Consider the following 72,089-nt stretch of genomic DNA (forward strand, 5'->3'; position numbering starts at 1 on the left):
CTCCCAAACTTTACTCTAGAATGAGATGTGCTTCAATCAGAAAAGTGTAGGGTGCATGTTCTGTTGGTGATTGCCTTTAGAAGAAGAGCATGCATGCATCTCTGAGTGTATATGTTTTCCTGCTTCTATATGAAATAAGTTAAGCCAGCTGGAAATTGTATTAGGGAAAAAGAGAAATTTCTTTAGCTCAGGATTTCTTAGCAAATAGTGATTTGTTAGTTCCTAGTGGAAGTTCATCTTGGTGACTTCAACAGGGGCCCATTTTTACTTTGGTAGGTATGTAAATCAGCACTCACCAACAGTTGAAGTAGGAGGCAGAATTGGCTTATTTATGGGACTGACATCAGGAGATTTGAGTTGTAGTTCCACTTCTGCCACTAACTTCTGTGGGATCTGAGGCAAGTCTCCTTACATTATTCTGCCTCTGTGTCTTCATTCTTAAAGTGGAGACTATGCTTGTTTTCATAGTTCTTAAGAATATTAAACAGATGTGAACATGTGTGTGAATTTTTAAATGAATGCAAAGCAGTGGAAGAAATGTACTTGAGTGGGTCTTTTGACAAATGGTCCAAGCTCAGAGATGTGTTCACAGCTGTTAGGACCAGCACACTTGTTGCCTTAGTTAGAGTGACATACACCTGGTTTGCCCAGACAGTCCTGCTTCATGCCCAAACTCCTGGCAAAAGTATTAAGACTGATCCTTTATATGCTCAGGACTGTCTTGATTGGGAGGAGAAATCATATGGTTTTCTTCCTATAGAGGACATTAACTAAGCAGAAGACTAACCTCTGTCTCAATGGCACGAGTTCTGTCATGTTTTAGGTTCATCAAATGATGGTGGTCAGAATGGGACCAGCACCAGCCTGAGATCAGTGCTTGAGTATGTATAGCTCAAGTTAGAAGTGAGCAGCTGCTGTCCTTTTCTTTCCATAAGGGATGACTCTGCAGTTAACCTAGAGTGTCTCCAGATGAGCCAGCCAATGAGGTGGTCCCAGAAAGCTGGGTCCATTGGAGGAAGGGCAGATTTCTATGTGGGGCTGCACCTGTCTTCTCCCCCCTTCCAGCCATGGCTCTGCAGTTACAGGGCACATGCTGGAGCATGCAGGTCAGTTGTGCCTGGAGGTGCAGTAACTTGATGAGGTTGCTGCACCATGGCCAACACGATGACTGATAGAAGTGGGTAGGCTGAGCAGGAAATGGAGGGTGCCTTCTTCTGTCCCCACCCTCCCTCTTCTCCCAAGGCTGGCCAAGCTAGAGTGAGAGGAAATTAGTGAATTGTCCCTGGTGCCTGAGGCCCCTGACATCTGTCAAATGTGAGAGGGATAGTGTGTGTCCTTTGCTGGACCTGCTGCTTCTTGGGGTGACCCGGGACATAACTTTAGATCTTAATTGGAGGAAAGAGCATGAAGGTGTCTTGGCCCTTTATCTATGGATATCTGCCATGTTGGGCTCCTATTTGAAAACAACAGCTGGCACTTTGGACCCTGAGCTTCAATTGGCATGAGCTGATATTTCCTGGAGGTGGAAGGGTCATGGGTCTTGGAGTCCCAATGTCTGAGTTATAAGTTTGGCTCACCACTGACCCACTCTGTGGCTTTGGGCTAGTTGTGTTTCTTCCTCAAAGTTGTTTTTCCATCTGTAAATTGGGATTAATTTTTACCCCAGTGATCTCATACCACCTCATCTATCCCTCACTCAGGAGGTTAAGGAGCTTTGTGAACTCACAAGGTTACTTTATTTACTCACTGAGTATACACTGAGCACCTGTCATGTGGCAGCATGTGGAGGGTGCCAGGAATACAAGTGACTGAGACAATCATAGCCTTGGCCCTCATGGAGCTGCTGTTTCATGAAAAGAGATTAATGGTGAACCACTAAATAAACTGGCAAATAAAATAGTTAGATCCCACTTTAAATAGTATGAAGAAAACATACAGGTTCTGAGATACATACAGGTGCCTGAGTGAGAGAAGGGGGTACTGTTCAGACGAGGTGATTGTTGAAGCCTCATCTCCGAGGGTGACCTTTATACAGAGACCTGAACATGACCAGACAGCTGTGTAGAGTTGCAGAACCGTGCTCTAGACAGACGGACGCAGAATGAGTTCCATTGACATCTCTGGCGGGTGGTTTACAAATCTTCCTTACAAGGATCATGGGAAGTAACCTGAGACCACTGGGTTACAGATTAACCCATGTCTAAGATAGGTAAGTGGAAAAAGTGAAGTGCAGAACAAGCTGCATAACTTACTATCATCTATATAAAAAGAGGATGTGCATACATTCATATATACTTGTATATTTGCAGATATCTCTAGAAGGATATACCAGAAATTGGTGGTTATAGGTAAGAAGGGGGTCTTGGGGCCTATGATGAAAAAGAGACTCACTTTTAATTGCATATCTATTTTTACTGTTTGATTTTTTAAATCACATGCATATACTACTTTAGAATAAGCTCACTTTTATAAAAATATGTATACTTATTTAAAGTAAATGTTTGTAGGTCATTTGGTAGCAAAAGAAAGACAGGTATATGGGAGCATGGGTGTGTGTGGAATTTTCCAGGTGCCAGGAAAACAAGCCAGGTCTGGAACTGAGCAGTGCCTGGGGCCAGCTTCAGCGTGGAGAGCCCAGGAAAGGGGGGCACGGTGACCTCAGGCATCCATCCACACATGCACAGACATATTTCCGTAGCCTTTCTTCTCACTACACTTGACGGGGGTGCCCATCTCCCCTCTCTTGTACTTCTGCCTAGACTCAGTAAATGTGTTTATTTGGGCTTGAAAAATCACAGCCCCAACCCTCACACATGTGCTGACTTTTAATGTAAGTATTTATGTGCACATTCGATTTTTTTGCAGGATTAACCCCTAGGGCTCCTGCCACAGAGCCTCATGCCTCATGTAGCATCAGTACTTTAATATGTGGAACGTATATAACAAATATTTACTTGCCCTGATAGGTTATTTATTTTTCCCTTTCCATGTCCTTTCCAGGGTAGTGAAGACATTGACAGCAATAATTTCATCAGATATTAGGATGAAAACTTCTAGTAAGTTTATAGAAAGCCAATTGAATTATTGGTTTTCTATAAAACCAAGGTGTTGAGGTTAATTTAATCTTCTATTTTACTGTCTGGTTTACTCCCTTTCTGTTGTTGAACTTCTGAAAGCATGATTATGTTTACTTTCCTGCCTAAAACTTCAGTACTTGGAATCCTCTCCTCTCCAGAACAGAGCTGACAACCACTGAATAAAAGGAAAAGTTTAGTGAGCAGGTAAAATCATCCAAGGTTTACCATATAGTAAGACTTTAGTCTTACTCATATAGAAAATGCTTTCTCAGAGCTTATTCTCACTTTATACATAACTTTAATGAGTAGAATTCTCTAATTTATATGTCTACAAAAATTTAGAAGGGTAGAGGAATAAGCAGATACTTTGACATTAGCAAGACATGACAGCCTAGTAACATACAAAAGACATACGAAGTGCAGAAACTCAATTTCAAAAAGCATAGTGTTGGGGGATGGATTAATAAAGGTGGGAGTGTTCCATGTGTCTGGAAACATTATAGTAATAGTTGTACAATCAATGATTCTGAATCTTCAATGTAAATTATGTTCTAAATGTGTTTAAAGAAGACAGAAGCCAAGCAACAAATTTTAGAAAGATGTTTTAAAATTAGAAATGGTTAAAAATTGTAAATGCTATGGTGCAAAGAATGTTTTCTTAACATGAAAAAGAACACTGACATCAGGCCGGGGTGCGGTGGCTTGTGCCTGTAATCCCAGCACTTCGGGAGACAGAGGTGGGCAGATCACTTGAGGCCAGGAGTTCAAGACCAGCCTGGCCAACATGGCGAAACCTTGTTTCTACTAAAAATACAAAAACAAAATGAGCTGGGCGTGGTGGTGGGCGCCTGTAGTCCTAGCTACTCAGGAGGCTGAGGCGGGAGAATGGCGTGAACCCGGGAGGTGGAGCTTGCAGCGAGCTGAGATTGTGCCACTGCACTCCAGACTGGGCGACAGAGCGAGACTTCATCTCAAAAAAAAAAAAAAAAAAAAAAAGAAGAAAAAGAAAAATAATAAGCTGGGTATGGTGGCGTGCACCTGTAATCCAAGCTACTAGGGAGGCTGAGGCATGAGAATCGTTTGCACCTGGGAGGTGGAGGTTGCAGTGAGCTGAGACTGCACCTCTGCACTCCAACCTGGGTGACAGAGTGAGACTCTGTCTCAAAACAAACCACAAACAAACAACCTCACTTGTCTATACTAGCAACCAACATTGTAGAAAATAGGGAAAGAATAGAGATTTTCCTATTAAAAGCAACAATATGATAAGAATGTTCCCCGTTATTCCAACCTCTACTACTTAATATGATTTCATGCAATAAGGCATGGAACCCAACAAAAGACACAGCTGTTGAAAAGAAACGAAATTGTCATTATTTAAAAATTATGTAGTTACCTTCCAAGAAAACTGAAGAACATTGATAGAAATATTATTAGCATTAATAAGAGAGTTCATTAAAGTGCCCAGGCAACATGAATGCTTTATATGCTGTGGCTTTCCTATGTATCAATATTAGCCACTTGGAAAATGCTGTAATACAAAATATTTCATTTTAATTGTCTAACATATAAAATACCTAAAATAAGCAGAATAAAAAATAAGTTGGACAAATTTTAAAAATTACAAAACATTGCTGAAAGTCATTAAAGATTATTTGAATTGGTGGAAAAGAATACCATGTTTATGAATTGGAAGACTGCATATTTTCTAATTGATAACTACTATTTTACATATTTATGGGGTACATGTGATACTTTGTTGAATGCATAGAATGTATGATGATCTAATCAGTGTTGTTGGGCTATCTGTCATCTTGAGGACTTATCATTTCTGTGTGCTGGGAACATTTCAAGTTCTCTCTTCCAGTTACTTTTAACCATACAATTTATTGTTCTTAACTTTGCTGCTGAACATTAGAACTTATAACTTCTGTCTATCTGTATCGTCTGTCCCCATTGACCCACCTCTTTTCATCTCTCCACCCCTGGCCTGCCACATACACACCCTTCCCAGCCTCTGGTATCTATCATTCTACTCTCTATCTCCAGGAGATCAACATATTTAGCTCCCACATATGAGTAAGAACAATGTGAAATTTGTCTTTCTGTGTCTGCCTTATTCCACTTAACATGATGACCCCCGGTTCCACCCATGTTGCTGCAACTTACAGGATTTCATTCTTTTGTATAGCTGAATAGTATTCCATCTTCTTCATGCATTTGTGGTTTATGCATATGTGGTTTAGTATACCACGTTTTCTTTATGCATTTGTCCATTGATGGACCTTAGATTGATTCCATATCTTGGTGTTTGTGAATACTGCTGCAATAAACACGTGAGCACATATATCCCTTTGATATACTGATTTCTTTTCCTTTGGATGAATATCCAGTAGTTGGATTGCTGAATTATATGGAAGTTTTATTTTTAGTTTTTTGAGAAATCTTCATACTGCTTTCTATAGTGCCTGTACTAACTAATTTATATTCCTACCAACAGTGTATGAGTACCCTTTTCTCCATATCCTTACCAGCATCTGTTATTTTTTGTCTTCTTAATGGTAGCCATTCTAACTGATCTAAGATCATATCTCATTGTGGTTTTGACTTGCATTTCCCTGGTGATTAGTGATGCTGATCATTTTTTCATATACCTGTTGTCTATTTGTATTTTTTTGAGAAATGTCTATTTAAGTCCTTTGCCCACTTTTTAATGAAAGTATTTTTTGTTTGCTTGTTTTTTAATGCTGAGTTGTTTGAGTTTCTTATATTTTGTAGACATTAGTCCTTTATTGGATGAATACTTCGCAAATATTTTATCCCATTTTAATAGAGTGCCTCTTCACTCTGTTGGTTGTTTACTGTGCAGACGCTTTTAAGTTTATTATAATTTCATTTGTCTATTTTTGTTTTTGTTGCCTGTGCTTTTGCAGTCTTAGCTATAAAATCTTTGCCTAGGACCAAAGTCCTGAAGTGTTTTCCCTATGTTTTCTTCTAGCGGTATTATAGTTTCGGGTCTATATTTAAGTCTTTACTTAATCTTGAGTTGATTTTTGCACCTGGTGAGAGAGGGGTCCACTTTCATTCTTCTGGATATCCGGTCTATGGATCTATGGATATCCACGCTTCTCAGCACCATTTACTAAGGAGGGTATCCTTTCCCCAGTGTATGCCCTTGGCACCTTTGTTGAAAATCAGTTGACTGTAAATACATGGGTTTATTTTTGGATTCTCAATTCTGTTCCATTGGTCTATGTGTCTGTTTTTATACCAATCCCATGCTATTTTGGTTACTATAGCCTTGTAATATATTTTGAAGTTAAGTGGTGTGATGCCTCCAGATTTGTTTCTTTTGTTCCAGAATTCTTTGGCTATTCAGGCTCTTTTATGATTCCATATGAATTTTAGGATTCTTTTTCTATTTATGTGAAAAATGTCATTGTTATTTTGATGGTGATTGCATTGAATCTGTAGATTGCTTTCGGCAGAATGGTCATATTAATAATATTAATTCTTCTTATTCATGAGCCTGGGATGTCTTTCCATTTGTTGTGTCCTCTTCAATTTCTTTCACCAGTGTTTTGTAGTTTTCCTGTTGGAGATCTTTTACCTCTTTGGTTAATTTTATTTGTAAGTATTTTATTTTTTGTAGCTATTGAAAATAGGATTGTCTTCTTGATTTCTTTCTTAGCTAGTTCCTTGAAACACTACTGATTTTTGTATATTGATTTGCTACTCTACAACATTACTGAATTTATCAGACTTAAGAGTTTTTGGTGAGTCTTTTCTAGATATAATATCATATTATATGCAAACAAGGACAATTTGACTTTCTCCTTTTGAGTTTGGATGTCTTTTATTTCTTTCTCTTGCCTGGTTGCTCTAGCTAGGACTACCATTACTGTGTTGAATAGGAGTGGCAAAAATGGGCATCCTTGTCCTTCCCCCAATTCAGTATGCTGTTAGCTGTGGGTTTGTCATATATGACCTTTATTACGTTATGTTCCTTCAAATGCTTAATTTGTTGAGAGTTTTATCCATGAAGGGATGTTGAATTTTATTAAATTATTTTCCTTCACCTATTGAAATGATCATATGTTTTTTTCCCTTTTATTCTGTTGGTGTGATTTACCACATGTTTGATTTTGTATATTGAATTATCCTTGAATCCCTGGGATAAATCCCACTTGATCACGGTTGATATGGTTTGGATTCGTGCCCTTGCCCAAATCTCATGTCAAATTATAATCCTCAGTGTTGGAGGAGGGCCCTGGTGTGAGGTGATTAGAACATGGGAGCGGATTTCACCCTTTCTGTTCTCGTGATAGTGAGTTCTCATGAGATCTGGTTGTTTGAAAGTGTGTAGCACCTCCCCCTTTTGTCTCTTCCTCCTGCTTCAGCCATGTAAGACGTGCCTGCTTTCTCTTCACCCTCTGCCATGATTGTAAGTTTCCTGAGACCTCCCAAGCCATGCTTCCTGTGCAGCCTGAAGAACTGTGAGCCAACTAAACCTCTTTTCTTTATAAATTACCCAGTCTCAGTTACTTCTTTGTAGCAGTATTAGAACGAACTAATGTAGAAAATTGGTACTGAGAAGTAGGGCATTGCTATAAAGATACCTGAAAATGTGGAAGCAACTTTGGAACTGGGTAATGGTTGGAACACTTTGGAGAGCTCAGAAGAAAATAGGAAGATGAGGGAAAGTTTGGAACCTCCTAGAGACTTGTTAAATGGTTGTGAACAAAATGCTGATAGTGTTATGGGTGGTGAACACCAGGCTGATTAGGTCTCGGATAGAGGTGAGGAACTTAATGGGAACTGGAGCAAAGATCACTTTTGTTATGTATTAACAAAGAGGTTGGTGGCATTGTGCCCCTGCTCTAAGAATCTGTGTAACTTTGAACTTGAGAGTGATGATTTAGGGTATCTGGTAGAAGAAATTTCTAAGCAGCAAAGCATTCATGATATGGCCTGGCTACTTCTTTTTTTTTTTTCTTCCATAATTTTTTAGGAGATTATTTTTGAGTTTAATTTTAGGCTGCCCTGGTGTTTTCAAATTGCATGGGCCTGTACCCCTTTTTTTGGCTGGTTTTCCCTTTGACTCTATTTGGAATGTAAATAAACTTTTTTTTTTCTTTTTCTCTTTTTTTTTTATTATACTTTAGGGTTTTAGGGTACATGTGCACAATGTGCAGGTTTGTTACATATGTATCCATGTGCCATGTTGATTTCCTGCACCCATTAACTCGTCATTTAGCATTAGGTGTATCTCCTAATGCTGTCCCTCCCCCCTCCCCCCACCCCACAACAGTCCCCGGAGTGTGATGTTCCCCTTCCTGTGTCCATGAGTTCTCATTGTTCAATTCCCACCTATGAGTGAGAACATGCGGTGTTTGGTTTTTTGTCCTTGCGATAGTTTACTGAGAATGATGTTTTCCAGTTTCATCCATGTCCCTACAAAGGACACGAACTCATCATTTTTTATGGCTGCATAGTATTCCATGGTGTATATGTGCCACATTTTCTTAATCCAGTCTATCGTTGTTGGACATTTGGGTTGGTTCCAACTCTTTGCTATTGTGAATAGTGCCGCAATAAACATACGTGTGTGTGTGTCTTTATAGCAGCATGATTTATAGTCCTTTGGGTATATACCCAGTAATGGGATGGCTGGGTCAAATGGTATTTCTAGTTCGAGATCCCTGAGGAATCGCCACAAAAAAAGTTTTTTGAGACTTGTTTTGTGCCCTAACATATGATTTATTAGCTAGAATGTTCTGTGTGCTGATGAGGAGAATGTTCTTTAAATTTCTCTTAGCTCCATTTGGTCTAATATGCAGTTTAAGTTCGATGTTTCTTTGCTAATTTTCTGTCTAGATGATGTGTTTAATGCTTAGAGTGGGATTTGTTGCCCAAGTATTATTGTATTGAAGTCTGTCTCTCCCTTTAGATCTAATAATTTTTGCTTCAAATATCTGCGTGCCCCAGTGTTGGGTGGATATATATTTAGAATTGCTATATCCTCTTACTGAATTAATCCCTTTATCATACAATGACCTTCTTTGTCTATTTTTACTGTTTTTGACTTAAAGTCTGTTTTATCTGACATAAGTATAGCTATTCCTACTCACTTTTGGTTTCTATTTGCATGGAATATCTTATTCCATTCCCTTATTTTCAGTCTATCTGTGTCCTCATAGGTGAGATGAGTTTTTAGCAGGCAGAAAATAGTTGAATCATTTTTTTTTCTATTTCAGCCAATCTGTGTCTTTTAAGTGTAAAGGTAATCTGCTTACATTCAAGGTTATTTTTGATATGTGAGGGCTAATTCTTGTTATTTAAAAAGTTGATTTCTGGTTGTTTTGTATGTCCTTTATTCCTTCTTTCTCTCTTATTGTTTATCATTGTGGTTTGATGGTGTTCTGTAGTGGTTACATTTAAGTTTTTTCTTTTCTTTGTTTGTATGTTTGCTCTACCAGTGGTTTTTATGTTTTCATGATGGTAGTTATTGTTCTTTCTCCTGGGTATAGGGCTCTTTCAAGCATTTCTTGTAGAGCTGGTCCAGTGGTGATGAATTTCCTCAGCATTTGCTTGTCTGGGAAAGACTTAATTTCTCCTTCATTTATGAAGGAAAATTTTTCTGAGTATAGTATACTTGAGTGGTAGTTTCTTTCTTTTAGCACTTTGAATGTATTATATCATTCTCTCCTGGCCTGTAAGGTTTCTTATGAGAAATCTTCTGTTAGTCTGATAGGGGTTCATTTATAGATGACTATATGCCTTTCTTTTTTTTTTTTTTTATAATTTCTCTGTCTTTGACTTTCAACAGTTTCACTAAAATATGCCATTGTAAAAACTTTTTGAATTTTGTTTATTTTAGGGAAATCTGAACTTCATGTATCTGGATGACTAAATCTCTGGCTAGACTTGAGATATTTTCATCTTTTGTTTTATTTAACAGGTTTTCTAACTCTTTTGTTTTCTTTTCACCTTCTGGGACACTAAAAATATGAATATTTGGTCACTTTATGATGTTCTATGTGTCACAAACACTTTGTTGCTCATTCTTTTAAAATTCTTTTTTTAAAATTTTTGTTTGACTGGATTATTTTAAAACACCTGTCTTCATGTTCTGAGATTCTTTCTTCTGTTTGATCTAATCTATTATCAAAGCTTTCAAATGTATTTTGTATTTCATTTAGTGAATCCATCAGTTCCAGAATTTCTATTTGGTTCTTTTTTTGTGATATCTAGCTTTTTGGTAAATTTCTCATTCATACCTTATTTTTCTGAATTATCTTGTATCTCACTGAACTTTAGTATCATTATTTTGAATTCTTTAGCTGGGATTTCATAAATTTCTTTTTGATTGGAATCTGTTGGTGGAGAGTTATTGTGTTCTTTTGGCAGTATTGTGTTTCCTTTCTTTTTCACGTTTCTTGTGTCCTTATGTTGATATCTGCATATATAGTGTCATGGTGTCACAGTCACTTCTTCCAGTGTTTTGAATTTGCTTTCATAGGGGACAACTGTTTCCTGAAGATGCATCTATGCTGTTGGTTGGGTAGGGTACTTTGGCTTTGATTCTGGGTGTGTTCAGTAGTGTAGTCTCTATATGATTTATTAGCTGTAAACAATGTCAGTGGTGTCTATGATTTTCTTGGTGGCTTGGGGTATGGTTGTTAGGGGAGGCTATGGTGAAGATTTTTTGAGGGACTGGGATGCCAAGTGGGCCATGCTTTGGGCACCTGAAGTGGTATCATTTGGCTGAGCATGCCTGTTCTTGGATCCCACAATGATGTTCACTGGATTTGGTGTTAGTCCAGGTAGGCCCATTCTTGGGCCTCCAGGTGGCTTGCTTGGGTGCCAGAAATGGCAACAGAAATAGGTTGGGCAGGTAGGTGGGCTCTTGTGCCCCTGGGCAACAGGAATGGCATGAGCAATGGCAATAGCAATGGTCAGACAACCTTCTGGGACCCAAGCAGTCCATGTTTATATTGGTATGGTTCTGACAGCTTGGACAGGCAGGTCCCCAGAGCCACAGGTGATGCATGTGGGTGGCTGCCTACTATGGTGGTGGCAGTAGGTTGAGTGGACCTGACTTCAGACCCCAGGAGAAGTCCTCAGATGTCACTGGTGGTGGGCTGGGCTGGGCAATCCCCAGACCCCTGGATGGTATGCTTGGGTGTCATGGGGATGGAGCTGGGCTGGGCAGACCTTCCCTCAGGCCACCCAGTGGTGTATATGGGTGCTGACTTCGGTAGTCAGGGGCAGGGTGATCCCCAGGCTGTAAGCGTGCTCAGGTGGCGCAGCAGTGTCCGTGTTGTAGTCCTAGTCCTGCTACTGGGGAGAGCAGGGTTGCTTTTTCTGGAAGCACCCAAGACAGGAAGCTTTCATAGGGGTTTGCAATCTTTACTCATACTTCAGCCCTGGGGCAGCCTGCAGAGGAGTGGCCATGCATTTTCTCATGTCCCAAGGACAAATTCCCCTGCCTGCAATTACCACCTGCTCCTGACTCTCACCTCAGCTCAGTGGCAGGACAGGACACAGTCTAGTCGGAGCTAGGCTCTCAAAATGGCATTGTGCTGCAGCTGCTTCAGACTCCAAGGTGCATGAAAACCATTGTGAGCTCCCTCTCTAGAGCAATGCAGTCTCCAGGGAGCTCCGAATGTCAGACTTGGGGCTGCGAAAGTTGAGGGGCTCTCCCATGGCTAGGACTGTAGGTATGTGGTGGGAATCTGGACTGCTGGAGATCTCTCTCTTACCCTTTCCCCGCATTAGGGAGCCTCTCCAGAGCCTCTCCAGACTCACGGCCAATCCCAGCTAAGCAGGCTACCTCCCTTCCTTCTCCTTCCAGATAATCTATTCGAAGTTTGATTATCTACATGCTATTTTGGTTCCTGTTTGTGTAAGATGCATCTAGTCAGCCATCTTGAAGCCCCTTCTAGGACCGAGTATTTTGAATGTATGTGACAAACAGGGCTGCATGCTGTCAAGAGGAAAAGTGCTATAGTTAACTGGATCCAAGTGCCAGCTTTACTACTTACTGGATGTGTAATCTTGGTTAAATTGCTAAATATCTCTGGGCCTCAACTTTCCCATCTACAAGGTTTTTGTGAGTTAATATGTATGAAGGGCCTAGAGCAGTACCTGCTACATGGAAATGGCTCAGTAGATAGTAGCTGTCATTTTGATACTAATTTTTCTAAATTATGTTTTCAGTTTATGGGAATATCAAGCAAAATTCTAAAAGGATTTTTGGGAGAAATGTTACAAAGGTCATCTGGTAATTAACAAATTGGTAAGAATAGTCACGAAAGTTTTGAAAAATAAGAGTTGTAGGGGTATTTCTATGTCCAGATATGTGTATTCCAAGGCCTTAATAATAATAAAATAATAGTTCTGACACAAAAATTGAAAGACAAATCAATGGAATAGAATAAAGCTTAAGAACAGACCCAAGTGGGATATAGGAATGTAGTTTATTATTCAGCATATTATAGCAATTGGTAAGGAAGGGTTATCTGATAAATATACTAAGGCAATTCATCCATTACTAAAAGAAAAATTAGGTTCTTTCACTATATCAGTGTTTTTCAAAGGTGTTTACAGGCATCAGAATTCCTTGGAGCACTTATTAAAATTTAGGTTCCCAAGCTCCACCCCAGTGTGCAGAGTAGGGTATCTAGTTCTCATTAAAGTGTGGGAACTGCTGTCATATACCATATATTAGAATACCTTCCAGGTGAATTAAGGAATAAATGTCAAAATTACCATCTTAAAGCCAGAAGACAATATAAAGGAATATTTACATTATCTTTCATGTTTATATAAGATCTTGTATAGTTCAATAAGAAAAATATAAAAGCATGATAGAAAAAAGGGCAAAGGACATAAATAACCAAACCATAAAAGAAGAACGGAGAAGGCCAATAAGCACATGGAAAAATGCCAGACTTCACTGACAGTCAAAAAATGCACAATAAAACAATATGTCATTTTTCATATTTCAAGAGGAAAAGTACATGAAGAATTAGAAGATCCAGTGATGCTGAGGACACCGTGGAGTGGGCACTTTGATATTCAGGGGATGGGTGGGTACTTTGAACAAGCTTTCTGAAGTGCTTATATCAAGAGCCTGAAAAATATTTATACTTATGGACCAGTCCATTCATTCTCTAAATTTATCCTGAAGAAGAATCAGAGATTCACATATAGACTTATATACATGTGCAGATATTTGTTGTAGCATTATTTTAATAGAAAAAATTGGAAACAGCTGAAATGTCCAACAATATGGTAACAGTTAACTAAATCATGGCTCATCCATATGATGAATACTCTGTGGTCATTAGAAATCATGTTTTTGAAGAATCCTGTCATTAAATGACATGAGAAAATGCTCATAATGTATTAAGTGAAAACACCAGGATACAAGCTATATATAGAATGATTCCTTTTTTTTAATTAAAAATAATCAGAGACATAGAGAAAAGATGGAAAGAAGAAAAAATGTATATCATATGTTAATGGTGTTTACATCAGGATGATTAGATTTGAGCAATTTTATGTTTTTTGTACATTTTTATATTTTCCAATTTTCTGCGATGTACATGTATTACGTTTGTAATGATAAAATGTTAATTAAAAGATAATAAAACAGATGAGACTGGCCAAGAGATTCTGAAATAAATGTTACTTTAAAATGGTAATAATAAAAAGACTGTGTTTCTGGATTTAATAGAAAGATCAGTGAAGCTGAATGGCTACATTAGAATCTGATCATGTGAGGAGCAGGGGCCGTGAGGATGGATGGGCAGGATGAGGGCTGAATATATGCGGGGGCTTGCAGGGCACCAGAGCTTCTCAGAGCAGCTGAAACCCCTTCAGAGTCAACCTGCACTGCAGAATCCCCCCGACTGGGTGCAAATGAAATCTGTATGCTAAGGCACCTCTCCATCGTGTTAGCTAAGTATAAACATGCTGCTCCAGCAAAGGGGGTTGGTGCATGGACATCCCTTCTTGGTTTGTTGCTTTGAAAGGAAGAATTTTAGTATAAAGACTATAGTATGAGACTTTTAGCATAAAGAGTTTGCTCTTGGGAAGCCCTGAGGTTGCTGATACAATTCCCTGGCTAAGCTTTGTCTCCTCTTAACTCCCCATTTTAGTGCCTTACCTAGCTCCAGGATCCTGGTTGCTCACTGGCCAAGACAGCTGGTGGGGAATTCTGAAGACAGGTGTTTCTCCATCAGCATGGTGCTGAAGGCTCTTGGCCATTCCATATGATGATAACGTCTGCCTGAGGATACCAACATGTCTGGGGAAGGTTGGTCTCAGGAAGGTTTGGGAAAGCAGTGGAAGGCTCAGGGGTGTTGGAGCCATATAAACTGGGTATGGACTCCTCTTGTTGTTCAAACATGAAGGCTCCACCTGACCTCAGGCTTGTCCCTTCACTTCAGTACTGTGAGCCTCAGGCTCCCCTTCTATAAACACGTTCCCCATTGGTAATCGTACCTTAAGGGGCCATGTGAGGCTTAAACAAGCAAATGTACCGCAAGTGTTTATCCCAGCCTTACACAGAGGAGATACCCAGGAAATCACATTTATCATGATTGTGGCCTTTCTGTTCTCCCTAACCTTGCAGAAATTTAGCTATTACTCAACAGTGTGTGGTGCCAGGTGCTGTACAAAATGTGCCTGACCTGTGCAGCAAGACTTCTGAGAACACAGGTTGTCATCATTATTATGGCCTCTGTCCCCCCAGGTACCTCATGAGGAATGGCAAGGCTCTCAAGCCTCACCTTCACAGAGCTTACAGCTCTTGGATCTCTGTGAGGAAGGGCTCCCTGTGCTCCTTCTCTTGTCAGTAGGAGAGGCTCTGGGGATGGAAAGCATGGGTGGGAGCCGGGGGTTGGTGTGGTTGTTCCGTGAAATGAGCACAAAGCCTGGTTTGCCTTTCTGTCTTCAGCTTTCTAGTGTTTGCAGCTTCTGCTCACTGTCACCTCCTTAGCTGGGTGCTTGAGAGTTGCTGGGCAGGGTGGATGAGGCATCCTGAGAACCTAGGAACCATAGCGCAGTGATGGGGTGGGGCACAATGTTGACATTTCCGTCCCAGAGCATCTAGAGGCAGGCAGAGCAAACCGGGGCCACCCGCAAGTGGGACACGCAGGATCCAATGGAGAGGCAAAAATATTTTAGGTTCTATACAAACTTTTGGAAATGTCAATTGTTTTGTGTTTGGTTTAGTGGATGTTAAGAAAAATAAAATGCATTGTACGAGTAAAACTAAGTAAAAGAGAGTCATTTTCATGTTAATATGGAAAATAAATATAAAATAAATAATAGTGTAGATGGTAAATAGATGATGGCAGAAAAATTGCAACAATGGTGTGAGAAAGACTGTTTGGCAAATGCTGTTCCAAGGGAACTGGAATTCTATGCCTGCCTCTTGTAAAGTAAATATGCCTCCCTGATTTGTCTGTTTTTATGGGTCTTCTTAAATGAGTACTGGCAAGGTGTGGAACCCCTTAAATTAGTCCAAACCCAGAGGAACTTTATCGAAAGTTAGTGCTTGTTTGAAGTGTGTTTGAGTCTGTAGATATATAGAAAAGACAGTGATTGTTTTTGGCTGGTGTGGCTGGCTTGGCATTTTCTTGGCTGGATCAGATGATGGAGGAGTTTGCTTTTATGTCTATGGCCAACAGATCAGATTTGTGGAATACTGTCGATCCCAATCAGGTGACAAAGCATTGCTAATACAATGAAGTGATGTGGTTTCCTTCTCTGTATGTGAACTGAGTTGTGGAATATCACTGTGCCAGGCCCAGGCTGGCAACATATTCTGATCCCTGTCCTTGTGGGGCTCTCTGTCCACAGGGGAGATGGATGAGCCATGTGCTCAGAGGTCCTCACTGTCTTTTATTCAAGACAAGGGCCATAGCAGCCATGGCAATCAGAAGAAGGAGCAGTTTCCCTGATTTGGGGAAGGGTGCAGCCCTGGTAGGTGAGGGTGAGATGAGGAAAGGCCTCCCAGAAGAAGTGACGGTTAACCTGGTCCCTGAAGGGAAGGGTTTTCTGGGTGGGGAAGAGTCCTGAAGGAGGAGGAAAGGCATGGGCGCAGGCACAGAGGCCACACAACACCAGAGAGCCTCCACTGTGTGCTGTGAAGATGGAGGGGCCCTGAGAGCAGATGAGGAGCATGGAGTGGAGGAGTGGGGACAGAAGAGATGTGGCTAGCAAGATGGGCAGTCCCTCCCTGGGACTGGAGGAGGTCACAGTTCCTCACTGAGAGGTGAACTTGTTTCTAGAGCTCTTGGTCAGGGTCCTTCTCATCCACACCTAGATGGCTGCACTCCCACAGACTCTGTGGGACATGATGTGGCCCTCTGGGTAGAAGAGGAGGACTGCCGGAGCCCAACGTGGACTGCCCACCTCTGCACTCTCACTCGGGAGTTAGCTCTGGGGCTTAAGGTTTAGCTCCCTATTGGTATGCATCTGCTCCCAAGATTCCTGATGGCAGGCTTGATGGTATCTGGGATTTTTGGGTGTTTTTAAGGCCTTCTGGGGTATCTCCAGGTAGAACAGGGGGAAGAAGGTCATTGATAGGAGAAGCAAGAATGCAGGAGACAAACCACCCTAGACTCTCTCCTATAGTGCTGGCTATGACAACCACCAGGAAGGAGACCCTCAGAGTCCCACTGGGTCAGCCTTCACATCCTGGTGAGGGGCAGGAGTGGACACATTCTGGGAATGCAGCCAGTTCAGTAAATCTCTCCTGTAGGTATCTCCAGGCCCCAAGAATGACTTCCTCTAGATGAGCTAAGTGGCCACCACTGCCCCATCTCCTGTGTTTGGGCACACCCTGTGCTCTCCAAAAGTCAACAGCAGGCCCTAAAACCCAGGCTGAACCTGATGAAATAAACCTCAGGACAGTGGGGTAGGACAGGGGTCAGGGTAGGCCAACTCAGCATGGTGAGGCTGGGACGCCAAGGGCCTGAGTCTGCATGGCCAGTCCTGCCTGCCCTCACTCCCCTTTTCCATTCTTTGATGAACTTTTGGACAAGGTGGGTGGCAATGAGCTTATTTAAAGTGACAAATTCCTGAGGCAGATGCTCAAGTATAAACAATGTTTTTCCACACCCAGCTGTTTTTCTGCAAAATGGGATTTCTTCCATGTTGTCCCATAAACATCCATGGGTGCATGACCTCTGCTTAAATGTCAGAGTCAGTTGTTCCCAGCATTACTGGCTCCCAGGTTTAAACGTGTGTTTCTGGTGAACAGTGGCTTTTTAATGTTAGAACACTGAGCCCTCAAGCCAAACCCTTGGCTTATCCAGGGGAAAAGAAGAATCCATTTTAAGGAGAACTTTGGGGAAATATCCAGAGAATTCCAGCACGTATGTGTGTGCATAAGTGTGTGTCTGTGTGTGTGTGCTTGCATACATGTGTGTTTCTGCAAAGCAGGCTTCCTAATTCCTCTTTAATGTGGACCAAACCATTTCGGTGCTTCTCTTCAGAGTGAATTAGAGGGTAATGCCCCAATCTATGCATCCTAACAAGTTCTGAGAGTTCAGGTCGACTATATCATCCTGAGAGAGCTGGCTTTATGGGCCCATTGGAGTGTGGGGGGTGGGGTGTGAGAGCTGGAAGTTCCAAACTCCCCTAGACCTATTGCCAAGTTTGGGTGATTTTTGCCTGCACTGCCGTCCGTCCCAGATTGTCCAGGCCAGACCTTCCGATGCTCCTTGATCAGTGACTGACCATCCAGGGTCCAGCCAGCCACCCACCTTGGCCTGCTGGTTGCCTTCTTGCAACAGACCCATAGAAGTAGCCCCACTTATGGCCTGGCTTGGCATAGGAGGTGGGAGGAGCCTGGGGAGAAAGGAGCCCATCTGTGAAGAAAGGAGAGCCCAGGATCATGCAGAGGGAGGGAGGTGCTTATTGTAGGAGAAATGAAAGAAGAGTATTGGTCCTTGGACTGCTGCTGCTCAGATCCGTGTCAGGCCCTGCTCTCTTTGCCCCATGAGGTGGCTGACTGCTCAAGCTAACATTTCTCAGGCCCCCTTGCCTCTGGTTTCTGTCTATGTTGGGCCAATAGGAGGCACCAATGGGAGACTGGAGGGTGGGAGGAAGGAAGAAGCCAGGGTATTTTTCCTCGTGTCTGTTTGGGGCAGTGTCTGGGACAATGGCTGCATCCCCACTGTGGTTCTATTATCCATGGCCAGCCTCTCTCTCTCAATCTGTGGGCCCAGGTCATGACTATGGTTCTGCCTCCTGGGCTCTAGTAACGCCACCTCTTTCCTTTGACCTTTGAGCCTAGAAGTAGTGGTGGATTCCTGCTAGTGCTAAGCTCTGGGTTGCCCCCTCTTTCCCCGTGTGGTCTTTCTGCTCTTCCAATACTCTGGAACTTGTTTCTTGTCTTAAAACCCTTCGTTAAAGTACTTTATGGTTCTTTGACTGGACCCTGACTGGTACAAGGACACTCCTTCCCTCTTCATCATCTCTCCCCCTTTATTTCTCTCCCATCTCCATTTTGCTGAGGAGTCAACATTTGCTGCACTGAGCCACTGGTGGTATAGGCACCCAGTCCTATTATTACTACATTGTGCATATACAGTATATTTTAGTGTTCATGTTAGGAGAGGAGGGCATTCAATGGTCACTCCTGTCATGGTGGGACCTGAAAGTTATTCCTTTACCGACCTCCCTCCTTTAACATTTGTGGAGCAACTCTTCTCAGCAAAAAGACTCTGTGCACGGTTGGGGTGGGGACTGGGGCCTGAGATGAGGGATACAGGCCCTGCCCACCATGAACCCCCTGCACACTGAGAATGCTGAGACATGCACACAAGTGAGGGTGATGTGAGGCACCACCCGAGGCGGGTGGCTCAGGGAAGTTGGAAAGGGAAGCCTCCTTTGACACAGGGAATTTGGTTTCTCTTCTATAGAAGGTGACATTTGGCTGGGTTTTGAAGGATGAGTAGGATCTGGGGAGGTGCTTGTAGGGATGTTACTCATAAAAGACATTCTGGGATTAGAGGTGGAGTCTAAGACTCCCAATTTCTCTAAATAACTGCAAATTTCCCAATTGCCCATCTATGCTACGACTACAGAAGGGGGTCAATTTATACCCCAAGGAGCCTGGGGAGAATCCCTCAGAGGTTTTAGGCAAACGCAGACTATCTTGAAGGTCCCTGTCTAAGGCTGGGTTATCCTCTGATGGACTCTACTTGGGATTTAGGGGGCTTTCTATATATCTGCTCATGGAGAGGGGACAAGGTAAGTTGTTGGAGGAGAGAAGAACAGAACAGGGGTGACATCAAGTTTGGGTACCAGAGGTCTTCTGGAGAGATCATCCCAGTAGATCTGGATTAGTGTAAGGCAGCCCGAGTATATGGGACCAAAGGAAGGTGACGTTGGGCAGATTTACATCAGTCAATGGATGGCAGTGTCTTCAGCAGTCTCTGTCTCTTCTTGAGGAGACCTGTCTTAGAGGATGGAAATGCCTTCACCACACCCAGGAATATGGCAGAACAGAGATGGTAGATATAGGACAAATACAAGGGAAACCTCTCTCCCTCTTTCATTCCCACCTGTCCTCCCTCCCTCCTATTTTGGAGGGATGTCAGAGGTGTCATTACCAAGATGGAGGGCGGGATTTGAAATATATCATGGATTTAATAATGGAGATTTGTGGGATTTCATCTTGCATGCCTCAGGCCCCTGAGGCCACCCCATGTCCAGATGAGCATATGTGTGAAGACAAGGATATATGTCCACAGCACTGGGGCCAGGAAGCTGCAGCTGGTGCTAGGTTAATTTCCAGAATTAGGCTACAGTCCCTTTTCATAAGTTCCCCAGCAATTAGAACAGCCATTAAACTGTGACTTTTTAAGGGGGAGAAATTTCATTATAGATCCAATTTTGCCTTGGGCTGCTGTTGATCATTTCACAGAAATTCAGGGCTGGAATGGCCCTGAAGAGTCATCCAGTGCCAGAATCTCCACCGTTATAGCCCTTTTCTTTTTTCGCAGCCCAGCTTAAAGAAAGAAAGGAGGAAAAAAACCCTACTGGATGTTGGATGTACAGCCAAACACCTGGGTTGGGATCTGAATGCAGAAAACAGGCATGGAATGCCAGGAATGCAGCAACTGTGGCTAAGTTGCGGTCTCACAGGTCAGGGTGGGTTCTGAGCACAGGACCCCACAGTGCCCCGCTTTGCTGGCTGCCTCTGAGAGGCAGTTGGGCACACAGGGGTTGGGGGTGGTCGTCAGCCTGGTGTTATAAACAGTCTTGGGCTTTGGAGCCACATAGACCTGGCCTGTAATCCCAAGAGACCCTGGGAGGTGGAGGTGGAATGTGGAGTGAGGAAGTAAGAGATGGAAGGGAAAGAAGCTGATAAAAGGTGTGTTAGCCAGCAGGCTGACTCTGTGGGCACCTGAGAATGCATCAGGCTCAAGAGCTCTGGGAGACTGTGTGAAATGTGATCAGAGTTATCACAACCAAGGAGTGAGGGAGCTGGGGCATTGATCCTTCAACTCCCCATCCATCATGGGTGGAGGGTTGCTCTCAGTGGTGGGGCATGTTAACTCTCCAGCACTTCTGGCCTGCTCTGCACATGGGCTGAGTGGGCCCACTGGCCAGAGAAAACCCTAGGGCAGAAACTGTCAGGAGCTTGCCGAAAGTAGTTGGAAATCATAGGCATGACATGAGAATGAGGAGGAGAAATGGGCAAGGCACCAGCAGTGACTTTCACAGGTACCTGCCACAAGACCCCAGAGACTCATTATCTGATCAGTCCATCTGCGTGCACCTGCTGGGAACCCAGTGGATGATCCTCTTCACCTCCACCAGGAGGATTTGTTCTTACCCGCAGCTTAGGAAGGGATCATGCATATGCCAAGGAATGAATGGCTCAGCTAGAATATGGGAGGTCACTGAGAGTTCTGGGGAGGCAGGCCATAGTCACCTTTCTGCTGATGTGGAGCCTGTCTGGACAGGAGGGTATCCCTGGGCTCAGCAAACTCCCTTAGACACATGGGCTTGGCTTGCTTCCTTCTGCCTCTGCTGTAATCCCAGGAGGCCTCCTTGAAAGGTTTCTTCTGCTGCTCTTTCTACAAAAAATCTCTTCCTTAGCTTTGAAGAGTCAGCCCCATGAGGGGAGTTTGGAGAACACTCAGCCCCATGAGGGGAGATTGGAGAAAACTGCCATAGCTAAGCTCATTCTCATGGGGATGAGGAAACAAATACTCCAGCAAAAATAGGCAGATCCTTGACTTGAGCATCCAGGGATGAGGACCTCAGGATAAAGCCAATGGATGGAAATTTAGAAAGTAAACATTCCTTTTTCTTCTGGTGCTCAGGGTGGAAGGATAAGAGGTGAAAGTAGGGGAAGATGGTTAGGCTGGGCACCTTTTTTTTTTGAGACAGTCATGCTCTGTCTCCCAGGCTGGAGTGCAGTGGAGTGATCTTGGCTCACTACAACCTTTGCCTCCCAGGTTCAAGTGATTCTCCTGCCTCAGTCTCCTGAGTAGCTGGGATTACAGGTGCCTGCCTCCAAGTCTGGCTAATTTTTGTATTATTAGCAGAGATGGGGTTTCACCATGTTGGCCAGGCTGGTGTTGAACTTCTGACCTTAAGTGATCTGCCTGCCTTGGCCTCCCAAAGGGCTGGGATTACAGGCATGAGCCACTGCACCCGGCCTTAGGCTTAGCAGTATTCTAATGAGTACATCCCCGGTACTTAACAATAACGCTTTTGGACCTGGGCCTTGTCTGAAGCTGGCAGCATCATCTCTACACTGTTGGACCAGATAGAAGACATGGAACATGCCAAAACCTTTGAGTCCTTGTCTTCCTGCATCAACCCTGAACTTCCAGCAGAAAGCCTCCAGTTAGATGCATGTGCACTTTTCCTTTGGAGAAATAGACAGTTTTGTGGCTAGCTTTATGATGATCAAAGGTCAGCTGTGCTGAGCGTGGGGTTCTCCAGGTAGCATTTTGGACATGGTTTAGTTTAGGAGAATAGAGAATGGAAAATGAGAAAAGGAAATAGTCTGGAAGAGGGGCTTCTTCATTCAAAGTATTGATTGGCTCTGCGTTCCTCATGGTGAGATTCCTTCAACGGACTGATGTGTTTCCTGGGAAGTGGGCTTAGACTGCCCAGGTTATGCTCTAACTTTTGTGTCCAAGATATGGAGGTGGAGCCATGGCTTGTGCCTTCGGGATATTGGCAGCCTTTTATCTCCACAGGGCTCCCATCTGTTTGGCAGCTCAAGAATTGCTCTGTGCAACTGGCACTATAATAGTTCTCATTTTAGAAAGGTTTCAGGCCTACTTAATGCTCTGGGAGGCCAAATTCAAAGCTGAAAGTTCCAGGGTGACCCAGCAAATGCCTAATTTTCCAGAACTAATCTGTCCTGCTCAACTTGTCCCCTTTCCTCTCCCCGGATCAGCATAACTGTCAAAGTCATTCTCGTGTTGTGTGAAATGACAACTGTAGTCTCAGATGAATGGAACAGGGCTACTCCAGAGAGGAGAATCTGTTTTGAGGATGATTCATTTAAAATGTTGTTCTATGAGGTTGCTTTGCAATTTATCCCTATACGGAGGACTGCCACATGATTTAAAGAGTTTCTCAATCCCATCTTTAGTGTAAATTTAAATGGGTGTAACTTCTTGTGGAATATTTTTGCTCTTTATCTAAAACACTGTTAAGCAGAGGACTGCTTTTGAAGTCTAACCCAGGGGAGGGGGAGGTCTTTGAGACAATTTCAGCCCACAAGCGCCTCCATGTTGTTTTTCTTCAGAGCCCCTCTACCTGTGTGGTTCTTGGCCTCCTGAGGATGAGGATGAAAAAGGTGTGTGAGGCTAACTTCAGTGTTACAACGCGTGTGGCTTGATTGTCTTTTGCAGCATCCTTTGGAGACCCGATCCATGGCGACATCATGAGTTAGCAAGATGACTGAGTCATAGAAGGTTTTGTCTTCTGTACTACAATGCGTAGGCTTTGTCTTGAGGGCCATGGGGAGCCACTAAAAGGTTCCATGCAGGAAAGTGGCAAGGACGTTTGCTGTCTTAGAAGGCTGACTCAGGCTTCCGTGTGGAGGATGGATTAGAGAAGGAAACCTGGAGGTACAGCAACCCATTAGGAGGCAGATATGTTTACCCAGGTGGGAGAAGGAGTGGTAGCCTGGACTCTAGAAGGGTTAGATGGAATGCCAAAGAGAGGCAAAGTCAAGAAATACCTAGGAGGTAAACTTTAGCATGCTCAGGGATTGATTAGGAAGTACAGAGGAAGGAGAAGTCTAGTTTCTGGCCAGAAAACAGAATGGGTGTACAAAGTCGAGGTTGATTCTGGCCTCTATCATTCTTGGGAATGTCTCCACAGCACCAGGAGGGCTCTTCTCTATTGTAAAAAATAGAGAGAAGCCTGGGCAGAACAGTAGGAAGAACATTCAAACCCATGTTTTGAACTATTTTTTAAATCATCATTTCCCAGATAATGTCATTATACTAATTTGAAAGGGAGCAATCCAATTCATTTTCTATTTGTGGTTGCCAGCCCCATGAATACTTAATGGTTTTGGATTACAAAACCTTCAGCAGTGGCTCTCATGCAGTCAATAGGATTGGAGGGCAAGGAGAGGCCAGTGTTGAGGTATTGATAGGCTGTGTACCTCCTCATGTGTCTCCTGCTTCAATAGTGTCTATTTTGAGCTGAGTTTTTTCTGAAGCTCCGGCAGGGTGAGGAAAATGAGCATTCTTCCTACTTCCAAGGCTGGCCGTCAGAGTTCAAGAAATGATCTGTTGTGACAAATGGCAATGGCTTCAGGTTATGTGGGAGGACTGCAGCCCTAAGACGGGCAATTATCTCTGCAGTTTAATAGTGATTTCAAGTGGGGGAGGGCAGCCGATCTGTACAAGGGGAAGATGACAGACTGTGGATGGATATTATTTTTATAGGTTTCTTGAAAGAAAGTGGGCTGTACGGTTTATTCACAGACACAATGCCCATGAGAAAGGTGCCTGGGCTGGAAGAACTGTGCTTGAGGCATAGTGAAACTCATCACAAACATTGCTAGGGACTGAAATGTGTCCCCCTGCCCCACTCATATGTTGGAGCTCTAACCCCAAATGTAACTGTATTTGGAGATAGGGCTTTCAGGAGGTAACTAAGGTAACTGAGGTCGTAAGGGTGGGGTCCTAATTCAATAGGGTTGGTGGCCTTATAAAAAGAGGAAGAGCTCCCTCTCCCCTGACTCCAGTGCACATGCCAGGAAAGGCCATGTGAGCGCACAGCAAGAAGACAGCCACCTGCAAGCCAGGAAGAGAGCCCTCTCCAGAACCATACTGTCTCTTGATTTTGGATTTCAAGGCTCCATAACTATGAGAAAATACATTTCTGTTGTTTAAGCCACACGCTTTCTTGTGGCAGCCCAAGCAGACTGAGGTAGACATGTAGATGTGAGGATGATCTAATAGTGTCTCATTTGAACAAAACAAGTCCACTCTAGTGGTACCAAGTTGAGAATTGGCAATGAAAACTAATTCTTCTGGATTTAGATTTTTAATCTAATGGAGAGGGAGACGGATTTTCCTTTCCTCTTCTTGCATCAGTGACGTGGTAAATATCTTGTTTGCTCAATTTTAAAATCTGCATAAACATTGTGATCTTTAAATTTTTTTAACTTAATTTAAATCTTATATTAGCAAATGGCTAACATATTCCTCACATAACTTCTGAATTCTCTCAGTATCAGGGAGGGTAGATGGATTTCTCCCAGAGCTTGAGCTATTTTCAGAGACTAAATTAGAATTGGGCAAGGCCAAGTGCATTCTTCTATTTCTGTTGCTGTGCTCTGGGGGTACCTTGCCCATGGCTCTATTTCTCACCGGTCCTATTTGCTCTCCAAAAACAAGGTAAGAAGGCAGGGCCAATTCTAGCCTTGCCTACGTGGTGTAGGGGTGCTGTGTGTGCTTGGCCTGTGGGCTATGCTGCCTCCTCAAGAGGGATGTGGTGGACACTTCTGTTAACGGCCAAGGAGACAATGCTGGCATGGGGTCCATCCTGCAACCCAGTGTACCCTGCCAAATGCAAATAACAGGCATCTCTTCCAAAATCACCAAGGAGAAGCCATTCAGGAGGGAAGGGCGAAATACCTTCTAGAGCTCAGCTGTGACCCCGGGAGTGGAAGTCCTGGCCAATGACCAATCATCATGGGGCCATGGGGCTCCTAAGATATGTCCAGCTTATTTGAGCTCAACACCATGGAAGGACACTAGAGAAAGAGAAGGCTTGGGCCCTACCTTCCAGGAGCTCATGATTTCCCTAGGGAAACAAGACAAACCCAAAGAGAAGGTCATAAAAGACTGACTTGCATTGGAAGATTTTTGAGAAGGGAAAGCAGTGATTTGGGGTTCAGTGTTGTCCTGGGTGGATGACATAGTTGACACCTGTGTTTAGAAAGGCCTTCTGGAGGAGAGGAGCTTGTTTGGACCCTCAAAAGAGGATGAAGTCTGGGAGTCCCAAGACAGAGCTCCAGTGGCTTCCTCATTTGTTTGCTCACTAGGCAAATACTTTTTAAGGATCTGCTGCATGCCAGGCCTGCGCTGTGCTACCGTGTTAAGAAGAAACCAAGTAGCCATAGCCACTTCGGGGAGAGTCATTTCTCCAGGGCAGATGGGGCTCTAAAGACCAAGAACTCTGGAGCCAGATGAATTCCTTATTCATGGGAGGAAGACAAGTGTCACCCAGGCAGCGAGTACTGCTGTTGCTGCAGCTTTGTTTTATGTTTTATTGCAATGGCTAATTGCCTCTGTCTGTGTCTCCTCTGACTCCACATACCCGTCCTTCCTCCCAGTGGCCCCCCATGTCTCTGTTCCACATAGGAACAGGATTCCTGGGGCTGGCCTCTGAAGGTGTCCTCTGTCTGCAGGAAAACTCTAGTGATTGTGACCCTGCCCTCTGGCCTCTATGGGTGTACCAGCATGTGGAATCCAGGGCTATTCCACGACTGCAGTGGGGCTGGTGGAACATTCTCATGCCACAGATCAGGAAATCATCTCAAGACATCTGCCAGCTCAGGGCTCTGAGAGGGATTGCTTGCCAGATGCTGAAACTGCATTTATTGAGCTGGGGTCTGGTTGTAATGGTAGTGTTGGATTCAGACCTCTGCTAAGTCCATAATTAAACAGGTAGAGTGGCCAGACCTGGGAAGCTGGTAGTGATAACACCAACAACAGCAACAATCCCAGGCATGGGACCCCTGTCTCCAGCTGGGATAAGAGATATTTTGAAACCTTGGCACTAGAGGAGCCTTAGAGGTTATCTTACCAGCCAATGTTTTAGTGCAGGATTTCATCTACAGATTTTCTTAATACTGGTCATTTAGCCTTGAATGAATCAGTGGTATGCTGGTAAATGTTTAACAAGTGGCTCTCTGGAGAAAGTAAAACAGTCTTGATTTGCGGTTGTCAGTTTCCATGGTATAAATAGTCCCACCATGGCTGGTTTCAATTTACCAACACAACATCCATGAAGGCAGACTTGGGAAGAGATACAGACAGCTAGCTCTCACAAGAAAGTATGAGCCAGATCCTGCATACCACTGCTTTAATGGGATACCGCTAAGTGACAGGAAACCCACTACCTCTTGGTACAGTGCATCCCAGTCATCCTTCCTTCTGTCTGAGGTCTGTCAGATTTGATACATTTTGAGGACCAAAGTAAGCCCATCCTGAAGCAAATGTCAGAAAATTATACCCAGCCAGAATCTGTCATTCTTTCCTGTTAAGAAGTAGTCCCCCAACTCCCCATTCCCATTTCTGGTTCCTATTTCTACAGATATTTAAAGAAGAAGGGAGTTTAAGATTAGAGGTGAATGATTCTCATGAAAAAAGAGTAATGATTATGTACTGGTCTTGGATAATAATCTTGTACTGACCCCTGGATTGCCCACATATAGGTTACTCCAGATCTAGTTCATTACATTTCCAGTTAATTTCATTCAACAATCACAATAAAGCATCTACTTTGTGCAGGCCTTGTGCTGGACACTGTGGGGAAACAGTGAGTGAGCCATGGTCTCAGCTCTCGGTGGCTCACTGTTTAATGAGTGAGAGACAAGTCAGCCAAGACTCTCAAGTATTTTGTTCCTTGAGAGAGGGGCAGAGAATGTGCTTGGAGGTCTCCAGTTGTAGAAAAGTCACTTCTGACTGGAGGGTCAAAGAAGATGATGTGAAATTTTAAGCCTCATGGCAGTCATATGTAAATTGCTACAATGTTTGTGATTTGCTATCTCTGGTGTCCCTGCTATGGAAAGGGACCAATTTGTGTGTCTGACTTCTAAGAGCAGAGAACACCTTCCCCATGAAGCTCTGGGTGGCTTCTGTCACACACATGGCTGCAGGAATCTGCCCACGTTGCAGTGACAGGCAGGGGATTTAACAGCACCATCCTGAGGCCTGATCAATAGCTCAGCATGTGGAATGGAATAAGCCCATAGTTCTTGTATTAGAAACATCATCTGTAGCAACTGCCCGCACAGTAGCCAAAGTCTTTAGATATTGGACTCTGGTGCCAATTTTCAACTTCCATTACCTCGAGGTTGAGTAACACTATATTCACACACCAGAAAACATGTGGGCTGTTGATAGCCAAGCCAGGCCACGTTCTGCATCTCTGCTGAAGTGGGGTCTGCTTCCCACGGGACTCAGGAGGAATTCCCCAACTTCTATGCTGCCTTGGTACAGAGGGATAGAGAGGAAGAGTGGGTATCCGTTAGGAGTAGGGTGGAAATATAAAAGATGACCTTTAAAAGCCAGCTGCTGTGAACAAACACAGCTGCTGCTGTGAACAACTCACAGCAGTAAATGGCATTTGTTTAATAGCCATTTAGATTTGGAGTTGATATGCACAGTGAGTTAAACTGACCCTGTCTCCGACCTTCAGAGTTTATAATTTATCACCAATGTGGTCAACACAAATCACCAACAAGTAAAATAAGAGGAAAATCATACTCATTCTGGATCTAGATTTGGGCTTTTCTGATGCCAGGAATCAAGGTACTTGAGATACAACAACAACAACAACAACAAACATCCGGTACAGGCCTTGTCTATGTGGCCTGCCTAGTCAGTAGAGTCTCCAATTAGTTTCCTGAAAAATGACAGGAGGCTGAGGATGCCACCTTAACGAAGAACAGGGGTAGAGCCCCCTAACCCACCTCGTAACCAGTCAAAGTCTCTGCTACTTGTGAAAGGGATTTTCTGTGCTTTGCTGTCTATCAGAGTAAAATTTCTATCACATGCTCGTTCTGAAACAACCCACGCAGTGAAACCATACCTTCCTGCTGGAGTTGAACCAGAGGAGGAAAGCTGCTTAAAGAGGTGGCTGCTGCAGAATTCCCAGGATTTCCAGATTAAATCAACTAATTAATTAATTCTCTCTCTCTCTCCTCTTCTTCTTCCCCTCGACCCCCATGCCTCCCACTTCTTGGAAAGGAAAGTTCAAGCAAGTGTGAAGGAACACAAAGAAGAGAAAGATGTTACCAACTTCAAGAGCTTCAGTGTCTGAAGCCAATCAGGGAAAACTGGATGAAAGATTGTGGAGGGGTTCATTTATTCATGGCCCCTAACTCCTTAGTGTTTTCATGCTACAGATCAAGATGAGGAGTATAGCAATTTTATTTAACCCAGTAGGTCTTCTTTGGCAAATGTGTTTTTTCATCAGGAGAGAAATGCAAGAGTGCTGAAAACTCTGATAGATAGCAAAGCACAGAAAATCCCTTTCACAAGTAGCAGAGACTTTGACTGGTTACAAGGTGGGTTAGGGGGCTCTACCCCTGTTCTTCGTTAAGGTGGCATCCTCAGCCTCCTGTCATTTTTCAGGAAACTAACTGGAGACTCTACTGACTAGGCAGGCCACATAGACAAGGCCTGTACCGGATGTTTGTTGTTGTTGTTGTTGTAGCTCAAGTACCTTGATTCCTGGCATCAGAAAAGCCCAAATCTAGATCCAGAATGAGTATGATTTTCATCTTACTCGATTTCACCAATTTTAGGATATACTTTCCTCCTTCTTTTCCACATTTTAACATCTATAAAATTAAGGGCATTGCGCAGTTACTGTCAGCCAGGGAACACTTGTGACGTAGTTGTCATCATCTATGCATGTGAAGACCTGGTCTTAGCTATTGACATATTCACTGCAATTGTGTTTTGAAGCTGTATGCATTTTGATTCTACATATGTTAAGTTTAATTGACATTTGTAATGTTTTAAAATAAATTATACTATGCTTTGGTATTGAAATAAAACAAAGAGTAGATGTAAAACTGATATTAGTGAAACAAATATTAATATTTGTCACTGGAGAAATAACCAAAATTCTGTATTTTCTTGCAGAACACCAAGTACTGTGTGAAAATATGGCTTAAACTTTAATGTGCCAACAAATCAAATCACCTGGGAATATTGTTAAACATATTTGGTAGGTTGGGGGAGGGGAGCCAGCAGTTCTTCATTTGTAGCCAACACCCAGGTGATATCAATGCTTCAGGTCCAGAACACAGTGAGTAAGAAGGCTTTACAAGACCTAAACAAATAAGTTAGCCACAAGCAGATAAAACTGTGCTCATTTTGTTTCTGAGTTGTGTGCAGTGGATTGTGTATCACTTAAGTCATGCTACTAAAGGAAAGAGAAATACAAAGTCCCCAGGGATAGGATGAAAGAAATTTTAAAGCAATAATGGTGTGATTGATTTCATGTGTCTCACATGGCTATTGATAAGGTATCATGTCATAGTTTAATTTAGATACCAAATATAATGTCTTACGATCAATTGGCCTCAGATTTAATGAAAACCATAATCTGCATACATCAGTCTTTATATAAATCATGGTACACCATGTTTCAATTCTATAAAAGCACTATATGAACCTTTCTTCTGCATCTTGTCAAGAAAGCCAATAACAAGGTATTATGCTCTCAGAAAAACCCGGCAAGACAAAACACAATCTTAAATTTATAAGATTTAATTTATAATCTTTATTATAAATTTATAAGATTTAATTTATAATCTTAAATATAAATGACTTTCGTTTCTTTCAAATTTTTGCTCTCGCCTTCTTCTTCTAACTAAATGGATTAGATACTACATCTTAAATTGAATTTTCAAAGAACTTAAGTAGTATTAGTCTCATAGCCACACTGTCTGATTAACCAAGAAGCTAAAATAGGAAAAATATGTGGCCCAAAAAATGATGTCCAGATACCAACAGATATGAAAAGTGCATTCAATATGTTCCTTCAGGCAACAGTTACTTGGCACGGCTGGGGCTGTTAACTACCAACTTTGTTTTTATAATTGTTCTAAGATCATCAGAAGTTACTTTTGTGCATAAAGGGCTATAGTACAGCTAGAGAGATGCCAGACAATGAAAACTTTCGGTCTCACAGCTCTTACGTGTTGTTCAGAAAGCTTTATATTCCACAAACACCCATCACCAGCTTTTTTAAAAAAATAAAATATAGCAAATCAAAATTGACAGATGAGGCAGAAATCAGAGTTTGGGCATGCTATGGGTTAGGATATTGTAGAGGACAAGAATTGTTCAGAAATTTAAATAGGAGTCCTTGGATTCTTGGCTGAGGGCTGCAGTGTTTGTGTATAGGCGGAGAGTGGCTTCTCAGGGTCTGGAAGCTTAATATAAATATAAGAGGTCTTAAAGAGCTCAAAGATGAATTATGATCAAGCCAGAATGGAGAGAACTCAATAAGCATCTCAAACATTCAGTTATTATCTTGGAATGGTCATGTATTAGGAATAAGGACCATGCTCTAGAGTAAGGTTCATACCCTGAGACTAAGGAGAAAGAAACAAAACCCAAACTAGATCAGTTCTAACAAAGAATAAAATCAAACTCAACAATATCAAGAGGACCCACCAATGACAAGTATCTTCTAGAACAAACAGCAATAGCCTTTAAAGGATGAGAACATTATTCAGATTCCCAAACAGTGGGAACAGTGTGAAGAATACAACAAAAATTACTAGACATACTAAGAAGCAGTAAAATGTGATTGCTAGTCAAGAAAAAATAAAAACCATAAGGCAACCCAGATGTTATAATTAGCAAACAAGGAATTAAAAACCTTGCTATAAATATGTCCAAGAACTTAAAGGAAAAGATGGACTTAATGAGGAAACAGATGGAAATTGTAAAAACAAACCAAATGGAAATTTTAAATTGAAAAGCAGAATATCTAAAATGAAAAATTCCTTGAATTGGATTAACCGGAGATTGGAGACTGTGGAAGAAAGGGCCAGTGAGTTGGAAGAGAGAACAATGGAAATGTTTCAATCTGAAGAATTGAGAAAAGAGTTAAAAATTGAACAGAGACTCATCTCCTATGGGAAAATAGCAAGCAATCTAACATATGGATAATTGGAGGGTTTCAAAGATAAGAGAGAGAATGGGGCAGAAAAATACTTTAAGAAATAATTGGCTCAACATTTCCCAAATATTTTGGAAAACATCAACTTCAGAAGATCAGCAAACCCCAAGTAGGATTCATTTAAAAGAACCCATACCAAGGGACATTATAGTCACTGGCTGAAAACAAATAAAAAAGAAGAAAACCTTCCAATGATACAATATCTGACAAAATATTATACAAGAGGAAACTAAAGACCAATATCCCTCTGAACATAGACAAACATAAAAAATCCTTAACATATTATAAGGAAATTGAACCCAGAAATATATAAAAAGTATTATACTAGTTATGACCAATTGAAATTTACCTCAGAAATAGAAGCTTGGTTTACCATTTAAAAATTAATAATCAGGCCGGGTGCGGTGGCTCACGCTTGTAATCCCAGCACTTTGGGAGGCCGAGGCGGGCGGATCACGAGGTCAGGAGATCGAGACCACGGCGAAACCCCGTCTCTACTAAAAATACAAAAAAAATTAGCCGGGCGTGGTGGCGGGCGCCTGTAGTCCCAGCTACTTGGAGAGGCTGAGGCAGGAGAATGGCATGAACCTGGGAGGCGGAGCTTGCAGTGAGCCGAGATTGCGCCACTGCACTCCAACCTGGGTGACAGAGCGAGACTCTGTCTCAAAAAAAAAAAAATTAATAATCATAACTCACTATGATTAAAAGAACAAAAAAGAAAAACCATATGATCATCTTAATAAATACAGGAAAAGCACTTGACAAAAGTTCAACACCCATTCATGATCAAAATTCTCAGAAAACTAGGAATAGAAGGGAACTCTCTCAATTTGATAAAAGGCATCTATGAAAAATCTACAGCAAACATCATACTTAATCATTCAAGACTGAACATTTTTCCCTTAAGATCAGGAATAAGACAAGGATGTCTGTAATCATCATTTCTATTCAACATTGCGCTGGAAGTCATATGCACTGAAATGGAGCAAGAAGAAATTAAAGACATAAATTGGAAAGAAATAGAAGTATCTTTATTCACAAGCAATGTGATCTTGTATGTAGAAAATCTTGAAGAATCTACAGAAAAAAAATACTGGAATTAATAAAATGAGTATCATTGCAGGTCAACATACATGATTAATCAGAAGCTTGGTTTGGGACATGTTAAGTCTGAAATGTCAGGTTGGCAGTTGGATTTGAAATATAGGGTTTGAGGAAGAGGCCTGTCATGGAGAAATAAATGTAGAAATATATTTTAGAAGATATTTATGACCTTTGGATGAATGAAATCCCCTAAGGAATAAGGATGGAGAGGGAAGAAGAGAGGTCCAAGGACTGAGAGTCCTTTGGTGCAGAAAGTCTTTTAAGTTTCACACAGTTGGCTCTTTCTCTGGGTCCTGATTGTGAGAAGAGGGACTTGCGGGGCTTGTGCTGTGGTGTAGAGTCAGTATAAATTAATATTTGCTCCAAGGGACTCTCATTTGAACAACAACAATAGGCTTCCAGAGGGTACTGGAACCCTTGCTTACATAGTCAGTTCTCATTAATACTAACTGACGCTCTCCAATCAGCATTAGTGGTGACCTCTTTGGGTAGCTTTAGGGCAGAATTTGTCCCTTCTGGCTTGGGAGAGGGGTCATATGAATCTTACTCCCTTGCTTACCCAACAGGAGGCATTTCTGTGATAAACTCCAATGCTGTTTCTTTCTTTGGCTTTTTTTATTATGCTTTGGCATCTCATCTAGTCCATGTGCAGTATCTGGGGCTCTGTGGAAACAGGAATGCTCCAATACATCACCATTATCCCCATCATCACCATGCTGCCAGCCGCAGAGTGCTCACTTGGACGTCTCACTCCTCTTCCACCCCCAGAGCCTGGAAGATGAAAATGCTGGGCATTTCATATAGCCTTAGGCTATTGACAACTACTGTAATATATAGAGCCAGATGGCTTTACATATTTTTCTGAAGGCAGAACATAGCTTGTCTTTGCTAAGATCTTATCTCTTTAATGAGCAGAGGTAGTATAATTAAGGCCTTTCTCCAATGCTGTGGATATGCCAAACCTACTGGGAAGTTTGCTTAGTTTTCATAAATCAAATTGGTTTGGACCTTCGCACACTTGGGGGCCAGTTCTGACATCTACTGATGGTGGCTGTCACAGTGGTGTTTGGTTTTTTCTTCTCACAGGGAAATTATCTTTGTTTAGAGGGAGGCTCCTCAGATGGTGCTGATTACTAGGGCCAAATGGCTGCTCTTAAGGCAAAGGTAGAGCTTGGGATGAAGGAGTGTTGCTCTCAAGTGGGAGGTATGAGAGGTAGCAGGGCTCTGGGAAGGAGCCCTTTGGCATGGAGCAAGTTCTTACCTGGGAGAACCCAGGACTGCCCTGTCATGGACAGCCCCTGGCTGGTGGGCAGGACCCAAACCCCTTAAGTAGCTTGCTTGGCTCTGCTGGCTCAAAGAGGTCTTCAGCATGGTTCCCCAAAGAGCCAGGTGGAAATAGATGTATTTGCAATTTGCATTCTAAACAAGCTGTTTGGAATAAATATGCTGGCTACATTGTTTTCTTGGCTCTTATTCATTGGTTAATAATATGTTATTCTTTTGGAAATAGCTCTTTCTCTGTTGGCTTGAAAGATGAATCCAAGGGAAATGTTGTGTTGGATTCTGTGCTAATCTTTCAAAACAACACATGTGCAGGAGTGGTTTGGTCAAACCTGGCTACGATCTCATAGAAACTCATAGCGAGTGGATCCAGACAAAAGGGGAACTGAGGATGAGATGAAAATTCTCTTGGCAGGTCCTGACTCAGATGTGGCTCCTGATGGGCACTTGCTCAAGAGTAGAGAGAAAAGGGCATAGGCTCAGATGGTATCCACAGGACTAAGCACATCACTTATGGCTTCTGCAAAGAAATTGAGAGGCTATCTCACACATAGGCTCTGAGGGAGAGGACCCAGGCCAGTGGGAGCCAGAGCAGCAGCAACGCAAGTCCTAAACCCCCAGCACACAGGAAGGGAAGTGGGCAGAGAACAGTCAGCAGTCTGGGATGCGCTGAATAGACCCAGCCCCCAACATGTATGTCAGCCATCCCGTCACCCGGACTGCGGCACGTCCTTGATGGACACAATGTATTGTTCTGAAGCAGGTTCTTTTTCCAGCCACAGCTGCTTGATTATGTTTTTGAGTTGCTTCCTGACGGGCGTTGGGGAAAAAGCTGAGAACAGCTGCAGCCTCAGTGAGAATGAGGCCAGATTCCTTGTGTGTTTTCAGCCCTTCTCAGTTTGGGGCTAAACGCACAAGACTGTGAAGAGAAGGCTGAGCTGAGTTTCTAGGCCCTTCTATGGTGACCAATTCAGAATGTCAGTCAGCCACACTTGCAGGAAGAGCCTCTGGGCTGGAAGTAAGGGTGGAACAAGAACTGGTTCTTGGTGCCAAGATGGCCCCATCACTGCACAGAAGATCATCTCCCATCTAGCCTGTCTCTCGTGGGCCTTGCTCTCCTGCAATGCTAATGAAGGGGTGACTTGCCCTCTGCCCCACTCAGAGAGGTCAGGACAGACACCATCTCAGCCTTCATAGAGTCAACTCTCCCAATGGAAAGTCCGGTCTTTTCAGCCAACATTTATGGGCATCTGGTCATGCCAGAAACCATGTTCTTTCTGTGGGGCAATCTCGTTCTTGGCCTTGGGGAGCTCCCAGGTTAGTGAGCAGCAACCCCTTTAACTCACACAAGTTCTCAGAGCAGCAGCTACCAACATTTACTGCACTAACATGTGGCAGACATTTTCACCAGCATCATCACATTTAATCCTCCCAATAATGCCATGTGTTTAGCGCCATGATTATCATCTCATTTTGCAGATGAGGAGACTAAGGCTTAGAGAGCTAAGTAACTTGACCAAGGCTGCCGCCAGTAAAAGGAAGAGCCAGGGATTAAACTCCAGAGCCCACACTCTTTATTAGAGCCAGAGGACTGATCTCAGAGAAAAGAGATACTTTAATCTAGTTCTTATGATAAGCATTTGATGTTACACACTGTGCTATGGAGGGGCCAAGGAGGTTATTCAAATAGAGAGATTAGAGAAGGCTCTTTGGAGAAGATGATTCATGAGACAGACTTTGGAAGACAAATGGAATTTCAGCAAGTTGCAGATGGGGAGAAAAAAAAAACCCAATAGGAGGGCCAGCCTTTGCAAAAGTGTCAGAACTGAGCAGGGCATGTTTGGACTGAGAAGCCTAATATGGTAGGAACCTGGGACTTGTGAGAACAGATGGTGGAAGACGACACAAGACAGCTAAAATTCTGGAGTCTGACTTTTATCATCTGACACAGACGGTAAAAGCCATGAGGGTTTGGGGCAGTAATGTTTCTGATCTGAGTGCAGATTTGTAATTGATGGTGATATCTGATGAACCCCAGATGCACATGTCTCTAGGCTGTCTGGGGTAGTGCCACCTGCTAATACTAATGAAAATAGCCAGCATTTCTTCTAAGTGTCTGCATCACTGCCATCATTCCAGAGGCTTTATATTCATTATCATTAGTCTTCATCATAGCCCTGCAAAGCAGATAAGAAAACTGAAGCTCGGAGAGGTTAAGTCACTTCCCTGAGGCCACCCAGCTAATGAATGATGGAGCTAGGAGTCAGACCCAGATTTGTGTGATTCCAAAGCCATGCTCTTTGCACAACACATGGAACTTTTCCCCAGAGATTAGAAATGAAATGAAGACCATTTTTCTGCTCATCCTTATGCCCAGGAGGTCCCTTTCCCAAGTGTAAGTTGACAGTGAGGCAGCCATCTAGCACTGATTTTACCTGCAGGGAGGGACCTTCCACCAAGGCCTTCCATTGCCATCACTGTTGACTTCTGAGCTGGGCTTATGTACAGTGGAAGGCACTCACCAGAGTGCAGTCTCTGAAGAGAGAACTCCAGGAGAATCTCTTGTATTCGAAGGCAAGGGGGATCCACTTTCCTGTCTCCTGCTCCATCTGTCCCCATTCTAAAACAGCCAAAGGCTCTGCAAGGCTTCCTCTGCACTGCTCAGGTGCACGCCAGTTTGGAATGAAACCAACTCTCAGCCAATTAAATGGCGTACGGGAGCGTTGATATAATTCCGAGAGTAAGGACTTGTGGACAGTTTTCCCTTTGGTTGTTCACTTCTTTTTCATTGCGTTTGAGTGTACAGATGTGAAGCCACAGCTGGTTTCCTCCTTTCTGTGAGGGCCCTTTGATAGCCAGTCAACTGAGTTTTCCATTGTTATTTTTCACAGGTCTAATAGCTGTTGGCAACCACTTTGTGTTATTTTGTTCACATAATTATTCACTGAGCATGAAATACCCCCAAGCAACCATCAGCGTCTCAGCTGTGGCCTTGCTAGCTGGCGTCACCACTAGAAAGTGGTTAAAACCTTGAGGACGAAATGGGGACTTTTTTCTAATGAGGTTGATTCAGCCACTAAGAGCAAAGCCTGACATACGCGTTGAGTTCTAATTCACTCTGAGTTGCTGTGATATGGTTGCCCAAGTGCCCTGAGTTCTGCCAAGTCTGTGATCATGACCCTTCTTAGAAAAGTGTTTTTAGGGAAGACAGGCCAGCCTGGTCTCTGCTGCTCATGATTGAAATTGAGGGCAGAGACTATTGGACCCCACATGAAACCTTTTCCTTCCTGCCTGGGGCTTGTGTGTTCTTCAGTGGCTCATGTTTTACTAGCAGCTGCTTCATAGTTTCAGCACTCAGGAAAGCATAGTTACCCAAAAGAGAAAACTCAAAGACTTTAATCTGCCCTCTGCCTGTGTAGGCTCATGCGCTGTTTGGAGAGAATGTAGAACTTCTCCCTTTATCTCATAACTTGAACTACAATTGCTGGCAGTGAAGTTCAGGGCCAAGGGATTGCATTGATGGGCATGACCAGGCAATGTGATGGCCGCAGGAATTCATGCTTAATAAGAGACTTGGGAATAGCTGCAAGTTTTCTGTTTGTGTGAAAAAGAGCCTTAGGAAGTGTTTCAAATCTTGAAAAAAAAAATCTTATAAATAGAAAGAAGAAAGAATTTTCCCTTACTAAGCTTCTGAGGATTATGTTCCAAGGCCCTAAGGCAGGAAATAGGAAAGAATTTAATTTCCCGCTGGAAGGATTTGCACACTGCAGGCAGGGGTGTTGGTGGCATTCTCACTGAGGACGCTGCACACTGAGGAAGAGCCCTCTCCTGCCAGCCTTGGCTCTGGTGGGAGTTCAGGAGACCCAGCATGTGTTTCGGGAGCCTTAAGGCAGATCACTCATTTTTATTTAGACTTGGATTTCCATTTAGCAAGGTGATCCAATAGTCCCTCTATACATGAGGTTGTATAGGTGGCTGCCTTGTCTCTGTTCCTCCAAGTTCTGGTGACCTCCGAGCCACCACCTGCTGGCTGCCTAGACTCAGGATGTCTACAGCTTTGGCCTCAGTTTCCTTAGCTGTAAGATGAAGATTATAATTGTAGTCTCCGTAAAGTTTTTGGAAGGATTTAATGATCTAATTCATGTAAAGTGCTGATTATATGTATATACTCATTACATATATAATTTCCCATTTATGTATATATATATATATATATATACACACATTTATAATATAATTTCCCATTACCCATTATATATATGTATATAATGGGAAGGACATAATGCTAAGTGAAATATGCCAGGCACAGCAAGACAAACACTACATTATCTCACTGAAAAGTGGAATCTAAAAAAGTTGAACTCATAGAATCAGAAGTAGAATGGTGTTTGCCAGTGACTAGGGAGTGGGGGAAATGGGGAGATGTTGATCTAAGGGCATAAAGTTTCAATTATATGGGATGAATAGGTTCTAGAGATCATGGCAACTATAGCTGATAATACTATATTGTATACTTGAAATATTATATATAATATACAATATATTGTATACTATATTGTACACTCTTTGCTTAAAGAGTGAAAAATGTTCTCATCACACAAAAAGGTAATTATATGAGATGATGGATATGTTAATTAGGTCAATTGTGGTAATCATTTCACAATGTATACTTATATTAACACATCATGTTCTGCACCAAAAATACATACAGTTTTTATTTGTCAATTATACTGTACCTCAATAAAACTAGAAATAAACAAATCAATGAGTTTCGAGGAAACTTAAAAAATCTCAGAAGCCAGCACTGGTACTTTATATTAACTAAATTCTAGATTTTATTTGGATTTTACTAGGTTTTTCTAGTAGTGTCCTGTTCTGTTCCTTGATCCAGTCCAGGGCACCACATTATATTTAGACTTATTTGTATTATCCTTCTCCGTTTGTTCTGTAAGAATCCCAGGGACAGGAGCTGTGTCCTCCCTTCCCTCAAGCACAGCACAGTCATGCATGGGGCCGTGACACAACCAGAGCTTAGGGATGTTATCAGTGACTTTGCTCTAAAAACATCTTGTCCTCAAATCTCTGTAATCTGGGGAGATCATTAGGGCCTAGGGTGGCAGTCCTCAGTGCTCTACCCACTCTCAGCCCCCGCCTCCTGGAGGACAGAGCCAGGGCATGTGCAGAGGAGGCCTCCTGGGCTCTGGGACACAGGGACACATGAAGTCTTTGCATTGTGCTCATGGCAGGGAAGTGGTCACTTTCTGTTTTCCTGAGGCTCCTGAGCCAGCCTTTGGGCCTTCCCCACCATCCCAAGCTGGTGCCAGTCCAATGCTTTCTGCAGAACAGGCTCTGCGGCGGGAATCCCCGGGGCCCGCCCTAGCTTTCTTTGTAGTATGACTCCTTGGAGCTTAGGCCTCTTCTCTGGGAGCACTGCTTGGAAATTCCACCACTGAGCTTTAGAAGGATCTTTGTTTCATTTCCTGCCTGGGGCCTGTGGTGGTAGAGAGAGGAAGGTGGTGGTTCTAGGGGCATAGGGCCTCCTGGTGTCTTCTGGCTTTGCACTAGACCCTTCCTTTCTGGGCTCAGGCCTGTGTGGCCTGCGATGAGAGGCCTCAACAGGGAGATTCATTCCGGGGTCCACTGAGAGTCTTATGAAGGGTAGGTAGACTCAACCCCCAAATTAGTGCAGACCCTGGAGGAGAGTTTGAATGAAAATCCTCAGCACTGTTTAGAGAAGGCAGGTCTTTGTCATTCTCTCCCAGGACCTGCTCTTGGACGGCCTCTGAGGTCTGGCACTTTTACCTGGAGCCATGCTGAAGTCTTGACAGTATCAGGTCCTGGGCCTTGGAGTTGTGCAGCAGATGCTTTCAACACCCCAAGTCCCAGGGCATTCCTATCAGGCAGCCAGCCTGCCTGACAATGGAGCCTGGCTGACTACCAAGAATGTGCCCTTAACGCACATTCCTACTCCAAACCTTAAGTACATTAATATTTTGAAACCTCAAATCAGTTTGTTCTCTTAAAAACTAGAACCACATGCCCTCAGAAACATTGTGCTGATGGGCTCTGATTTTTCTTTTCATGAAATGGAAATCACAGGCTGTAGAGGCAGGAGACCTGCGCTCCAGCCCAGCTGTAGCACTAAATGCCATGTGAGCCTGGGCAGGTCCCTAACCCCCAAGGCCTCAGTTTCTCTAGCTTAAGGGCCTACCAGCTCTGAGGGTTTATGATCCTAGGGAGAACAGAGACTCTGAAGTTGACTGGTTTATAGGAAAGTTTATTTGAAATCCATGAGGGCCTATGATTGCTTGTAAATGATTAAGATGCATTTTTTTGTAAGTCTAAACACAGGTAAAATGACAAGAATGTAAACAGTGCTTAGAAAGGCCCCTTCTTCTGGTGCCTGTGGATGAGAATCACAGTAAAAGCATGGAAGAGGCAGGAGAAGACAAGGCACGAGCTGGTCATCATGCCTCTGGGGGCCTGTGGCTGCCCAGAACTGGGGCAAACCAGCAGCCTGGACACCGGTTATGGTACCAGTTCCGTTGTTCTCTCCCAGGAACAAGGGCTTGGAGCCTGCAGCCTTAACTTCCCAGCTTCCCTCTGGGAGGGCCCTGCAGACTTCCTGTTGCCAGCTTTGGATTCTTGTTGGAGCCACGCAACTCAGTGAGGAGGTCCCAGCTAGCCAATTTATGGGAAGATGGAGTAGAGACAATAGCGGGAACCCTGTCCTGTGCCTGGCTCTTGCCCTGAGGTGTTTGACAACCACAGCATCCACAGAGATCACTAGGTGTGGGGTCTTGTGGGATAAGATTATTTTAGGGTGGAAAAGAGTTTTGTGGTTAATAACACAAATTGAAAAAAATGGTGTAAATGATCAACTTGGTGTCAGTTGGCTAGGGCACCCCTCATGAGGGGGACATGAGTCTATAAGGCTTTATTCTTTTCTTCATCAAGTGTTGACCGAGTGTCTAATCCATCCCGGGTACTACGTGGGTACCTGACTTGGTGGTGACTGTATCCTGGCTGGGGAGAAGGAATATGAACAGGTGAACCTCAGTTGAAGAAGGGGTAACAAATGGCAGACAGGGTGCTTTGATGAGAGTGGCCAGTGACTCAGATGGGGTAGTCAGGGAAGACTTCTCTGGGGTAGTGCCTTTACACTTAGACCAGAAGGGTTAGGAGGAGCCAGTGTACCAAGGGTGGAGGGAAAGGAATCCCAGGCAACACAACAGCACAGGCTAAGGCTCTAAAGCCAGGAAGGGCTAGGCTCGGGCTGCACAGAGTGGTTTGAATGAGTGAGGGAATACAGGCATTGAAGATGCACATGCAGGGTTTCTTTGACTATGTGTCCTGGGTAGTAGGGGGTGGCTTTGGGGTTAGGATGATCATGGGGATACAGGATGCAAAGAGGACTATGTGTGTACCCATCAGAGACCTAGGAATGGACATGCTCTAGATTAAGCACAGCACCCATGCAGCAAAATGCCAGACTCTTGGCTAAGAAGCTGAAAACCATGGCTCCCTAAGCACTTGTAGAAAGACGGTGAATTAATGCAGCCTTTCCTACATCCACCCGGTTCTCCTGCCAGCCATCGTCAGAGGCCATTCTCATAGTTTGCCCTTTTCTTATGATCATTCATATTTTTCAAAAATATTTATTCTTATATTTCCTGCAGTCTCATTTCTTTAGGTGGCCCATAATTGCTTGGGGCAAAAGCTGTCAGGAGGCCCAGCTCCAATGCCAGAAATTCTGTGAAGCCTTGTCCAACCTCATAGTCCTTGCTGAGGCCTGTATCCTCCGGCTTGTGTCAGCTTGATTCTCTAAGCAACACACTGTAGATCATTGCTACTCAAAGTGTGGTTTCTCCCTTCTCCTCCCCTTTCCTTGACTGGTACACTCCAAGCTCACTTAGTCATGAGAATGGAGGGACATTGCCAGCATTCAAGAGGTCAGAGGTGTGGCAACAGTGATTGAGGATGATGCTTCCTTCATGTCGGGTGGGAGAGAGCCTCCAGACACAGTGAGTTCCCAGGAACCAGCCAGGTTCATCAGGAGGGTGCTGCCTTGGAAAAGGATGACTCCAGGACAAGGGATGACCCTGAACAAAAAGTGCAGTCACTGATGGAGTGGAACTAAAAAAAAAAAATAAACCTCTTTCTTTCAAAGCAACTGACTATTGTTAAGCACCTACTGTTAGCTCAGCCCTGGCCAGGTTCCAGGGAAATGGGAGAAAGTGCTCATTTAAATGTCAGGACCACAGGTTTGTTTTTTAAGGGTGGTTTGCTTTGAGTCAAACAGAACCGAGAACATCCAGTCCCTGTCTTTGGATTGAGCCTATCATCTTTGTGCGTGTGCGTGTGTGTGTGTGTGTGTGTGTGTGTGTGTGTGGTGGGTGGAATGGGGGACATAGGCAGAGGAGCTCATTTTCTGCTTCCTGATTGCTCTAGGCCTATTTCTTGATCAAGAGCTTTGTTTTCTCAGTTTATTCACAGAATAATATACATATGTTGGCCTACTCCCTGCCTTCCTCTCTGGCCCCACTTCCTGACACCGCTATACCCATGCCAGTTATCAATATATTGCCTTTCGGCTCCAAATCTACCCTTATTTTCCTGCTTGTTGATAATGGAGGTGGGCTTTGTAAATATTTTTCCCTTATTGACAAACAGCACTGGAGGCACACTGGAGAGAAAAGGGGTTTCCCTTTCCTGGTTCCCATGAGCCTGGTCCACCAGGCTCCTACAGGGTATGCTTTCTCCAGGCTTAGGTCCTGAGAGCATGCAGTTTCTGCTGTGCTAGGCTCATGCAGTGAACTCCTTTTCCCAATGCCTGGCTCCTGAAGAGGGTGCTTTTTGAGCTCCTATAGTGCCCGGTGACTCACAGCCCCCTCCCTCTCAACCATGTCCTCTGGCAACCTTCCAGTGGAATGCCACCCCCATCCTTGTGAGTGGTTTCCCCCAGGACTGCCTCAGGTGACTGTACAGTGAATTCCTAGGCATGGCATCTGTGGACACCTTCCCCTGACACCCTAGTAGGCAGATTCCCAGCAAGTCCTAACAGCAAGTCATCTGCCTTCATTACTTTTTTTTCATCCAGTAGGCCATGGCTGTCCCCTCTCCAAGATCTTAATCCCAGCCCTAGTGGGAGGAAGAGGCTCTTCTGTGGGCATCAATCTCAGCCCTAGGGGTAGTGGCTGCTACCTATATCTGCTGTTCTTATATTCTTTAACTCTTACCAGAGTTAATTCTGCTCTTTTATTAATTCTTCATACTAAACTTTTTTCTGTTTGAAAATTACGGTGTGGTTTCTTTGTCCTGATTGGACCCTGTGGGCAGAACTTTGAGGAGTGCATTTGCTTGTCTACTAGTGTGAAATGAAAGATAGAAGTATGGATCTACATAGATTTATAGGTAGTTGCTAATGGTTTGGCTGGATAGACAGGAACTTGGAAGGAGCAGGATTGGAAGATTAGTGATAATAAAGTCTGGGGAAGATGTATATGGATGGATCTCTCTCATAATGGGCACAAATGGTGAAGATATTTGAGTCCCGTGTGAATGCCCAAAGGGCATCATTACTGTAGAAGAGGTTAATAATCAGACAAAATAACATGCAACATGCTCAGAAGCTGTCAGCCTCTTCCCTCAACCACTCTAGTGCTTGCTCAATGGGACCATGAACAAAGAAGCCAAGTTGGCAGGGATGGAGCCTATGCAGGGGCTTAACAGGGTGGACTTTCCCTTATAAAGGCTGTACTAATACTATAGCTGGGTGCCTAACCTATCTACAGCAGAGACTAAACACTGAGCCCCCGATATGACACCATTCCCTAGGGGTGAGTAGACAGTCACCTGGTGGCAGATTGATTACAATGGACCTTTTCTATTATGAAGGAGGCAGAGATTTGTCACCATGAGAATAGATATGTATTCTAGAAATCAACTTACCTTCTTTGCACATAGTGCTTCTGCCAGCACCACCATCTGTGGATTCACAAAATGCCTATCCACCATTATGACATTCTCCATAGAATTGCTTCTGATCCAAGAACCCACTTCTCAGCAAAGAAAGTGGTGCAATGGATTAATTCCCATGGAATTAAGAGGTCTCACTATATACTCCATTAACTGGAAGTGGCTGGGCTAAATGAAAGGTGCAGTCACTTACAGAAGACTCAGTTGCAGCACCATTTGGGATTAAACACGCTGAAAGGATTGGGTTCTGTCTTAAAGGACATAGTATATGCTTTGAGTCAAAGACCATAATATGGCATTATTTCCCCATAGCCAGAATACAAGGGTCTGGGAATCAAGGGGTATAAATAGAGTTACATCTCTTACCATTATGTCTAGTAATCTGTGCACAGAATTTTAGCTTTACACAGGAGCTACAACTATGATTTCATTAAACTGAAAGAAGGATCTGTTCATTTTGGGCTTAAGGACCGTGATAGTCTGAATATGTCTTCAAAATTCATGTATCAGAAATTTAATCTCCAATGCAACAGTGTTGGGAAGTAGGGCCTAATGAAAGGTGTTTAGGTCATGAGGCCTCCACCTTCATGAATAGATTAACAGCATCATAAAAGGGCTTGTGTGGTGGGTTCATGCTCTTCCACTCTTCTGCCATGTGAGAACACAGCGTTCATCCTGTCTTGCCCTTCCACCTTCCACCATGGGAAGACACAGCAAGAAGGCCCACACAAGATGCTAGCACCTTGATCTTGGACTTCCCAGCCTCCAGAACTGTGAGAAATAAATTTCTGTTCTTTATAAATTACCCAGTTTCAGGTATCTTGTTATAACTGCATAAACAGACCAGGACAAGGCCACTGAATCAAAAGACAGAAAAAGGAGTTACTCTACTGGCTGGAGTGATTGATCCTGATTACCACAGGGTGATTGGATTGCAGCTATATAATGGGGACAAGAGAGACTATTTCTGGAACTGAGGAGATTCTATAGGTCACTTCCATACCTACTAGTAAAAGTTAATGGAAAACTATAGTAACCAAAATATAGGCAAGGTAACTGAGGACTCAGACCCTTCAGGAATTAAGGTTTTGGTCACTCTACCAGGTAAAGACCCCAGTCTGCCGAAGTCCTGACTGAGCATGGGGAAGCACAGATTGGTTAGCAGAAGAAGGAAGCCATAGATATCAATTATAACCTCAAGACCAGTGATAAAGACAAGGATTGTACCGGTTCTGCATATTTTCTCTAGAGGAGGAGGAGGAGACGCAGGCTAGTTGAGGTACAAAGAGTCAGAGGGAGGGAGAAGACTTTCCCATAAGACAGACCAATCTGCACTCCCCATAAGCTTCCTTTGGAAGATAAAGGAGCTGAAAGCAGTGAAGGCAAAATCAGTAGGCTGTGTCCATGATGGGTGGCCAGAGAAGGAATATCTCATTGACAGGGTATTTCCTTATGGGATCCAACCTCCAGGACTGAGTTGTTCCAGGAACTGTATAGCCAGACACAGCCACAGGGCAAGCATATACTCAGGGGTCTCATAGGGCACGTTGTTCTCTCTGGGGCTGGGAAGCTTTGGAGGGTGGTGAGGGTAGCGGCAGGGCTAACCTGGGACCTGCCATGTAGAACCCCTGTTTCTTAGTGGCAGTGGCAGCCAGAGAGCCACAGCCTGCTTATGAAACAGCCACCAGTGGGACCCAATTGTGACATTTTCAGCAGGAGAGACAAACATGGGCAACCATCTAGGGAAAAGGAGTACCCAAAATTGTGAGTATGGGTTACTAGGTACAATAGTGCAAGGAGCCTGGATTTCTGGGCCCATGTATTACGGCAATGGAAGAAATGGCATCATGTATTGGTTGCTGGTTTAAAATTGCAACTGTAGCCTTTTGGAGAGCCTCCAATCTTGCAAGGTGTGGTCTCACAACCAGCCGTAGCTAAGGGCTCAGGAGTCGATTCCAATATTCTATAAGGCCAGATGATTCTGGGACATAGGGTTTATATCAGTTGGGGTTCAGTCAGGGATGGAGAACCATTATGAGTGAAATGGAATGAAAGATTTCTTTAGGGGATTCAAACTAATGTAAGTGTTGGAGCTGGTGAAGAATTCCACAGAAAGCTGTTTTCTCTGCGTCTCATAGTGGGCCTGAAGTTGTTATAGGTTACAGACCTACAGTTCAGGAAGAAACACTGGACATAAAGTGGGCAGGGCAAGGACAAATGAGTCTGTGGTGATGGTTGATTTTATATATCAACTTGGCTGTGCTACACTACCCAGTTATTTAATCAAACACAAATCTAGATGTGATTAACATCTGCAGTCAGTTGACTTTACATAAAGGAGATTACCTTTCATGATCTGGGTGGGCCTTGTCCAATCAGTCAAAGGCTGTAAGTGCAGAAACTGGGGTTTCCCAGAGAAGAAGAAAGTCTGCCTGTGGCCTGCAGCATCAGCTGCTGCTGGAGTTTCCAGTTCTTCCACATAGACTGCGGGAACTCAGCCTGCCCCACTCCTGTGTGTATTCCTAGCAGCACTGAGCGTAAGGCTTGGCCCAGAGTGGATGCTCAATAAATATTTCCTGTATTGAAACGACATCCATCTGTCGGAGTCAGTGTGAACAGAGCTGTGCCTTGGGGCAGAGGCGGAAGCTGGGGGACCTAGCAGGGCCTTTCCTGTCCTTAGGTCCTATGACATTGAGCGGGAAGCACTCCAGATTGTGAATAGGTTGTTGGGAGACAAAGCGGGAAGGGAATCCGAGATCTATAAAGTAAAAATGAAAATTGAGGGGGAATGCTGGAAGAGATGCAACTTCAAGGGAAGATTCCAAAACTCCGGCTTAGCAAAGAGTGCTTGCTGCAGGTGAGAACTTACATTGGCTGTTCTGAGGGGCCAGGCGCTTTCTAAGTGCTTCCTGTGTATTAACTCATTTCACTCTCACAAGGACCCCATGAGATAAATGCTCTTCTGTGCTCCCTGTCTCAAGGATGAGAAAATGGAGGAACAAAGAGGTTAAGTAGCTAGAAAAGGATTCATTTCTCCCCCTGGAGGCTTCTTCTCTAGGCAGACCACTCAGCCAGTGAGAAGTGGTCCTTTTGTCTATCGCGTCTAATTCCAGCCCAGAGCTCCACTGGATTGTATCTTCCAGAGTTTGCCAAGAAAGTCCCCAAAGGGCTGAGTGAGTTTCCTATCCTCTCAGGGCCCATGGTATGCTCTACATCAGCCCTGGTGGTCTTCAGTGTGGGGACAGATTTCTGTGCAAATCTTTTCACTCAGAGCAGCAGGGCTGGCTTTGTGGCCACATGTGTGATTCATAAAGTTTGCATTTTCCACAGGACTTGGTTTCCAGAGTGTTTTGGCCTGAGCACTACAAGCTTTCAAGAATTTCAGCTGAGAAATGCTATCCACAGATTGCTCAGCTACGTGTATCTTCCCCACGGCTGTGAAGTTTGGCATGGGTGTTCTATTATTGCTCTGGGATCAGATTTTGGAATTTTTTTTATTAATATTCTTTTGTGCAAGGATTTGGGAGGGGGGTCTGGAGCAATACTGGTATCTCCAGGTTCATCATTATTCCCCACTGACATGCATGATTGCCCTCTTTCTGTCAATTTTGACCCCGTTTGCCACGTTGACTCATGTCTTTATTATCCTGAGGGCTGGTCCTTGTGCAGTGCATGGGAAAGGAGTGTGACTATAGGTGAAGGAATATGTTTAGAATAGCTGTAAATTTGCAGTCATCACATTAGTTGGGTTTAAGAACTCTCTGTTTACATTAATTTTTAAAATAAGCTCGGCTTCAAGACTGGGGGTTTGATTTTTGTCCCTCTTGGGACTCCTTCTCTGATCCCCCGCTATCCTGGGTTGTGAAAGTTCTCAGGACCACACTGGCCAGCACACTGGGGAAGGTGTTCTGGTCCCCACCTCACACTGGCCATCCTGATGTGCTACTTATCCAATCTGACACAGTCTGGCTAGGGCAGCTTTGCTATTTTTATACCCAGCTTGGGGACCAGACTATTGCAAGAGCTGAGATCCCTGGGTCCTGGGTCCTGCTTTGGAGGTCTGCTAACTTCCTGCCATCCTCCCAGAACACTGGACCTTGCTGATTATGGAACCCCTGAGACACCATCTTCTCCCTGTTCTGGGGACTGTCCCCCTCTCTGTTATGGGTGGTATTGTATCCCCTCCAAAATAGACATGTTGAAATTCTAACTCCTAGTACCTCAGAATGTGACCTTATTTGGAAATGGGGTAATTGCAAATGTAATTAGTTAAATTAAGATGAGGTTATCCTGGAGTAGGGTAGGCCCCCAATTCTGGTTTCCTTATCAGAAGAGGAGAAGAGATATGCAGGGAGAAGGCCATGTGATGATAAAGGCAGAGACGGGAGGTATCCATCTGCAAGCCAAGGAACGCCTGGGACTGCCACTACCAGCAAACCACTGGAAGCTGGGAGGAGGCCAGGAAGAATGCCCCACATGTTTCTAAGGGACCAAGGCCCTGCAGACACCTTGATCTTGAACTTCTTGCCTTTTAAATAGTGAAACAATAATATGCTGTCTGAAGCCACCCAGTTGGTGATACTTTGTTATGGCAGCCCTAGGAAACAAGTATACCCTCCATCTCAGGGTGAGCAGCTTGCCTGCCCCTCCACCCTCTGGGAGCACCCAGCATAACCCCTCCTCAATGGGCATCTGAATGGGCACTCACAATATTGGGTACCCTTCTCAGAGGGTGAGTGTTGCAAAGGTGATGCTGAGACCAGCCACTTTTCTTCCATTGACCAACCCTGTAATTTAGTTCTACCATGATTCAGTTCCAAGCAGAACTAAATCATACATGGCAGGAGACCAGGGCCAGATAGAGTTTGGAGCCAACATCCAAATATACGAAGTTTTCTTTTCAGTTTACTCTTCTACTGCAGAGACAAAGGTGAGACCCTGGTTTGGTGAAAGATGTTTCTCAGAATACTGTAGAACAGGGCTTTCTGTGGGAAATGAAGACTTATGAAAGTCAAATGTTTGTGAAATGCAAACTCTTGCATATTTTTATGGCACATGGCAGTCATAACCAGGACATGAGCTATGGAATAAAGGAAACCAACAGTTATCCTTTTCTTTTTGTGTATACAGAGAGTAATGTTGCTTTTGGCGGTGATCAGAATGGGAACTGTCAGCTACAGACTGCTGTTCAAAGTGACTGGGAGATGGGAGTCCCAAGTAAGTTCTCTTGATCCTCATTTTGCAGAGTTCTCTCTAGCATGACAGGCCCTACTGGGCTCTGAATAAAGAGCTGCTGACTGTTTGTATCTAGTCTAAATTCCCTGGGCAGGAGTGTCAGCAGCACTTGCCAGCCTGCATTTGCCATGAGCAGGTTGCTGTGGGTGACAGCCAACTGGAAGAAATGCATTAGCCTGATGAACTGACCTCCAGGGACTTCCTGTCTTTACTGTAGACCCTTCTGATCTTTTACAAAAACTCCTAATTCAGATGGAGAACTCACTCATTATCATGAGAATAGCAAAGGTGAAATCTGCCCCTATGATCTAATCCACTCCCACTAGGTCCTTCCCCCAACATTGGGAATTATAATTATACATGAGATTTAGGTGGGGACACAGAGCCAAACCATATCATTGTGCTCCTGGCCACTCCAAAATCTCATGTCCTTCTCACATTTCAAAACATTGCCTTCCCAGCAATCCCCCAAAGTCTTAACTCATTAACTCAAAAGTTCAGGTCCAAAGTTTAATCTGCAAGAGACAAGGCAAGTCCCTTCTGCCTATAAGCCTGTAAAATGAAAAACAAGTTAATTACTTCCAAGATACAATGGAGGTACAGGCATAGGGTTAATGCTCCCATTCCAAAAGGGAGAAATTGGTCAAAACAAAGGAGCTACAGGCCCTGTGCAAGTCTGAAACCCAGCAAGGTAGTCATTAAATTTTAAAGCCCCAGAATAATCTCCTTTGACTTCCTGTCTCACATCCAGGGCACACTGATGCAAAGGGTGGGCTCCCAAGGCCTTGGACATCTCCACCCCTATGGCACTGCAGGGTACAGCCCTCTCATCTGCTTTCATGGGCTGGCATTGAGTGCCTGCAGTCTTTCCAGGCTCATGGTGCAAGCTATTGGTGGGTCTACCATTCTGGGGTCTGGAGGATTATGACCCTCTTCTCACAGCTCCACTATGCAGTGCCCTAGTGGGGACTGTCTGTGGGGACTCCAACCCCACATGTCTCCTCTGCACTGCCCTAGCAGAGGTTCTCCATGAGGGCTCTATCCCTGCAGCAGACTTCTGCCAAGACATCAGGCATTTCCATACATCCTTTGAAATCTAGGTGGAGGCTAGATTTCAAACCTCAGCTCTTGCCTTCTGCATACCTGCAGGACCAATACTCCATCGAAGCTGCCAAGGCTTGGAGCTTACACCCTCTCAAGCAACAGCCTGAGTTATACTTGGCCTCTTTTAGCCATGGCTGGAGCTGGAGTGTCTGGGACACAGGGCACCATGTCTTGAGGCTGCACAGAGCAGCAGGACCCTGGTTCTGGCCCACAAAGCCATTTTTTCCCTTTTATACCTCTAGGCCTGTGACAGGAGGGGCTGCTGCTAAGGTCTCTGAAATGCCCTGAAGGCATTTTCCCTATTGTCTTGGCTATTAACATTCGGCTCCCTTGAGTTTTTCTCCTATAAAATGGGTTTTTCTTTTCTACAACATGGTCGGTCTGCAAATTTTCCCAACTTTTATGCTCTGCTTCCCTTTTAAATACAAATTCTAGTTTTAGGTCATTTCTTTGTTATGAAAATAAGTGTAGGCTTTTAGAAGCAGTCAGGCCACATCTTAAATGCTTTTTTGCTTAGAAATTTCTTCCACCGGATACCATAAATCATCTCTCAAAGTTCAAAGTTTCACAGATCTCTAAAGCAGGGGCACAATCATGCCAAGCTCTTTGCTAAAGCATAGCAAGAGGGACCTTTACTCCAGTTCCTAATAAGTTCCTCATCTTCATCTGAGATCTAATCAGTCTGGCCATCTTTGTCCATATCACTATCAGCATTTTGGTCAAAAGCATTCAACAAGTCTCTAGGAAATTCTGAACCTTTCCTCATCTTCCTGTCTTCTTCTGAGCCCTCCAAACTCTTCCAACCTCTGCTCATTATCCAGTTCCAAAGTTGCTTTGACATTTTCAGGTATCCTTATAGCAATGCCCCCCACTGGTACCAATTTTCTTGTATTAGTGTGTTCTCATGCTGCTGTAAAGAACTACCTGAGAATGGGTGATTTATAAAGAAAAGAGGTTTAATTGGCTCACAGTTCTGCAGGTTGTACAGGAAGCATGGCTGGGGAAGTCTCAGGAAACTTACAATCATGGTGGAAGGTGAAGAGGAAGCAAGCACATCTTCACATAGCAGTAGGAGAGAAAGTAAAGGGGGAAGTGCTACATGCTTTTAAACAGCCAGATAGCATAAGAACTCACTCATCACAAGAACAGCAAGAGGGAAATCTGCCCCCATGATCCAATCACCTCCCACCAGGTATCTCCCCCACCTTTGGAAATTACAGTTCAACATGCGATTTGGGTGGGGACACAGAGGCAAACCGTAACAGTGTTCAAGCACAAATGGTTTTGGTATATAGCTGCACTTGATATTGGATGCCTCCACTCATTCCTTGGGCCTTTAATTGTGCATACATAAAAGTTGGCTCGTCTAGTGGGGTTCTAAGCTTGGAAGTTTCAGCTGTGGAGGCTTTTGTTTTTTAAATTAAAATCTTTTTGAGATTCACATGCAGTTGTAAAAAATAATACAGAGATACCCTCTACACACTTTACCTAGCTTCCCCCATGATAACATCTTGCAAAACCATAGTGAAATATCACAACCAGAATATCAATGATGATACAATCAAGATGCAGAAGAGTTTGATCACCACCATAATCCAACCCCACCCAACTCTGTCCCTAGCCCCTGGCAACCACTACTCTGGTCTCCATTTCTATGCTTTTGAGAGACATGGTATTCATCAGGTCAATCTTGGTGAAGTTGACTTTATTCCTCACTAGTGTCCTAAGCCCTCTGCCATTTGGATGGATAAAGAAGCTGTTCTCCATGCTGTTTACAAGGTCAGCATCATAGTGGCTAACTATGCAGGCTCCAGAGGCAGTTTATTTAGGTTTGAATTCTACCTATCAAAATTACCAGCTGTGTGACCTAAGACAAGTTACCTGACTTCTCTATGACTCAGTTTTTTTTCATATGTGAAGTGCGGATGATAATAAAAGGACCCAGCTGAGAAGATTGTTAAAGTATTAACTGAGTTAATAGATCTAAAGTATGAAGAACAGTGCTTCTCAAGCTTTCGTGTCATACAAATTACCTGGGTCTTGTTAAAATGCAGTTTCTGATTCAGCAGTTGGGGTCTGAGATGCTGCATGTCTAACAAGTCCCCAGGTGCTGCTGCTGCTGCTGGTCCACAGCCCACATTCTGAGCAGCAGGAACTCAGAACAGTGCCAGGCCAGAGTAACCACTCAGTAATTGTTGGTTGTGTTTTCTCAGCATGAGTCTGAAGCTATGTTGGACAGAACCCAAAGCAGTGAACCTGAGTTTCAAGGCTCAGACTCTGGAATGCCCCTGACTTTGTCAGTCCCAGGGCCAGACTAGACCTCTGAGAATGAGGCAGACAGCCCTAAAGGAAATGGGTGAGAGTGCAGATGGTGCCCTTGGTCCCAAATCTATATCGTAGTGCTGCTTCCTACAGGAAGAGGCAGGCCTCAGGAGTTCCCTAGCTCCCTCACCAGCTTCCTGTCTGCCTCCAGAACAGCAGCTCCTGCAGCTGCCTCTCTTCCTTCACCAGATAGGCAGATGTGGGGAGAGACAGCAGCTTCAGACAGACAAGAGAAGCAAGAACACCTGTGCCCAGGTAGCTGGGAGCAGCTCTAAATTGCCAAAGGTTGGCCTGCTCTTATTCCATCAGTGACAGTAATGGGGATGACAACTGTGCCCAGGGAGCAGTTCTACAATGCCCCTTTATGGAATCTTTGTGCCCTAGGTTGCCATGGTTACCAGACCTGAGCCAGCAGCCTTGGGGAAGGTGGGAAAGCTGGGATTTTTTTGACAGTTGCAAAGCCACCTTCCCGGCATTAAATCCCACAAAAAACATGGCCTCCTTGTAAAAATACACCTGGCACATCAGTGTATAAAGCTAAAAGCCTCACTCCTTTTCTTCCCTCCCTGGTGCTTTTCTCAAGGAGTAACCACTATCAACTGACTGGTGTGTGTCTTTCTGCTACTCTCTCTAGGGGTGCATATTATACATTCATATATAAACAATAATGAATCATACTATGCACATTGCCTCGCCACTTCAACTTGCTTTTCTCACTTCAGAATAAATCCTGGACTTTTAAATTTTTTGACCATATTAACCTGGGGACCTGCCTCATTACTCTTAACAGCTACACCCTACAGTGTGGATATACCACAGTATAGTTGACTCATGTTTCACTGATGAACGTTCAGTTTGTGTCCAAGTTTTTGCTTTTACAAGTTGCAGTAAACATTCTCAAGGATAGGTGCCTGAGAGTGGCATCATCAGAGCAAAATGCATATTCATTTTTGATAGGTGGTGCCCTACGAAAAGATCATACGCCCCACTATTAACCTTCCACTGGCAATGCATACGAATCTCCTCCACACACCCACCCCTGCTGGGGCAAGCTATGAACAAGCTGTTTGATTTTTGTCAGACTGCTAGGGAAAGATAACATCTTGTGCTTGTTTCGAGTTGCATTTCTCTAATCATTAGAATGGTGGAGCATCTCTTCTGAGGTTTATTTGCCATCTGCATCTCATGAAATCAGCATCCTAGTAACCCCCTGGCTAGGATACGCTGCCTGCCTGGCTCAGCTCACCACTGAGAGCTTCATGGGAAGAGGTAAGCAGTATTTATTTGTTTAACTTAAAGACTTTGCTGCAGAAGCAGTCACTGCAGTCCCCAGAGGGCCTGCAGCTCATGTTGGAAGAAAGAAGAAAGCTTCCATGTGACCCTAAACTCTTTCTGTTCTGGTAATCGTTAGTCGTCATTCTGTGTCTGTGATGGTGCAACTCCCGCTAGACCCTGTGTCCAAATAAGAGGCCCATCGGTGGGTCTGCATGGTCCTAATACAGCGAGATGCAGCCAATGGGGAGACCCCTGGGCCTGGGGCCAGCAGACCTGAGTTCAAATCCTGGCTCTTCCTGTTGAAGGCAGGGGTGAGCTTCCCCCAGCTTACCTCCTCCTCATTCTCTTTGCCATCTTGCAGCTTTTGACCTGCCTCTCCCCCTCCTCAGGTCCCTTGGGAGCAAGGGGTGAGCCCTTGCTTCTGTGACACTACTGTTGCCAGCTTCTTTCTCAGTTCTGTCACCACTCTTTCCCACCTGCCTTTGAAGGGTCCTTGTCTCAGTGTCCTCCAGTTCCCACTCTATAGGTTCCAGGTACATCCCAATAATATCCACTAGGGCAGCTTCAGTGTCATCTCCTGCACCAGGCAGGAGCTCTCTCCTGGGTTCCAGCTCACATTCTCCCCTGCCTTCGGAGCAATTCTGCCTGGTGCCCTGTGCCCAGGAATGCTCACGATGTTCACATTCCAATGTGTTTCTCCCTAAAGCTGATCCTTTGTGCTGTGAATTAGTCACTCAAGCCAAATACCTCAAGAGTCAGCCCTTGGGTTCTCCCTCTCTGTTGCTAGGAATTTTTCCATGACATACCATTGCTCACTGAATGAAATTCAGGTTCTTTGGATTTTGCCCCAGAGGAATTTCCTGGTTTTCCTCCTCCGAGTTCCCTACATGTATCCTACATTCAAGTCAAATCAGGCTACTTATAATTACTCCTGTAATCATATGTTCTGATCTCTGTACTTAGAGTTTCTCAGCCTTGGCATGATTGACATGTTGAGCCAACTACTTTTTTGTTGAGGGTGCCGTTTTGTGTATTGCAGGATGTTTAGTAGCATCTCGACTTCTCTCCAGTAGTATCACCCTGTCCCCAGTCATAACAACTAAAAATGTCTGTAGACATTACCAAATGTCCAACCCCTGGGGGACAAAAATCATTCTCTGGTAAGAACCAGTGCTCTAAAGTAATATTGTTTCATCTGCATGGAAATCCTTCTCCCATGTCTCTTCATCCCTGACTTGTAATATAGTGATACATTTAAAAAGCAAATTACAGAAAAGGATACACCATGATTGTTATGTGTGCAAGTGAATGAGGACTGGAACAGGTACACAAAAATGAACACAGCTATGTAAACTGCGTTTCTGTGGGCTACTCTTGTGTGGAGTTTAAAATGTGGCCACTTTTTACAGGACCAGACTGCATTTGGTTATCTCTCACTTCTGCCTGTTATCACCAGATTCTGGCCCCAGAAATTCCTGGGAGTCCTTTTGGCCTCACAAAAAAAAAAATCTCATGACAGACAAGTGCCCCTCCCATGGAATCTGCACTGGCCTCAGACACCTGTCAGGCTGGGTGATGCCCGTACATGAGCCACCTGCCAGGCACTGATGTTCTCCACCACGCGCATGGGTCTTTGGGGTCTTGATGTGGCACTGCATCTGTGGGACGCCTCAGGGTGTCACAATCTCTTTGTATTCTCTGCAGTCAAGAGTCAGCCCTTGGGTCCTCCCTCTCTGTTGCTAGGAATTTTTCCATGACATCCCATTGCCCACTGAATAAAATTCAGGTTCTTCAGTTCTCTGCAGAACCATGGACCTGTGATTTTAGTAAAATTACTCTGCCACTTAGATAGGAATCCATGGAAGGCTGGGCTGGGCTTCAAATCCAAGAGACAGATACGGTGACAGACTCATCATTCTGACCACCTTGGCTTTGTCACTGATCCAGCACATTGTGCCTGATGCTGTCCCAGCAAGTTCCCGTATCTCTTGGGCAAATGGACCTTGGCCACCTACCCCCAGCTCTCTAGCCCAAAGATGTCTGCATTCCAGTGGTGAGAATGGACCGATCTAGAATGGACCTTCTGTCCATACAATAGAATGGACCCATTCTGTTGTAATGGGAAGCAGGATTATGAATTTCTTTTATTTCAATAACTTTTGGGGTACAAGTGGCTTTTGGTTACATAAATGAATTGTTTAGTGGTGAAGTCAGATTTTGGTGCACGCTTCACCCAAGCAGTTTACATTGTACCCAATATGCAGTTTTTTATTCCTCACCCCCAACTTCCCCCTCCTAAGTCTCCGTAGTTCATTATATCACTCTGTTTGCCTTTGCATACCCATAGCTTAGTTCCCACTTATAAATGAAGACACACAGTATTTAATTTTCCATTCCCGAGTGATTTCACTTAACATAAGGGCCTCCAGCTCCATCTAAGTTGCTGCAAAAGACATTTTCTTTTATGGCTGAGTAGTATTACATGGTGTATATAAACCACATTTTTTTAATCCACTCATTGGTCGATGGGTGCTTAGGTTGGTTCCATATCTTTTTTTTTTTTTTTTTATTATACTTTAGGTTTTAGGGTACATGTGCACAATGTGCAGGTTTGTTACATATGTATCCATGTGCCGTGTTGATTTCCTGCACCCATTAGCTCGTCATTTAGCATTAGGTATATCTCCTAATGCTGTCCCCGCCCCCCCCACCCCCCACCCCACAACAGTACCCGGAATGTGATGTTCCCCTTCCTGTGTCCATGAGTTCTCATTGTTCAATTCCCACCTATGAGTGAGAACATGCGGTGTTTGGTTTTTTGTCCTTGCGATAGTTTACTGAGAATGATGTTTTCCAGTTTCATCCATGTCCCTACAAAGGACACGAACTCATCATTTTTTATGGCTGCATAGTATTCCATGGTGTATATGTGCCACATTTTCTTAATCCAGTCTATTGTTGTTGGACATTTGGGTTGGTTCCAAGTCTTTGCTATTGTGAATAGTGCCGCAATAAACATACGTGTGCATGTGTCTTTATAGCAGCATGATTTATAGTCCTTTGGGTATATACCCAGTAATGGGATGGCTGGGTCAAATGGTATTTCTAGTTCGAGATCCCTGAGGAATCGCCACACTGACTTCCACAATGGTTGAACTAGTTTACAGTCCCACCAACAGTGTAAAAGTGTTCCTATTTCTCCACATCCTCTCCAGCACCTGTTGTTTCCTGATTTTTTAATGATGGCCATTCTAACTGGTGTGAGATGGTATCTCACTGTGGTTTTGATTTGCATTTCTCTGATGGCCAGTGATGATGAGCATTTCTTCATGTGTTTTTTGGCTGCATAAATGTCTTCTTTTGAGAAGTGTCTGTTCATGTCCTCTGCCCACTTTTTGATGGGGTTGTTTGTTTTTTTCTTGTAAATTTGTTTGAGTTCATTGTAGATTCTGGATATTAGCCCTTTGTCAGATGAGTAGGTTGCAAAAATTTTCTCCCATTCTGTAGGTTGCCTGTTCACTCTGATGGTAGTTTCTTTTGCTGTGCAGAAGCTCTTTAGTTTAATGAGATCCCATTTGTCAATTTTGGCTTTTGTTGCCATTGCTTTTGGTGTTTTAGACATGAAGTCCTTGCCCACGCCTATGGCCTGAATGGTATTGCCTAGGTTTTCTTGTAGGATTTTAATGGTTTTAGGTCTAACATATAAGTCTTTAATCCATCTTGAATTAATTTTTGTATAAGGTGTAAGGAAGGGATCCAGTTGCAGCTTTCTACATATGGCTAGCCAGTTTTCCCAGCACCATTTATTAAATAGGGAATCCTTTCCCCATTTCTTGTTTTTGTCAGGTTTGTCAAAGATCAGATAGTTGTAGCTATGCGGCATCATTTCTGAGGGCTCTGTTCTGTTCCATTGATCTATGTCTCTGTTGTGGTACCAGTACCATGCTGTTTTGGTTACTGTAGCCTTGTAGTATAGTTTGAAGTCAGGTAGCATGATGCCTCCAGCTTTGTTCTTTTGGCTTAGGATTGACTTGGCGATGCGGGCTCTTTTTTGGTTCCATATGAACTTTAAAGTAGTTTTTTCCAATTCTGTGAAGAAAGTCATTGGTAGCTTGATGGGGATGGCATTGAATCTATAAATTACTTTGGGCAGTATGGCCATTTTCACGATATTGATTCTTCCAACCCATGAGCATGGAATGTTCTTCCATTTGTTTGTATCCTCTTTTATTTCATTGAGCAGTGGTTTGTAGTTCTCCTTGAAGAGGTCCTTCACATCCCTTGTAAGTTGGATTCCTAGGTATTTTATTCTCTTTGAAGCAATTGTGAATGGGAGTTCACTCATGATTTGGCTCTCTGTTTGTCTGTGATTGGTGTACAAGAATGCTTGTGATTTTTGTACATTGATTTTGTATCCTGAGACTTTGCTGAAGTTGCTAATCAGCTTAAGGAGATTTTGGGCTGAGACAATGGGATTTTCTAGATATACAATCATGTCATCTGCAAACAGGGACAGTTTGACTTCCTCTTTTCCTAATTGAATACCCTTTATTTCCTTCTCCTGCCTGATTGCTCTGGCCAGAACTTCCAGCACTATGTTGAATAGGAGCGGTGAGAGAGGGTATCCCTGTCTTGTGCCAGTTTTCAGAGGGAATGCTTCCAGTTTTTGCCCATTCAGTATGATATTGGCTGTGGGTTTGTCGTAGATAGCTCTTATTATTTTGAGATACGTCCCATCAATACCTAATTTATTGAGAGTTTTTAGCATGAAGCGTTGTTGAATTTTGTCAAAAGCCTTTTCTGCATCTATTGAGATAATCATGTGGTTTTTGTCTTTGGTTCTGTTTATATGCTGGATTACATTTATTGATTTGCGTATGTTGAACCAGCCTTGCATCCCAGGGATGAAGCCCACTTGATCATGGTGGATAAGCTTTTTGATGTGCTGCTGGATTCGGTTTGCCAGTATTTTATTGAGGATTTTTGCATCAATGTTCATCAAGGATATTGGTCTAAAACTCTCTTTTTTAGTTGTGACTCTGCCTGGCTTTGGTATCAGGATGATGCTGGCTTCATAAAATGTGTTAGGGAGGATTCCCTCTTTTTCTATCAATTGGAATAGTTTCAGAAGGAATGGTACCAGTTCCTCCTTGTACCTCTGGTAGAATTCGGCTGTGAATCCATCTGGTCCTGGACTCTTTTTGGTTGGTAAGCTATTGATTATTGCCACAATTTCAGAACCTGTTATTGGTCTATTCAGAGATTCGACTTCTTCCTGATTTAGTCTTGGGAGGGTGTATTTGTCGAGGAATTTATCCATTTCTTCTAGATTTTCTAGTTTATTTGCATAGAGGTGTTTGTAGTATTCTCTGATGGTAGATTGTATTTCTGTGGGATCGGTGGTGATATCCCCTTTTTCATTTTTTATTGCATCTATTTGATTCTTCTCTCTTTTCTTCTTTATTAGTCTTGCTAGCGGTCTATCAATTTTGTTGATCTTCTCAAAAAACCAGCTCCTGGATTCATTAATTTTTTGAAGGGTTTTTTGTGTCTCTATTTCCTTCAGTTCTGCTCTGATTTTAGTTATTTCTAGCCTTCTGCTAGCTTTTGAATGTGTTTGCTCTTGCTTTTCTAGTTCTTTTAATTGTGATGTTAGGGTGTCAATTTTGGATCTTTCCTGCTTTCTCTTGTGGGCATTTAGTGCTATAAATTTCCCTCTACACACTGCTTTGAATGTGTCCCAGAGATTCTGGTAGGTTGTGTCTTTGTTCTCGTTGGTTTCAAAGAACATCTTTATTTCTGCCTTCATTTCATTATGTACCCAATAGTCATTCAGGAGCAGGTTGTTCAGTTTCCATGTAGTTGAGCGGTTTTGAGTGAGTTTCTTAATCCTGAGTTCTAGTTTGATTGCACTGTGGTCTGAGAGACAGTTTGTTATAATTTCTGTTCTTTTACATTTGCTGAGGAGAGCTTTACTTCCAACTATGTAGTCAATTTTGGAATAGGTGTGGTGTGGTGCTGAAAAAAATGTATATTCTGTTGATTTGGGGTGGAGAGTTCTGTAGATGTCTATTAGGTCCACTTTGTTTAGAGCTGAGTTCAATTCCTGGATATCCTTGTTAACTTTCTGTCTAGATGATCTGTCTAATGTTGACAGTGGGGTGTTAAAATCTCCCATTATTATTGTGTGGGAGTTTAAGTCCCTTTGTAGGTCACTCAGGACTTGCTTTATGAATCTGGGTGCTCCTGTGTTGGGTGCATATATATTTAGGATAGTTAGCTCTTCTTGTTGAATTGATCCCTTTACCATTATGTAATGGCCTTCTTTGTCTCTTTTGATCTTTGTTGGTTTAAAGTCTATTTTATCAGAGACTAGGATTGCAACCCCTGCCTTTTTTTGTTTTCCATTTGCTTGATAGATCTTCCTCCATCTCTTTATTTTGAGTCTATGTGTGTCTCTGCACGTGAGATGGGTTTCCTGAATACAGCACACTGATGGGTCCTGACTCCTTATCCAGTTTGCCAGTCTGTGTCTTTTAATTGGAGCATTTAGCCCATTTACATTTAACGTTAATATTGTTATGTGTGAATCTGATCCTGTCATTATGATGTTAGTTGGTTATTTTGCTCATTAGTTGATGCAGTTTCTTCCTGGCCTCGATGGTCTTTACAATTTGGCATGTTTTTGCAGTGGCTGGTACCGGTTGTTCCTTTCCATGTTTAGTGCTTCCTTCAGGAGCTCTTTTAGGGCAGGCCTGGTGGTGACAAAATCACTCAGCGTTTGCTTGTCTGTAAAGTATTTTATTTCTCCTTCACTTATGAAGCTGAGTTTGGCTGGATAGGAAATTCTGGGTTGAAAATTCTTTTCTTTAAGAATGTTGAATATTGGCCCCCACTCTCTTCTGGCTTGTAGAGTTTCTGCCGAGAGATCAGCTGTTAGCCTGATGGGCTTCCCTTTGTGGGTAACCCGACCTTTCTCTCTGGCTGCCCTTAACATTTTTTCCTTCATTTCAACTTTGGTGAATCTGACAATTATGTGTCTTGGAGTTGCTCTTCTTGAGGAGTATCTTTGTGGCGTTCTCTGTATTTCCTGAATCTGAATGTTGGCCTGCCTTGCTAGATTGGGGAAGTTCTCCTGGATAATATCTTGCAGAGTGTTTTCCAACTTGGTTCCATTCTCCCCATCATTTTCAGGTACACCAATCAGACGTAGGTTTGGTCGTTTCACGTAGTCCCAAATTTCTTGGAGGCTTTGTTCATTTCTTTTTATTCTTTTTTCTCTAGACTTCCCTTCTCGCTTCATTTCATTCATTTCATCTTCCATCTGCGATACCCTTTCTTCCAGTTGATCGCATCTGCTACTGAGGCTTCTGCAATCTTCACGTAGTTCTCGAAACTTGGCTTTCAGCTCCTCCATCTCCTTTAAGCCCTTCTCTCCATTGGTTATTCTAGTTATCCATTCTTCTAATTTTTTTTCAAAGTTTTTAACTTCTTTGCTATTGTTTTGAATTTCCTCCCGTAGCTCAGAGTAGTTTGATCGTCTGAAGCCTTCTTCTCTCAACTCGTCAAAGTCATCCTCCATCCAGCTTTGTTCCATTGCTGGTGAGGAACTGCGTTCCTTTGGAGGAGGAGAGGTGCTCTGCTTTTTAGAGTTTCCAGTTTTTCTGCTCTGTTTTTTCCCCATCTTTGCGGTTTTATCTACTTTTGGGCTTTGATGATGGTGATGTACAGATGGGTTTTTGGTGTGGATGTCCTTTCTGTTTGTTAGTTTTCCTTCTACCAGACAGGACCCTCAGCTGCAGGTCTGTTGGAGTTTACTAGAGGTCCACTCCAGACCCTGTTTGGCTGGGTGTCAGCAGCGGTGGCTGCAGAACAGCGGATTTTCGTGAGACCACCAATTCAGCTGTCTGATAGTTCCTCTGGAAGTTTTGTCTCAGAGGAGTACCTGGCCCAGTGAGGTGTCAGTCTTTCCCTTCTGGGGGGGTGCCTCCCAGTTAGGCTGCTCAGGGGTGAGGGACCCACTTTAGGAGGCAGTCTGTCCGTTCTCAGATCTCCAGCTGCGTGCTGGGAGAACCACTACTCTCTTCAAAGCTGTCAGTCAGACAGGGACGTTTAAGTCTCTGGAGATTCCTGCTGACTTTTTGTTTGTCTGTGCCCTGCCCCCAGAGGTAGAGCCTACAGAGGCAGACAGGCCTCCTTGAGCTGTGGTGGGCTCCACCCAGTTCGAGCTTCCTGGCTGCTTTGTTTACCTAAGCAAGCCTGGGTAATGGCGGGCGCCCCTCCCCCAGCCTCGCTGCCGCCTTGCAGCTTGATCTCAGACTGCTGTGCTAGCAATCAGCGAGACTCCGTGGGCATAGGACCCTCCGAGCCAGGTGCGGGATACAATCTCCTAGTGTGCCGTTTTCCAGGCCCGTTGGGAAAACGCAGTATGAGGGTGGGACTGACCCGATTTTCCAGGTGCCGTCTGTTACCCCTTCCTTTGACTAGGAAAGGGAACTCCCTGACCCCTTGCGCTTCCCGAGTGAGGCAGTGCCTCGCCCTGCTTCGGCTCGCGCACAGTGCGCTTCACCGACTGTCCTGCACCCACTGTTTGGCACTCCCTAGTGAGATGAAACCGGTACCTCAAGCAGAAATGCAGAAATCACCAGTCTTCTGTATCGCTCGGGCTGGGAGCTGGAGACCGGAGCTGTTCCTATTCGGCCATCTTGGCTCCCCTCTCCTGGTTCCATATCTTTGCAATTGTGAATTGTGCTGCATTAAACACACACATGCAAGTGTCTTTTTGATATACTGACTTCTTTTCCTTTGGGTAGATACCCAGCAGTGGGATTGCTGGATTGAATGGTAGATCTACTTTTAATTCTTTAACCAATCTCCATACTGTTTTCCACAGAGGTTGTACTAATTTACATTCCCACCAGCAGTTTATAGTCATTTCCTTTTTACCACATCCATGCCAACATCTATTGTTTCTTGACATTTTATTAGTGCCATTGTTGTAAGAGTAAGGTGGTATCTCATTGTAGTTTTAATTTGCATTTTCGTGATGATTAGTGATTTTGAGCATTTTTTTCATGTTCGTTGGCTACTTGTATATCCTCTTTTGAGAAATGTCTGTTCTTGTCATCTGCCCACTTTTTGATGGGATTATTTGTTGTTTTTTTTCTTGCTGATTTGAGTTCCTTGTAGATTCTGGATACTAGTCCTTTGTTGGATGCATAGTTGGCAAATATTTTCTCTCATTCTGTGGATCGTCTGTTTACTCTGATGATTATTTCTTTTGCTGTACAAAAGCTTTTTAGTTTAATTAGGTTTCATTTATTTATTTTTGTTTATTTTATTTTATTTTTTGCATTTGCTTTGGGGTCTTAGTCATGAATTCTTTGCCAATGTCCAGAATAGTTTTTTCTAGATTATCTTCTAGAATGATTATGGTTTCAGGTCTTAGATTTAAGCCTCTGATCCATCTTGAGTTGATTTTTGTATAAGGTGAGAGACAGGGATCCAGTTTTATTCTACTACATGTGACTAGCAAGTTTTCCCAGCACCATTTATTAAATAGGGTGTCCTTTCCCCAATTTATGTTTTCGTATGCTTTGATAAATGACTTTTTGATACTAAATTTTCTTAAACACTCTTGTTATTCTTTTTGAAAAAAAAAATCAGATTCATCCTTGAGTCCTGCCTCCAAGATTTCTGAGCTTCCGTGAGGCCTCTTTGCTCCCAATATGATGAAATGTGGGCTCTTTCTCTCCTTCCACGTCCCACACTTTGGCTTTCTCATGGGACCTTTCATAGCTCTGGTCTGTAGAATACTTATTTGGGTACTTTTTTCCTCTCTCTCTCTAAAGTGGACTCTCCTTGAAGACTTGCCTTAAACCCACTGTGAGCACCATCACTGTTAGGTGAAACTCCAATGTGTGATTTGACTCCTTGAGCATATAGCTGTCATCCTGTGCCATGAACCAGTGACAGAACCAGTGAACTGTCTATAACACAGTGTCCTTCTGTGGACCATCCAGGACACCAGGATCCTGACCAGCTCTGCCACCATTCACTAAGACCCTGGCCAGCTCTCATAACTTCACGTCTCAGTGTCCCATCCACAAAGTGGGGGAAACAGCCCCTACCCCAGAGATCTGGTGAAACTATGTATTTAAGTGCGCTGAACCACTAGAGGAAAACTTCTCCATTTATTAGAGGGCTAATTTTAGCAATCTGTATATTTTAGACCAGGAAATAGTGATGCAGTTTTTCAGTAAAATACCCCGGGGATCTGCTGTCTTCAGATATCTTTCACATAAAGAGCTTATGTTTAGGAAGAACTCAGCAGGCTAGGGTAAGGATTGAAACCCAATTCTAATCACTCCTGGCCTACACCCTTCTGCTCCTTGATGTTTTCCTGTAGTCTTGGGGGAACTTCTAGAAGCAGAGACCAACTTATAGCCACAACTGAAAACTAGGGCCCTCACTCTGGGACATGAAGGCCCTAGGAAGATTTGGAAAAGCTTTGATTTCTAATAGAAGCCTGTGGTTCAGGGCATCAGAGAGAGAGAGAGATAGAGAGAGAGAGTTAGTTTAGGGGAAGGAAACTTTGTATTTTAGGAACCCAATTGAGAGTTGTAAGGAATCTGAGGATCATAGTTGCTGCTTATTTAGAAAAGGAAAGCTATTTTCCTCTCCCTACTTTGCTCATTTTGGAAGACCAAGGGTGTAGGGTGGTGACTATGGGGAAAGGCTGGAGGAGATTCAATGGGAACAATGCCTCACTGATCCAGAATTACAGGAATAAGGTTTACCATGAACATATTTCCCAGAATACAGAATATTAGTCCAATGAGCAGATTTTGAGAGTATAATCATTTGGGAATGGAATCTTTCTAATGGGTGTGGGATCTTTTCTGGCTTTTTAAAAGGAGTACATGGAATGGCATTTGGCTTTTTCCATATCTCAGCTTTATTCACTTTGCCCTGAGCTCTAGCCAATCTCCTATTTCATGTTCTGGAACATGCCCATACTTTTCCATCTCTGAGCCTGTGCTGCCCTTGCCTCTATGTGCCTGTACCTATGCATCTTCTACTCCGTATTCTAAAAGCACTCTGCTTGGCATTGTGAAATGGGATATACAAAATGGTACCACTCTGGTTCAGAGCTCTAAAATGGAGTTGGAGTTAGGCCATTCTAAAAAGGATTGCCTGCATGTCCTGCAAACTGGCAAAACAAAACAGAAACTTGCTTTGAACCTTTGAAGTGTGCCAAAGTACAATGACCACAACATCCTGGAAAACAACTGAATTTCACCAGTGCTGCAACTCCCGAACAGTAACAACCAATGAGCTATGGGCTCATGTGCTAAGCCAGCTGCCTCCACCAGTAATAATCCTTTCAAAACAACTTGTGTAACCACGCTTAGCTTTCTTGTTATTTTCTCTTAAAAACTCCCTACTCCCTTCCCTCTCTTTGGAATGTAATTTGGCTTTGAGCTGAATCTGTGTCTCCCAAATTGCAGTTCCTAAGACTCCAATAAATACCTTGTCTTACTGCTTTGCTGTCTGGTCTTTTGCCTCTTCTTGGTTGACAGCATTTAGCACACGCAGTTGGTGCCAAATAAATACCTTTGAATGAATGACGTAAAGCCATAAAAAATCCTGTCGTTTAAAAGTTCTGTCCAGTTGGTGAAACACCTTCATTGTTTCTTTCAAATAGTAATGTTTTCACAGGCATTCAGGCAGGAAAAAGATTGTTCACTTACTCTATAAACATTGCATTACTTCTTACTTTGACCCAGGCACGACGCCTTAGTCTCACCTGTGGAGCTAAGTGCATGGGCTTTGTGACTGCTCTTTCCTGAGTATAAAATCTATTTACAAATTTCTGGTGTGTTAAGACATAGTCCTGGCCTCTCTGAAAGTTGTAGCAGCCAGTGCAAGAGTCCAGTAGGAGAGCTTTCCAGGGTCAAGAAAGGGCTTCATTCACACTCCAAGATGTCATAATACCTAATAAGCAATCATGAATGGTGGTTGGGTTAATTCCTAATCTGGTGTTTAAAATCTCAACTAATAAATATTGGCACTAACAAGAGGCCAGAGATTTCATCATAATGACCAAATGATCAAAACTCAGGATCCTATAGGCTGAGAAGTTTAAGACTTACAGATCGAAAATGAATATGAGCTATTTATATATGCAGCAAAGTTAAATGTAACCTTACATCCATAAAATATACCTAGAAGAGTGAAGTTGAAATAGTAGTGACAACTTGCCACCTTCTAATTTCTGAAATGTCTTCTTGCAAGCATCAGTCTAGTCAGGCTCTGGTTACATCCAGTTGTCAGTGACTTGAGGTTATTAGCAGCTACCTGGTGCTATTTGATATACTCATATCAAATAATTTTAGTCAATTAGAAGACATTTATTGAACACCTACATGGGCCTGACATAGTGGAACATGGACATGTATAAGCACTGACGACGTTGTCCTTGAAGGACTCACTGTTTAGTGTGAGACAAACAAATGTATGAAAAGCAACATCATAACCCAGAACATCAATCACAGCTGCCACCTTTGACCTATGGACTTGCACAAAGCAGCAAACAGGGGATGAAGAATTAAAAGAGGCAGAAAGTTCTTTAGGGGCTCTCTTCCCTAAGCCAGCAACATAGGATAATTAGCATGTCTTCCTTGCTTTCATCCAGAAATAGATAATGCAAAGATTAAACAAAGCAATTTAACACAATAGGTATATAATGAGCATCAGCTCTGGGAGGGGCTCTCTGGGAAAGGCAAAGATAAAATATCCATGGTGTGTGACTTCAAAGATGTCATAGCTCAGTGAGGGAGTGAGGACAAGTGTTTGGGTTATTCTAATAAAAGAGAATGTCAGTAATAATAATAATGACAGCTATCCTTCACTGAGCACTCAGGATATGCTAGGCACAGTGCTAAGTTTCTGTCATACACACACACACCACACCTGTTCTGTGATGTCAATGCACTTGTCATGTTTTACCTTTTAAGAAACAGGCCATGAGAGGCCAGCTGAAGTGCCTAGGATAACATGGCCTTCAAAGAACCTATCTGATATCTAAATCCAGACCTGTCTTCTCCCCAGCCTGAGCATTCAGCCTCTGTCATGCATCCTGGGAAGAGAGGCTTACAGGAGATGCTCTGGGGCCTGGAGGTGGGAGAGGACACTTCTGGATAGGGGCTGCCTTCTTGGGTTCTCCCACCAGCAGACTCTGAGAGAAGGATTTGAGTGCAAGTAGCTTATTGAGAAGTGATGCCAGGAAGCACCGATCTGGGGGAGGGATGTGAAACAGAAGGGAAGGGATGGAACCCAGGCAGAAATACATAATTGAGCAAACTACCTCTGTGGGCAACGGGATGTCACTTCCACCGGGGAGCTCAGTGTGACAACATAGACCACGGCTCAGAGTTATCCTGAGTGGTGAAGCAGCTGGGGATTTTATCACCATGCCCACCACCTGTCATTAGTTGAGGGCTGCTTCTAAGAGCCTTAACTCTCAGGAACCCTGGCTTGCCTGTGTGCTGTCCAAGAATGTGCCTCACAGCTAGCAAAAAGCCACCCAGCAGGGAGACTCTGAGTTCTCAATGAACATCCTCATGCACAGAGGTGAGTGCACTGCTCTAGGTATGTCTCAGAGTCTGTGTTCCCTGGGCAATGGTGCCTGAGGCTGAGGGATGAGATGGCAATGCAAGTCCCTGCTCCCCTCCTATGCTGAGGAGGCAGCATGCTGTGCTTGAGGTTGGAGCCCCAATCATTAACTTCTTTCCAGAATTAGAGGTCTCTGGGCTCCATGATGGTGAGTTCAATCCTAGCAGAGAGCAATTTCCTACACATAAACACGCACAGGTACTTTGCAGACCTTCCCTTGATGACTGGAATGATGTCCCTGCAATTTAGAGATCAATTAACTGGGAGTTTCTTAGTAAACTGTTGTAGAAGTCTTTGTAGATAAGTTTTTCAAGTCATCCCAGATTTCAGGGCAGTAGACCTGAATTTGAGTCTTAGCTTTGCCACTTATAAAGCTCTGTGACTTTGGAGAGTCCCTTAACTTTTCTGAGTCTCAGGTGTGAAAAGGGAGTATCAAGCAGGCCAGCCTTTCTGGTTTCTTGACCAGCTAGCAGGTCAAGCTGTCTCACCCAGCATACAGCTAGGGGGTTTTCTGCGGAACATGGACAAATGATCCATTGTGCAAGCTCTTTTCAGTTTTTAAATAGAGCTGCAGGCTAGAGGCCTCCCAGATCTCGTTCTAGGGCTCCCTGCTGCAGTCTTTTCCAGGGATGGACACAGAGTGGAGGGTTGGAACATGGGCCTTGCAACCAGCAGGCTCTGGTAGAGTCCTGGTTCTGCTGCTCACTGGCTATATCACTCTAGGCAAACCACTTAACCATTCTGAGCCTCAGTTCCCTCAGTTGTAGTATGAAGATATTCAACTCAATTCTTCTTAGTATGGTGAGGATTAAATCAGATAGTGCATGTTCAGTGCTTTGCATGGTGTGCAGTAAATATTAGCCTCTTGTTATCATAGCTTTGTCTTGAAAGGGGTCTCACTCGGTAGAGCTGGGAGGAAGCATTCAACGTTTGCGAGTCTCCTGGAAGAAGTACTGACATCATGGAAGCGGATGCTCTTTGCCTGTCTCTGTCTGTAATTGTCAGTCTTTGTTCTCTTCCACAATTAGACATATCAGATTCAAAAGAGACATTGTCTCATACTAATGAATAGATTAATAGCCGCCCTCCCCAGATGCAAGAGACTTTATCAGCCTCTTGAAATGTTGATGATATCTCAGAAAGGGAGTTTTATGAAGCCACGCCTAAATAAATGATTAATCCCTGGTATACCTGAGACTCACCCTTGGCTGAGCGATTGGGGCCTGCCGTCATGGCATGGACGAATGGCTTGGGGGTCAGTGTTGGGATACATGAAGTGGGTGCCCAGGGGCTAGCTAGCTCCTAGCCAGCTGTGTGGGGAAAGATGAAAAACCTGACTCTAACATCAGAGGGTGGAATAAGGGCTGAAGGAGCTAGAGAAAGGAAAAGGAATGCCTTTTAAGCTTGGGCTCAAGCTTGCAATTCACAGGTGTGCCCAGACAAGCCCAGACCTGGAGCTGGGAAGTTTCTCACTGATAAGCTGATGGACACTGTGCTAGCCTTTTTTCCTTTATGTAGCAGGCTCTCTAGAAGGCTTCCCATGGTGCCCTTGGCTGAATCTTTTCTGGCCTGGTGTTAGCCTCTAGGTTTGCACATTATCAGTTCCATTTCTTGCTCTGGTTCGGGGTACAGACCAGATAAGTCAATGTGCTGTATGTGAGAGGTTCCTCTTTTGTCTTCCTGAAGAAACCCCCGAAAAGTCTGTTTCCTTTATCTCTGAATGCATATCCCAGCTGGCTGATGTTGAGGGCAGGCCTGTCAACAAGCAGAGGGTCGCTGCTCCCATCTGGTGGGGAGCCCCGCCCCATTAACATTTGATGAATCTGACACTTTCTCACTTTCCCCGCGGGAGGTCAGCAGCCTATGGAGGAAGCAGAACTTATTTGGGAGAAAGATCTTTCCAAAAAAATGAGAAGAACATCAGAGCCTTTTAACAAACACAAGGTAATTTCATTTTTATTCTTCTTTCATAATAGAATTTGACCTACCATGAAATGAACCATTTTAAAAATTATCTACCAACTCATACAACAGAAGGCATTAAGTTCCCTCTACTCCCCCACCCCCACCCAGGATTAACTTTTTAATTTTAGAGACAGAGTAGAAGAAAAACACTGAGACCAAAGTATCCAGCATTTAAGAGAAGCCTCCCATCCCTGGCTTGGCCAATTTGTAGGAACTGGCCTTCCCAGAGGGATCGGAGGTCTAAGCAAAGCCAACCATTAGCTTCCAAATTGATTTTCAAACCAAAATTGGAACAGTTCTCAAATGCTCCTAGGATTTGGGGCTATTAATACAGAAGAACAATGAGAAGGAAAAATTGAGTGTGTAAGAGGTGATTTATGACTGAAAGGAAGTTACAGCCTTGGAAACTTGTATGTAACCCAATCACGAACCCCTCTGGAGATGTTCCAGGGAAGAGATGGAGAATGTAAAGGGAGAGAGTTTCCAAGGGATATTAAAGGTTATAGAAGGAGGTAATGTGGGCTTTGGGCCTGAAATGAGCAAGGAAGAAGCTGATCATGTTGAACATTTCATAAGCACAGCAGGTTTTTGTGCAGCTGTCATCGGTGCCTGAGACACCCCATGAGCCTTTCCTTTTATTTATTTCTTACCATTAGTCCATCACCAAGCAGGTTAAATGGCAGGAAGAGAGTGTCCCCACCAGAGTGTGAGACTGTGACTGCTGCTCAAACCCATGGTCTCGTCTCAGGTGTCAAGTCTTCAACAGTCAAGGTCACAGCTCTAGCTGGTAATCAGTAAGACCAGCCATGGCCAAGATGGAGTGGAGGTTCACAGGAAAGTGTGGTTGGGCAGCCAGATCCTGGTCAGGTGTTCTGGAAATGAGCACATAACATCCCCTGTTTTTATCGTGGTTTTTGCAAAAGTTATTTATTGTTTACAGTTTTATTGGGGTGGAATTGATATACAAGAAGTTGTACATATTTAAAGTGTGCAATTTGATGAGTTTAGACAAATGTATATGCCAAAGAAACCACAACTACAATCAAGATTATAAATGTATCCATCACCCTAACAGATTGCTCAGGCCCTTGTAAATCCCTTCCTCCCTCCCTCTTTACCCCTATGCTCCACCCCCAAGCACACAGTGATTGGTTTCTGTCAATATAGATTAATTTGCATTTTCTAGAATTTTTAATAAATGAGATCATACAGTATATATATTTATTTATCTGGTTTCTTTCAGCATAATTATTTTGATATTAATATTCCTCCATGCTGTTGCACATATCAATAGTTATTCCCTTTTGAGTAGTATTCCACTGTATGGATATATCACAATGTGTTTTTTAATTCATCTGTTTATGGGCATTTGGGTTATTTCCAATTGGGGCTATGACAAATAAAGCTGTTATGCACATTTATGCATAAATCTTTGTGTGAAAATGTATCTTAATTCCTCTTTGCGTAAATGCCTAGGAGTAGAATAGCTAAGTTGTATGGTAGATGTATGCTTAACTTTCCAAATATATGCCAAACTGTTGTCCAAAGTGACTATGCCTTATTGTATTCTCTCCAGAAATGCCTCTGAGAGTTTCAGTTCCTGCCCATGCTAACACTTGGTATGGGCACTTTAATTTTAGCCATTCTTGTGAAAGTGTAGTGGTTTCTCACTGTAATTTTCATTTGTATTTCTCTAACAACTAATATTATTGAATATATTTTCATTTACTTGACATTTGGATATCTTCTTTGATATATCTACTCAAACACTTTTTTATTTTTTAAACTGAATTGTTTGTCTTCCTATTACTGAGTTGTAAGAGTTCTTTACATATTTTTGGTACAAGTTCTTTGCCAGATGTTTTGCAATTATTTTCTGAGTCTGTGGCATGCCTTTATATTTCCACAGGTGTCTTTTAATGAGCAAATATTTTAAATTTTGATGAAGTCCAATTTATTGTGCTTTTTAAATTGTTTGCGTTTTTTGTATTATATTTCAGAAATCCTTGCCAAATCCAGTCATTTAGATTTTTCTTTAAGGTTTTCTTCTACAAGTTCCGTAGTTTTAGCTCTTCTTACATTTGGGTCTATTATCTGTTTCAAGTTAATTTTTATATATGCTATGAGGTAAGATGAGGTAAGGGTCAAGGCTTTTCTTTTTTTTTCCCCCCATGGTATCTGATTGTTCTTATACAAGTTGTTCTAAGGCTCTCCTTTCTCCATTGAATTGCCTTGGTACCTTTGTCAAAAATCCATCAACCACATGTGTGGTTGGTCTATATCTAGACTTTCTTTTATGTTTCATTTGTTAATATATATATTTTTGTGTCACTCACACTGCCTTGCTTACTGTAGCTTTATTTTTAATTTTAAAAACATTTTAATTGATTTATAATATTTGTATATATTTATGGGGTACATGTGATATTGTGTTACATGCACAGACTGTATAATAATCAAGTCAGGGTATTTGGAGTGTCCATCACCTCAAGTATTTATCATTTCTATGTGTTGGGAATTTTTCTAGTCCTCTCTTCTAGCTATTTTGAAATATACAATATTTTGTTAACTATAATTACCCTACTCTGCTATTAGACATTAGAATTTACTTCT

At 43.3% G+C, this 72,089-nt stretch overlaps 1 long non-coding RNA gene across 1 annotated transcript; it reads right to left on the bottom strand.

The window, feature by feature from the left end:
* Positions 1 to 40,176: 40,176 nt before the first annotated feature.
* Positions 40,177 to 45,456, bottom strand: LOC116471530 (uncharacterized). Its single transcript, XR_004248816.1, has 3 exons — positions 45,363 to 45,456; positions 43,872 to 43,978; positions 40,177 to 42,022 (listed from the first exon to the last, which is right to left on the bottom strand). It is a non-coding gene; the product is annotated as an uncharacterized LOC116471530 (long non-coding RNA).
* Between the last annotated feature and the right edge of the window lie 26,633 nt (positions 45,457 to 72,089).

This window comes from Hylobates moloch, unplaced genomic scaffold (genome assembly GCF_009828535.3).
Source record: "Hylobates moloch isolate HMO894 unplaced genomic scaffold, HMol_V3 SCAFFOLD_6, whole genome shotgun sequence".
NCBI lineage: Eukaryota > Metazoa > Chordata > Mammalia > Primates > Hylobatidae > Hylobates > Hylobates moloch.